We start from the raw sequence: 72,089 nt of genomic DNA on the forward strand, positions 1-72,089 counted from the left end.
TCTTTCCTGCTTTGTCAAAGATAAGTTGACCATAGAGTTGAGGGTCCATTTCTGGGCTCTCGATTCTGTTCCATTGATCTATGGGTCTGTTTTTGTGCCAGTACCATACTGTCTTGATGATGACAGCTTTGTAATAGAGCTGGAAGTCCAGAATTGTGATGCCGCCAGCTTTGCTTTTCTTTTTCAATATTCCTCTGGCTATTCGGGGTCTCTTCTGGTTCCATACAAATTTTAGGATTATTTGTTCCATTTCTTTGAAAAAAGTGGATGGTATTTTGATGGGGATTGCATTGAATGTGTAGATTGCTCTAGGTAGCATTGACATCTTCACAATGTTGGTTCTTCCAATCCATGAGCATGGAACGTTTTTCCATTTCTTTGTGTCTTCTTCGATTTCTTTCCTGAGTATTTTATAGTTTTCTGAGTACAGATCCTTTGCCTCTTTGGTTAAATTTATTCCTAGGTATCTTATGGTTTTGGGTGCAATTGTGAATGGGATCGACTCCTTGATTTGTCTCTCTTCTGTCTTGTTGTTGGTGTATAGGAATGCCACTGATGTCTGTGCATTGATTTTATAGCCTGCTACTTGACTGAATTCCTGTATGAGTTCTAGCAGTTTTGGGGTGGAGTCTTTTGGGTTTTCCACATACAGTATCATATCATCTGCAAAGAGTGAGAGTTTGACTTCCTCTTTGCCGATTTGGATGCCTTTGATTTCTTTTTGTTGTCTGATTGCTGTGGCTAGGACTTCTAATACTATGTTGAATAGCAGTGGTGAGAGTGGACATCCCTGCCGCGTTCCTGACCTTAGGGGAAAAGCTCTCAGCTTTTCCCCATTGAGAATGATATTCGCTGTAGGTTTTTCGTAGATGGCTTTTATGATATTGAGGTATGTACCCTCTATCCCTATACTCTGAAGAGTTTTGATCAAGAAAGGATGCTGTACTTTGTCAAATGCTTTTTCTGCATCTATTGAGAGGATCATATGATTCTTGTTCTTTCTTTTGTTAATGTATTGTATCATGTTGATTGATTTGCGGATGTTGAACCAGCCTTGCAGTCCAGGGATAAATCCCACTTGGTCGTGGTGAATAATCCTTTTAATGTACTGTTGGATCCTACTGGCTAGTATTTTGGTGAGAATTTTTGCATCCCTGTTCATCAAGGATATTGGTCTGTAATTCTCCTTTTTGATGGGATCTTTGTCTGGTTTTGGGATCAAGGTAATGGTGGCCTCATAAAATGAATTTGGAAGTTTTCCTTCCATTTCTATTTTTTGGAACAGTTTCAGGAGAATAGGTATTAATTCTTCTTTAAATGTCTGATAGAATTCCCCTGGGAAGCCATCTGGCCCTGGGCTTTTGTTTCTTGGGAGATTTTTGATGACTGCTTCAATTTCCTTAGTGGTTATAGGTCTGTTCAGGTTTTCTATTTCTTCCTGGTTCAGTTTTGGTAGTTGATACATCTCTAGGAATGCACCCATTTCTTCCAGGTTATCTAATTTGCTGGCATAGAGTTGCTCATAATATGTTTTTTAAAAATATTTTTTAAAAAAACCCTGAAAAATTAAAATAAAAAAAAAACAACGGCTATGTTTCTTCCCCCTAAAATCCTTTGCTAAAATTAAGAGACAACTATTAATGGGTTTCTTTTTTAAAGAAACTGGTGAGGGAAGTAGGTCCACGCAGAGAGGCAGAAAAGGAAACTGGGGGTTATCAAGAGGCATTCATCACTCTGGCATCAGTGTTAGTAGATGAAAGCAGTGGATCCCTTTCTAGGTTGGAGGAAAAAGAACATATTGTGCAATTATGTCCTGTGCTGAATATACTGTTGGCATTCAACCAGTTAATAATAACAAGAATGAGAACAACTCTGTCTGCGATAAGAATAAGGCTTCCAATATTAGTCACAGTCTGCTTAGCTTTAGGTTGGCTTAGATAAATGTAGTAAAGGCAAAGAAAACATCCCACTCCACACTTTTTGCCTAATTTAATATCTTTGCTAAGTGCTTAGGTAGGACGGTGACAGACATAAAGAAAAATGCAGGGATTGATTGCACTGATAGATAAATATAGTCCATTTTAGCACAAAGGAAAACCTTTATAATTAGATGTGAATACCTGGTTTCTTGCCATCCATCACATATGCAAGTTTAGGAAAGTATTTTTGTAATGAATTAGAAATGAGTAATATTTCATAATACTCATGATGCATTATATACATCCTGCCATAAATGGCTTGGTCTGTACTGACAGTCATCAGATTCAGAAATGGTTCAACTCGTTTCAAAGACCTTTCCACACACTGCCGAAATTTTTTGAACAACTTTGCGTTTTTCAAACAACTTTGCGTTTTTCAAACATGTGAGTCATTCAAATTTCACAAATGTTTTGTGTAATTTTCCTAAAGGAACTATTGAAGTCCTACCTAAGTTCTTGGCCAACAGAAATCCAATGGTAAGTATTTCATCAGCCCATAAATTGAGAAGATACAAGCTCCATAAAAATGTTCTAGGGCCCTAAATTTAACCAAATGATACCACTAAGAAAATGAGCAAAGTGAGCATTTTAAATACAATTTAATTTAGTGAAGAAACAATAATGCATTCTAGTTTATATACAGGCCCTAATACTGAACCGGGGGTGGGGGGGGGAGGTGGAAATCAAAGTAATTACATGACACAGGCTCTATTTTTACAAGGAAGATAAAACAAACACAAAGGGGAAGAGAAAGAAAGAGAAGGGAGAAGGGAGAGAGAATGGAGATAGAGACTAAGAATGCACCAAAATGTTTGATTAATTCTACCCAGATCTGATCAGCATGAGAAACATTGATCAGATACACCAAGCATACTGGAGCGAAGGGGGACTGGAATAAATAAGGAACAAGCCTAGAGTCTAGAGCAAGCCTGAGATTTTATTGTTATTCTGGAATGAATACCAGAACTGTAAACTAAAACTAACCTAAGTTTATACAAAGATAGCAGACAGGAGTCCCTGTCTTCTCCAGGTCAGGGTGGCCTCTCAAGTTTCCCTGACAAAATAAGGGAAAGCAGAGAGTCATTTTACCAGAAAGGTTTGTGGGAGGTTTTTTGTTGTTTTCTGTTCTTGTTGTTTTGTTTTGTGCTTATTTCTTAAATATTATCATCCAAAGTTCCGAAGTAAATGAAGCTAAAATAATAACAGGAAGAAACTAATACAGCAGATTATCTCTAAGAAAATGTACTTAATATAAACAAGACCGTTTATTTGCTATTCTTTCCCTTAAGCTTCTAGCTATTATCAGCACAATGAGGCAGGATTCTTGAAGTCCTGCTTTTAAAATACTAATTTCTTGGGGTGCCTGGGTGGCTCAGTCGTTAAGCGTCTGCCTTCGGCTCAGGTCCTGCTCCCAGGGTTCTGAGATCGAGCCCCACATGGGGCTCCCTGCTCCGTGGGAAGCCTGCTTCTCCCTCTCCCACTCCCCCTGCTTGTGTTCCCTCTCTCTCTGTGTCTCTCTCTGTCAAATAAATAAATAAGATCTTTAAAAAATATATTAATTTCTTATAAGGAATACAAAAGGGAATTTGCTTATTTTTATTTAATTTCACAAGAATTTGGGGAAGCATTTATAAGGTTAGATTTAAGAGATTTTTATATCTCGATAAAATAGATTTATTTATTTATATCTCAAATTTATCTTTATTTATTTATATCTCAATATCTCTTGATATTAAGAAAATAACTACTAAAATGACAATAAAGACAATTAAGCCAGTGCATAAAATTATTAATGGATCTGAATTGCTTCATATCCTTAACTCCCTGCTTCAGGTAAACCTTTGACAATAAAAATGTACAAAATACATTTGGACAATTAGAAAATAATGAAAAGCATTCAAGAATGACATTTGACAAAGGCAGATAAGGGGATATTGTACTTGAAAAAATGAGCATTTATAGATCAGCTGCCCCTGATGTGATATATCATAGATTATTAAGAAAATTATATACCAGTACATTGAATCACTAGCAATTAGTTTGGGGGTAAAAGGAAATGGACTATACTTAATGAATGACGATGGAAGATGCGGATTCAGTGGAAGATGTTTCAAAATTATGAGAAAAACATAAAATCAAGAAAATAAGTCTACATTTATACAACACATACAAACCTAGCAAAGAAGCAAATACAGAAAGACTACTACTGAAAGAAAAATATATGGTAAACAACGAAGACAAAAAAATCATAACACAGATTGAGCTATTAAGAAGATATAAGAACAGTGTGTCATGAATTCGTAACATGCATTCGTAACCAATGACTAGGTATACTGTAGCCATGGACTCTTGAAATAGAGCTCGATTTATAACCCCCAATTCTTATTTACTAGCTGCAGGACGTTGGGCAAGCTGCTTAACTTTTTTCATCTTCACTTTCCTCGCCTGTTAAAGACATGAAGATCTGCATGAAGGGCTGATAATAGTAATGTATTAAAGACCTAGCTTGCAAGAAGAACCTGATGTATGGAATTATTTCAAACCTGAAGCAAATTAGACTAACTTCTAATTTCTTCATACATTCTTAGAATTATCTACCCTTGGTTACGATGATTTCTTTGCTAAATTCCTCAAAATTAGTATATCCAACAAGGCAGACATATTAAAAGGGGTTATAAATGATACTCAGCAACTGTCGATTATAATTATAACCATTTTATTTAAAACTGCAAAACTTAAATAAGGCTAGAGAAAAACTTCACATAAAATGTAATTTTTAAAATAATCTCTTCAAAATAGATTTAAAAAAAATTTGTCTTATTTATGTCCATGCCTTAAAGTTTTTTTTTTTTTTTTTTAAGATTTTATTTATTTGACTGAGAGATAGAGAGCACAAATAGGCAGAGTGGCAGGCAGAGGGAGAGGGAGAAGCAGGCTCTCTGCTGAGCAGGGAGCCAGACGTGGGGCTCAATCCCAGGACCCCGGGATCATGACCTGAGCCAAAGGCAGCAGCTTAACCGACTGAGCCACCCAGGCGCCCCTAAAGGTTGTTTCTTACAAAGAAAATATGATTTTTAATTTTTTTGATACTTAAAAATCCAAATCAGTAGAGAACATAATTCTTTCTATGCACTAAAATCGGCCTTTATCAAATGATTATTTTCTTTCTTTGCAATGTGTACCCTCTGATTTTAAAATATTTTAGGTTTTAAGTTTTAGGACTATAAAAATTTACAAAAGGATGGAAAGAGCAAGAATGCATTTTGTCTATTTTGTTTATAATAACATATTGCATTAATCCAGGCTTCGTTCAGATAAATTGAAACTGGTTCAATTTCTTCTTGTCAAGGAGAAGAATATAAATGTTGTACAATTGTATAATTGATTTTGTGATTCAAAAGGGGCTCTTTAGTAGAGATAATTTATCAAGGATGACAAAAATGGTAAATGAGTATTTCCTTGGAATTTGGAGAATTTTTTCCTTGAAATGTTGAATTTACAAATATTCAATGTTATAACGATCAAAGATTTTTTCTCACAAAATATGTTCCTTAAAAGCTTTCTTCATATTTACAGTTCTTAATCCAAATCAATTCTTCAACTTTATTTCAATGTTTGGTTGTCTTTTATTAAAAAAAAAATAAACTATGAAGGAAAGCTATTGCTATGGGTATATTAAATAGAAAGAACATTATTAATAATTAGTTGAGCTTCACTATTAATCTTCTAAACCCCAAACACACTATCAATTTAGGTTGTAGTTTAAGCATTATTTACAAAAATATTTGAAGTCAGGAAATTGAAATAATACTGCCAAATTGTATATATGGGTCACCTGCCTTATAGCAATACATTAATCAAAAGCTTTCCTATATATAAGTTTTTTCTGGTTTATCATTCTCATTTTGTTTATAGCTACATATATTTTCACTGTGTCTGTAATAATAATATTGAGAAAATAATAACCTTCAAGGCATCAGATGAAGTCTCTGGTGATGTCACATTCACTCTGACATTTATACTGACTTCATTTATGACAGACTGAAGGTGATGAACAGGTCCAAGCAAGAGGTCACCTTGTGTCAAGACTGGTATACAATCTGTCAAATGCAGTGACTGTGAGTCTGCTAATGAGGAATTAACTAGACAGAATGTTGCTATTTGACTGTTTTCATGCACTCCAAACCTGTTAAACAATGCTAATCAGGTGTTTATTAAGTGAAACCATTATGCCAAACTTGCTGCAAACCTCACCATATGTCAGGGAGGTTGTAACATATTATTCATCCATTTTAAAGCTAGATTAATAAGAGTCATTTACTAAACTTTTCTCTTCTTAGCCTTTGGCTACACCTTGGAATCAAGGTTATACTTTTTTTTTTCAATTTTTCTTTCAATGGACACACTTAACTCCACAAAACTATTTTAAGTTAGTGCCTCTTGGTGAAAAGCTCTTTTCATTAATTTTTATATTGAAAATCAACCATTTTAATAAGATGAGTAAAAGAACATTTGAATTTAAGCAAAACTGGTCAAATCAATAATGCTTTTGATAATGGAATGACTTAAAATACTTATTATATAAAATTACACATTTTAGGCTAGAAGTGGGCACATTTGTTTTTAAGGGTCTTCATTTTATAAATTAGGAACGAGAAGGCAGTTGCAAGTAACTCTAACTGGACACAATTATACTTAAAAATATCTAAGGACTTCTTCTAATCTAATTTTTATGAGCTAATAGTTCCTTTATATAAAAGGACATTAATTATGAGCTCCCTATAAATTGATACCTAATGGATAAAACATTTCATAACTTAACATGATAGTATCTTTCTCTTTTCTAAGAGCAGTGTTATAATTTACTTAATCCATATAAAACCCCCATCTCTTACAACAGTTATTTATGTACTGTCTGTGTTTTAATATATATTTCATTTTAAAAGAAAATAGCCTTTAAGTCATCAGATCTGAGTTTATATGCAGAAACATCAACCTACCAGCCAAACGATTTGAACAAGTCATGTATTCTATCAATTATAAGATTTGGATCAAAATATTTTCCCGGTATGAGTTTTGAGATGATCAAATTGAATTGATATATAATGCAAATTTTAACTGAAAAATATTTTAAAATTAAAGCTAAAATCAAAGTTCATATTACTATCTAGATATGACTAATATTTTAAATATATGTGAAAATATGTTATAATCTTATGGAGCAACAGTATCATTTTTACAGCGTCATTATCATACTTCTCCTTTCTGTCACCATCCTCATCATCTCATATACTCCATGTGTTTAGATATTTCTATCCAACTAGATCTCAAGCTGCTAAAAGCCAAAACTCCATCATCTTTAAAAAATTGTCCATCAAAAACTACCTATATTTTGTACAGAAGGCGAAAACATTTTATTGGTTGTCTACACATATAGGAGACTAAATGTCTGGTTTGCCAGCCTCAACTGTTGAAGTTTCCTGAAAAAAATTCACAATTTCTCAGAAATTTGCAAAGACCTTTTCAGTTTCAAAATTGGAATTAGATGTCCTTTGTGTGGATTCCCATAACACTGTACTCCATTTATCAGATCACTTTCAATATCTCACTAAATATAAGTTCTATGAGGATAGGGACTATGAGGTACAGAAAGATGTGAAGATCTATACATACCTCATAGTCTCATATATACACACACGTTTAGACATATATGCATAGTATGTATCTAAATATGCCTAAAATAAGAGCTTGCACATAGTTATGTGTTCAATATAAAAATTCTTTAATTTGCTGATATGGTTGATGAATGTCCAGTTTTTATAGATATTAGAAGAAAAATTCATTAGACAGTACACAGACTGAGAAAAAACATACTATGGACAATTATTTCCTTTTGGTTTAGATCTTATGGGTCTTTTTGTTTGATAAAGATGGCCAGAGGTACTCCCTCCTCATGCTTCCACTCTCTCCAATAACTTGGACATTGGAGCAAATCATAGATTATGTAATTTAAGATAGAGAACAAACTCAAAATAATATAAATTTCAGAATGAATGTTTTTAGAGAGATGTGGAGTTTTAAAGGCAATTGAAATCTGAGAGTTTATCTCATCTAGTCTCCAGTGTATTAGTTATTCATTATATAAAAACTGCTGCATAACAGCCGACAACACAGAAATACAAAGGAATACAAGAGATTATGAGAAATTTTATGCCAACAGACTGGACAATCTAGAAGAAATGATATATTTGTAGAAACATAACCTTCCAAAACTGAATCAGGAAGAAATGGAAAATCTGAACAGACCAATTACTGGCAATGAAATTGAATCAGTAATCAAAAATCTCCCAAAGAAGGGCGCCTGGGTGGCTCAGTTGGTTAAGCGACTGCCTTCGGCTCAGGTCATGATCCTGGAGTCCCGGGATCGAGTCCCGCATCGGGCTCCCTGCTCAGCGGGGAGTCTGCTTCTCCCTCTGACCCTCTCCCCTCTCAGGCTCTCTATCTCATTCTCTCTCTCAAATAAATAAATAAAATCTTTAAAAAAATATTTAAAAAAAAAAAATCTCCCAAAGAGGGCGCCTGGGTGGCTCAGATGGTTAAGCGTCTGCCTTCGGCTCAGGTCATGATCCCATGGGTCCCGGGATCGAGTCCCGCATCAGGCTCCCTGCTCCTTGGGAGCCTTCTTCTCCCTCTGCTTCTCTCTCTCTCTCTCTCTCTCCCTCTGTCTCTCATGAATGAATAAATAAAATCTTTAAAAAAAAAAATCTCCCAAAGAATGAAGGGGAGTAAGTCAGAGGGGGAGAGGAACCATGAGAGATGATGGAGTCTGAAAAACAAACTGAGGGTTCTAGAGGGGAGGAGGGTAGGGGGATGGGTTAGCCTGGTGATGGGTATTAAAGAGGGCACATTCTGCATGGAGCACTGGGTGTTATGAACAAACAATGAATCATGGAACACTACATCAAAAAACTAATGATGTAATATATGGTGATTAACATAACAATAAAAAAATTAAAAAAAAAAAATCTCCCAGACAGCTTCACAGGTGAATTCTACCAAACAATTAAAGAAGAGGTAATACCTAATCTTCTCAAACTATTCTAAAATACAAAAGGAAGGAAAGTTTCCAAATCCATTCCACAAGGCCAGCATTACCCTGATACCAAAACCAGGTATAGACACTGAGAGACAGAGGGATGGAGGAAAAGAAGAAAGGAAACTATAGGCCGATATCACTGATGAACACAGACACATAAATCCTCAAAATATTAGCAAGCCAAGTCCAACAACATATTTTAAAAAATCATTCACCACAATCAAGTGGGATTTATTCCTGGGATGCAAGGGTAGATCTATAATATTCGTAAACCAATCAACATGATACATCACATCAGCAAGAGGAAGGATAAAAACCATATGATCATCTAAATAGATGCAGAAAAAACTTTTAACAAAGTACAACACCCCGTTCATGATAAAAACCCTCAACAAAGTAGGTTTAGAGGAAACATGCCTCCTCATGATAAAGGCCATATGAAAGACCCACAGCAAGCATCATTCTCAATGGTGAAAAACAGAGCTTTTCCCCTAAGTCAGGAAAAAGACAAGGATGTCCACTCTCAGGACTTTTATTCAACAAAGTCCTAGTAAGTCCTAGCCACAACGATCAGACAAGAAATTATAGGCATCCAAATCACTAACGAAGTAAAACTTTCACTATTTGCAGATGACATGATACTATATATAGAAAACCCTAAAGACCCTACCAAAAAACTACTAGAATAAATGAATTCAGTAAAGTCGCAGGATACAAAATTAATAGAAATCTGTTGTGTTTCTTTACATTAATAGCGAAGTAGCAGAAGGAGAAGAAAACAATCCCATTTACAACTGCACCAAAAGTAACACCTAGGAATAAACCTAACCGAGAAGGTAAAACTATAAAACACTGATAAAAGAAATTGCAGATAACACAAATGGAAAGACATTCCATGCTCAAAGACTGGAAGAACCAATATTGTTAAAATGCCCTTACTACTCAAAGCAGTCTATAGATTTAATGTAATTCCTATCAAAGTACCAAATTTTTTCACAGAGGATAAAAAAGAAACTGACTACAAATGGATGTCTGTTTTCTGTTTGAATATTTTAGTAGCAATATACTCATTCTTTGGAAAGTCACATATTTCTAATTTTTAATATTTAGAAAATAACTTTATTTTAACTTAATATTCTACATTTATCCTTAAGTTTATTTTCTGCCATCTGAAGCAACCTAAGAACCTATTTTTTTAAAGACTCTTTATTCATTTGAGAGAGAGCACAAGCAGTGGGGAGAGGCAGAGGCAGAGGGAGGAGCAGACTCCCCACTGAGCAGGGAGCCCCATGCAGGACTTGATCCCATGACCTGAGCCGAAGGCAGATGCTTAACCATCTGAGCCACCCAGGTGCCCCAACCTAAGAATTTAAATTGCTCTTCATGGGAGCACTTCCCACATTTGATCACAGCCAGCACTGTCAACCTGTTTTCTCCAGACCTTAGCTTTTTCAATCATTCTGTGCATTACATGTTTTAGACCCTTTCAGCACCATTACGTTATATATCCTAAGCAAGAATCATATTTCTTTCCTATTGTTGATCTTGATATATTTAATATACAACTACTGTTGACTTCAGGATATTTCCATTAGTAGTACCTTGAGATATAATGAAGCTTATGGTATTCTTTCAAATTCACATAAATTCTATGCTCTCCCTTCCATCTTTAGAATATATCCTCTCAAAAATCAAATTTTATTATATGGGAGAGTACTCTAATATTTAATAAGACTTCATTGCTTCAAAAATCTTATTTTTCAGGATTAGCTTTCAAATAAGGTAATGTTTCCTCACATTGAGCACTACTTGAGGTAGTCGATTTGCATTAAGAGCCACATTATACCCAAACAAACAAATCAACCAACCAACCAAATCTAAAAATACAAACCCGACAACAGTGGTCCCCAGCAGGACTTCCCTCAGTAGGGGAATAGTGTAGAATCTGAAATGCTGAGAGGGAAACAATCTCTCCTATTTTAGCTTCATTACAAGACATTTGGCTCATGAAAACTGTTTTTTTTGGGGGGGTGTTCTGTTTTGCTTGGTTTATATGACTTTTGTTAAATAGATACAGTTGAATTCTTTAGGTCAAATGTACCTAGAAATGAAATCATTGCTCTTTCCCCATGATAAATAAATTAAAATGCAGAAATAAAATCTCAGTCACATGGCTAGATCGGCATTAATCAAACAACCAAAACTATTGTGAGAACTTCTAGAAAGGGAGGATTCAGATTCCCGCGCCATTTGTGAATGAACACGTACAATTTCAACGTATAAATAAATAAATAAATCCAGGAAAACTGAATTAGGGGAGTGAAGAGCACAGGTCTGACAATTAAGTAAACACCTGAGAGGAATAATAGCTGCCAGTTATTACTGGCCTTCAACTTGCCAGACTCTTTACATACACATTCCTTAAATCATTTAAAAAAAAATAAAAACTGACAAGTTATAAATTCATCTCTCTACTTTTCATGAGGAAACTTTGGTTTAGGGAATTCACATAACCATGAAGTAGTTCAGCCATACTTGAAACCAACAGGACTCTAAAATCTGAGTTCTTTGTCTATATTTCAATATTTTGCTCCTCTGGGGAAAAAAATGGTGAACAGCATTTTGGAATGTTTTGCAAAAAGCACAGCGACTGGATGTTTTAGAGGAATCTGACTAAAAATTTTATGTTTCAGTGAACAATTCCTTATAGAGGGCATCTGCAGGGTGGAAGCCCATCATTATTATTACATATTTCTATAGAAATAGCAGATATGTCCTCATTTCTAAGTATTTCCCATGGATCTGCATTCATGAATAAGCTCTGGTCATATATGATATGCATCTGTAATAAAAATTAAACATGTCTTAAGCAAAATATATTCTTTCACTGCCATGTTTTAGTGCTGAGCAACCAATCCATCAATTTCTAGCAATACCTACAAGGTCGAAGGAATAGCTTAATGACAAATTTCTAATTTACTTGGGTTAATACCCATGTTCTTATCTTAGATTCTGGCCAGGATACCGCCATAAGCATTTTGTAATACCTGTTGCCTTCCATTATATTTGGTTTATCTTGGATTTTGTTTCTCCATTTGATACCCATCTCACTGTATATACATCATGGCCTTGTCAGCAAGACCCATGCTCTTTCTGTTCTGTCCATCAGTGTGTGTGCTTGCGCATGTGTGTACATATACATACATGCATATGTACGTGTATGTATAAAACAAAAAGATTAAACTTTCAATACCTTCTAGGTTTTTCTACAGTTGATTTCTTCTTCTAAAGGTAATATCTTGAGCGTAAACTGTGGTAACAAGACATCTGAATTGAAACGTTTTAATTATGCAAAATTCTAGTCACTGGAGATAAACCCTAAATGTCATTGTATGTGAAGAAACTAAGCAATCTCAGGCAGATGCACGCATTTTTTTTGTAGCATTGTTATGATTTTTGTCCTAGAAACACAGAAATTGGGATACATTCTATTTTGGGTAATTCCCACCCAAAAAAATGTAAGTAAAAACTAATTACATCAATGTATTTTAATTTCACAAATTTGAGAAGATAATATTACTATATGTGAACATAGGACCCTTAGCATTGTTGGACACATGGGCAACTGAAGGTTACTGATAAAACTTCATAACTTTATAGCTAATCAGCCTTGCAGTGTGTTAAAGCTTTCTTTTTATTAATGTTGTGGCATTATGATATAGTGGGAAATATATGGGATTTGGAGTCAGATATACTTGAATACAATTTGTAGTCCCCATACTTGCGAACTATATGAAGTTCCTGTCCCCTTCCATTATAAAATGGGTACAGTAATACCTATACAATAGGATCTTTGAAAATTAAAATATATCTAAATCTCATAATAGTTATCAAATTTATATTTTCTTTCACCTTCAACACTTGCCACTTCAACAGAATTTTCTATTATAAGTAAAAGGATAACTATCTCTAACAAGATGTCTGTAAAAATGTGGAGATTTTCACAACATGAAAGATTACAGTTCAATATTAGAGACACTCTATTATACCCTATTCCCCTGAGCTCTTAACTCAAATGAAGCACTGAGGACTAATTAACATGATTGTTTTTCACATATTTTGGGGTTCTTCCTTTGTTTTTCTGAATATTTCACAAAGGTAAATATGTTGCTTACACTATAGACCTCTTTGTTATTTATCTTGCATCTGTTTCAAAGTGAATATAAACAAGGCATTCTCTTTGAAGTTAGAAAAACGCAGTGACTATACAGATCCTCTGAGTATAAAACAAGAGAAAGCGTTTTTTGATTGTTAGAAAAGTTGATAAAAATGTAGACAACCAAACTGAAAGGATGATAGAGTTTTATACCCCAAAGCAAAAGTATTGAAAAATATTTCCCATGGGGTGCCTGGGTGGCTCAGTTGGTTAAGCAACTGCCTTCGGCTCAGGTCATGCTCCTGGAGTCCCGGGATCGAGTCTTGCATCGGGCTCCCTGCTCAGCGGGGAGTCTGCTTCTCCCTCTGACCCTCCCCCCTCTCATGTTCTCTCCCTTTCGCATTCTCTCTCTCTCAATAAATCTTTTAAAAAAAATATTTCTCTTTACACACAACCCCAGGGATATGGTAAAGAGATTAACTATATATAGTCTTCATTCTGATTTACAGCTTCTATTTCCTTAATTGCTGTTTTAGTTTGATGTTGAGCTTTTTCAATTTTCAAATGTAGAAACACATGTTGAGTTCTTTTGTGGATATAAAAGCATACCCACTTACTGGTTATCTAGCTTAACACCTTTTAGAGGAATTAAAATTGATACTAACATATTATGATCTTAATATTTCTGAAATGAAATATTTTTGTAAGGTGAGTGAAAATATGTTTTAGATTTTGATACAGAAGATTAAACACTTTATAGACACTCAAGTTTCAAACTATCAATATTCCTACCTGCATTTAGCAATTTTTATCAGTGACACTTAAACTTATCAACACTTCAAATGAAAAATATCCACAGGAGTTGATTTGAATTACCAATATTAAGCAAATTATTTTTTAAATTAATTGCATATTCATCATGCAGAGCAGAGGTCTAGGCACAAAAACATGAACATTAAGCTAAATAGTATGATCAAGAGTAATTTTAAAGCATTTTAATGGTTTAGTCATTAAATTTTATATTTATACCCACAAAATTAAGAAATTTGTGAGGGCTAATTTGGAGAGAAAAAAAACCCACCAATTTAAAATCTTTCATTTTCGGGCGCCTGGGTGGCTCAGTTGGTTAAGCGACTGCCTTCAGCTCAGGTCACGATCCTGGAGTCCCGGGATCAAGTCCCACATTGGGCTCCCTGCTCAGCGGGGGTCTGCTTCTCCCTCTGACTCTTCCCTCTCATGCTGTCATTCTCTCTCTTTCAAATAAATAAAATCTTTAAAAAAATAAAATAAAATCTTTCATTTTCTGATCACAGACCTGTACCTCTGAAACAAAGACAACATTATATGTTAAAAAAAAAAAAGAAGAAGAAGAAGAAGATAGCAGGAAGGGAAAAATGGAGGGGGGGAAATGGGAGGGGGAGACGAACCATGAGAGACTATGGACTCTGAGAAACAAACTGAGGGTTCTAGAGGGGAGGGGGGTGGGGGGATGGGTTAGCCTGGTGATGGGTATTAAGGAGGGCAAATATTGCATGGAGCACTGGGTGTTAAACGCAAACAATGAATCATGGAACACTACATCAAAAACTAATGATGTATGGTGATTAACATAATAAAAAAATAAAATAAAATCTTTCATTTTCTGCTGAAAACATGTCTGTTTGAATAGTTTCCATTTGTAATTTTTAAAAAAGCTTCTAGTAATGTAGTTATCAATGCAAAAAATAAATGTTAAAAAAACTGGATGAGAGCCAAATCCATCAAATCTTCCCTCCAAAAGAAAACTTCCCAGAGTCCATCCCAGATGACAGTGCCTTGAACATCTTTAACTTTTCCATCAGAACCATTTAGCATTACTATGCTTCTGCACAGCTGGAACATCACTACCATCGTCAGAAGCAGGCAAACACATTTATGATGATGTTCCTGGGAATATGGAACTAATGCAGAGGGGATTTCTCTGTAGTTCTTCATTAACATTTTATTCATTACAACAAGGGAGTTTTAAGAGTTTCCTTTTAAGCAAATTAGGTCACTGGATAAAAAACACACAGCATGGAAACACAGTGTATTACTACATAGAACAAAAGATCTGGTTAATAAATTATGATAATGGGATTAGTCATTTGCTAATGTGGAAAGGGACATTTAAATATTTTGAAACTTATAAAGAATAATTTTTTCATGTATTTATATTTCCTATTGGGGGGGCGCATTTTTCCTAAGTGTATCTAGAGCTCTTTAGATACTCTGAATCATGTAGGAAAAATAAGTAGGCAGAAATTGTGTGTTTTAATCTTTAGCTAAAAATGAAAGGTTGAAGAAAGCAATGTAAGATTAAGAAACAGAATCTAGGAGACAGTCTTCATGAGACGAATCTATCTTCTTCACATTATCATTGAAAAACCCACTAAAGATGATTTTTTTCTCCAAAAACAAACATGCTAGTTCTCTGTATATCTCCCTTCACCCAGATGTAGTGTCACTTTCTCATCACTTTCGAATGTACTTTGAAATGTTGAACATCGTAGGTAAGAGCACTGACATTTTTTCCAAATTGCTTTTTATTGTGTTCTAAAATGTCTTGCTCTCTCCAAAATGGATTTAACATTTAACAAGTAGGTTAAGAGGCTTAGGAGAAAACAGAAGAGAATAGGGGTGCTAATTCACATAAGGCACTGTTTTAGCTTGGGTTCCCTAGAAGTAGACCCTGAGAGAAGCGTTGAGGAACTTGTGATATATTCAGGCCTTGCTCTTAAAAGAGAAAAAGAGTGAAGGAAGCCTGATAGGGCAGGTGAAGGAGCTGAGCAAGGGCAGGATGTCCACATGGGAACTGCAGCTCATAGTCATTCATACTTGCATTTTACACCCCTTTGTCTAGCAGTTATTGTATGCAGGCTGGGAGTGGTAGTATCCAAACTCCTGTGAGGAGCGGCTCCTGTTTAGCCTGAGGGCAAACTTGCAGAGACATGGCCAGGTCAAGGTTGCCATTAACGGCCAAGACTCATAGCAGCTGGGGCCTGGTACACTGGCCATCTGGTACCTTGAGGATCTGAAGAGGACAACAATAATGCTATACAACTACCAGTGAAATATTAACTCAAAATATCTGGTCATATTATATTTCTGTAATGCTTTATAATACACAAAATAATTTTATGTCGATTATATTAGCGATAGGAACCCTATATGTATATATATTTTACTGTATTTTATATGAGTATGCCATAATTCAGAGAAATGAATTCACCTGACTCAATTCATAGGATATTAAATTTGAAATAGGAATCTATGCTGGTATTATTGATGTCTATTTTGTTGGGCACAGTGGTATCTTCGATCTTTAAAGATGGAAAAATTGAGGCAGTATGAATTCAAATAATGTCACACAGGTAATGAAACGAAGGTTTATAACCAATTATTACAGAAATATTATGCTTTTTAATAATTAACATTTATAAATCATGGTTTTATGCTTATATACAATATTAAAAATAACATATTTCAAAAGAAAATTTAAACATAAATGTTCTAATAGTAAAATACTGAGCTATATAATAAAATGCCATTTACACAAAGAAAAAGATGTCAATAATACAAAGGGAACAGGGAATAGTTGTATTATCCAGTCTGCAGAGGGAAGACAAACAGTGGGAAGAATTTCTGTTGGTGAAGTGATGCTGGAAAAATAAGAATTCTCTAAGTGAAATTTTGGGAGGTGAAAAAATAGGCATTCCTAGTGTCTTATATGGTGCCCAACACATAGAAAGTCTTCGATATACATTTTTAAATGAATGAATCACTAATTTTAGACAAGAAGGCAACAGCCAAAACTGAGATGACAAATATCACGAAGTACGTGCGTAAAGGACTAAAAGTGAGGGAGGGGGCTGAGATGAGAATGGAGAAGTAGGCAAGGATCAGATCTTTTTTTTGTGTGTGTGAGGATACAGAGGAGTTTCTATTTTGAGGCAATGGAGAGAGAGTGAAGTTGAATCCAGGAGGGAGGCTCATTTTAGGATTTTGCTTTATATAGGTCAATCTGGTGACTTTCTGGAGATTAACAGAAAGGCAAAATGGGACTGGAGTCAAGGATGCCAGTGAGGAAGTCACTACCACAATCCTGGTTCACACTGGCCTGAATAAGGAAGGTAGAAGTTGAGTTAGAATTGAGTGGAGAGGGGCGCCTGGGTGGCTCAGGCAGTTAAGTGACTGACTCTTGGTTTCAGCTCAGGGTGTGATCTTAGAGTCATAAGACTGAGCCCTGCGGGCTTAGCTTGGAGTCACCTTGGGATTCTCTCTCCCTCTTGTGTTCTTTCTCTCCCCCCATCAAATAATCTTTAAAAAAAGTAAAGAAATGAGTGGATAGAGTTGATAAATATTTGGAATCCAAATGACAAATTGTAATCCAAATGCAAATTGTCACTGATGGAACCACAATGTTGATTGATTAGTAATCTGAGTCTTTGGTAAGGTTACATTTATACATTTGTTGATCTTAATCTGGAGGCTATATCAATGTGTCTCATGAATGAATATGATGGGAGAGGCACAGGAGTCAAACATGGTGACCCAGGTATAGGAGTTGCACACCTAGATGCATAGTGGTCTACCATTGGAATTAAATTATGTATAGAATGAAAGAATAAAAGAATAACTCCAGACACAAAGGTCACAGACATTAAACACCTGTGAGAAATATGTGTGAAAGCAAAAATATTCTGGAAAGAATTGAATATGCAAGTAAACTTAGGCTAAGTGCAAAGATTAAAATAACTACTAAAATATGAAGAAATAAATTTTTAAAAAGAATTTTATTTACTCATTTGAGACACAGAGATACAGAGAGAAAGAGAGCAGGCGGAGAGGCAGAGGGAGAGGGAGAAGGAGGTTCCCCACTGAGATAGGAGCCCACTGTGGGGCCCGATCCCAGGATGCTGGAATCATGACTTGAGCTGAAGGCAGACACTTAACCAGCTGAGCCACCCAGGCACCCCAGAAACAAACACCTCTTTTTCTTTACTTTTCTTCTTTAAATTTTTCATTGTTATGTTAATCACCATATATCATTAATTTGTGATGTAGTGTTCCATAATTCATTGTTTGTGCATAACACCCAGTGCTACACACAGAACATGTCCTCTTTAATACCCATCACCAGGCTAACCCATCCCCCAACCCTCCTCCCCTCTAGAACCCTCAGTTTGTTTTTCAGAGTACATCATCTCTCATGGTTCGTCTCCCCCTCTGACTTACACCCCTTCATTCTTCCCCTCCTATCTTTTTTTTCCCCTAACATATGTTGCATTATTTGTTTCAAAGGTACAGATCTGTGATTCAACAGTCTTGCACAAATCACAGCGCTCACCATAGCACATACCTTCCCCAATGTCTATCACCCAGCCACCCCATCCCTCCCACCCCCGACCACTCCAGCAACCCTCAGTTTGTTCCTGAGATTAAGAATTCCTCATATCACTGAGGTCATATGATACATGTCTTTCTTTGATTGACTTATTTCACTCAGCATAATACCATCCAGTTCCATCCACAACGTTGCAAATGGCAAGATCTTATTCCTTTTGATGGCTGCATAATATTCCAGTGTGTGTGTGTGTGTGTGTGTGTGTGTGTGTGTGTGTGTGTGTGTGTGTGTGTACACACACCACTTCTGCTTTATCCATTCATCTGTTGGTAGACATCTTGGCTCTTTCCACAGCTTGGCTATTGTGGACATTGCTGCTATAAACATCGGGGTGCATGCACCCCTTCGGATCCCTACATTTGTATCTTTGGGGTAAATACCCAGTAGTGCAATTGCTGGATTATATGGTAGCTCCATTTTCAACTTTTTGAGGAACCTCCATACTGTTTTCCAGAGTGGCTGCACCAGCTTGCATTCCCACCAACAGTGTAGGAGGGTTCCCCTTTCTCCACATCCCCGCCAATATCTGTCATTTCCTGACTTGTTAATTTTAACCATTCCTACTGGTGTGAGGTGGTATCTTACTGAGGTTTTGATTTGGATTTCCCTGATCCCGAGTGATATTGAGCACTTTTTCATGTGTCTGTTGGCCATTTGGATGTCTTCTTTGGAAAAATGTCTGCTCATGTCTTCTGCCCATTTCTTGATTGGATTATTTCTTTGGGTGTTGAGTTTGATAAGTTCTTTATAGGTTTTGGATACAAGCCCTTTATCTGATATGTCATTTGCAAATATCTTCTCCCATTCTGTTGGTTGTCTTTTGGTTTTGTTGATTGTTTCTTTTGCTGTGCAAAAGCTTTTTATCTTGATGAAGTCCCAATAGTTCATTTTTGTCCTTGCTTCCCTTGCCTTTGGCGATGTGTCTAGGAAGAAGGTGCTGCGGCTGAGGTCGAAGAGGTTGCTGCCTGTGTTCTCTTTTAGGATTTTGATGGACTCCTGTCTCACATTTAGGTCTTTCAACCATCTTGAGTCTATTTTTGTGTGGGGTGTAAGGAAATGGTCCAGTTTCATTCTTCTTCATGTGGCTGTCCCCTTTTCTCAACACCATTTGTTGAAGAGACTGTCTTTTTTCCATTGGAAATTCTTTCCTGCTTTGTCAAAGATTAGTTGACCATAGAGTTGAGGGTCCATTTCTGGGCTCTCTATTCTGTTCTACTGATCTATGTGTCTTGTTTTTGTGCCAGTACGATACTGTCTTGATAATGACAGCTTTGTAATAGAGCTGGAAGTCCGGAATTGTGATGATTTTCAACATTCCTCTGGCTATCTGGGGTCTTTTCCGGTTCCATAAAATTTTAGGATTATTTGTTCCATTTCTTTGAAAAAAGTGGATGGTATTTTGATGGGGATTGCATTGAATGTGTAGATTGCTCTAGGTAGCATTGACATCTTCACAATATTTGTTCTTCTAATCCAAGAGCATGGAATGTTTTTCCATTTCTTTGTGTCTTCCTCAATTTCTTTCATGAGTATTTTATAGTTTTCTGAGTACAGATCCTTTGCCTCTTTGGTTAGATTTATTCCTAGGTATCTTATGGTTTTGGGTGCAATTGTAAATGGGATCGACTCCTTAATTTCTCTTTCTTCTGTCTTGTTGTTGGTGTATAGGAATGCCACTGATGTCTGTGCATTGATTTTATATCCTGCTACTTTACTGAATTCCTGTATGAGTTCTAGCAGTTTTGGGGTGGAGTCTTTGAGTTTTCCACATAAAGTATCATATCATCTGCAAACAGTGTGAGTTTGACTTCTTTGCCGATTTGGATGCCTTTCATTACTTTTTGTGGTCTGATTGCTGTGGCTAGGACTTCTAATACTATGTTGAATAGCAGTGGTGATAGTGGACATTGCTGCCGCATTCCTGACCTTCGGGGAAAGCTCTGTTTTTCCCCATTGAGAATGATATTCACTGTAGGATTTTCATAGATGGCTTTTATGATATTGAGGTATGTATCCTCTATTCCTATACTCTGAAGAGTTTTGAACAAGGATGCTGTACTTTGTCAAATGCTTTTTCTGCATCTATTGAGAGGAACATGTGATTCTTGTTTTTCTTTTATTAACGTATTGTATCACGTTGATTGATTTGCGTATGTTGAACCCACCTTGCAGCCCAGGGATAAATCCCACTTGGTCGTGGTGAATAATCTTTTTAATCTACTGTTGGATCCTACTGGCTAGTATTTTGGTGAGAATTTTTGCATCCCTGTTCATCAAGAATATTGGTCTATAATTCTACTTTTTGATGGGGTCTTTGTCTGGATTGGGAATCAAGGTAATGGTGGCCTCATAAAATGAGTTTGGAAGTTTTCCTTCCATTTCTATTTTTTGGAACAGTTTCAGGAGAATAGGTATTAATTCTTCTTTAAATGTTTGGTAGAATTCCCCTGAGAAGCCATCTGGCCCTGGGCTCTTGCTTGTTGGGATATTTTGGATAACTGCTTCAATTTCCTTAGTGGTTATAGGTCTGTTCAGGTTTTCTATTTCTTCCTGGTTCAGTTTTGGTAGTTGATACATCTCTAGGAATGCACCCATTTCTTCCAGGTTATCTAATTTGCTGGCACAGAGTTGCTCATAATATGTTCTTATAATTGTTTGTATTTCCTTGGTGTTGGTTGTGATCTCTCCTCTTTCATTCAGGATTTTGTTGATTTGGGTCCTTTCTCTTTTCTTTTTGATAAGTCTGGCCAGAGGCTTATCAATCTTGTTAATTCATTCAAAGAACCAGCTCCTAGTTTCGTTGATCTGTTCTACTGTTCTTTTGGTTTCTGTTTCATTGATTTTTGCTCTGATCTGTACTATTTCTCTTCTCCTGCAGGGTTTAGGCTTTATTTGCTGTTTTTTCTCTAGCTCCTTTAGGTGTAGGCTTAGGTTGTGTATTTGAGACCTTTCTTATTTCTTGGGAAAGGCTTATATTGCTATATACTTTCCTCTTAGGACTGCCTTTGCTGCATCCCAAAGATTTTGAACAGTTGTGTTTTCATTTTCATTGGTTTCCATGAATTTTTTTTAATTCTTCTTTAATTTCCTGGTTGACCCATTCATTCTTTAGTAGGATGCTCTTTAGCATCCATGTATTTGAGTTCTTTCTGACTTTCCTCTTGTGATTGAGTTCTAGTTTCAAAGCATTGTGCTCTGAAAATATGTAGGGAATGATCCCAATCTTTTGGTACTGGTTCAGACCTGATTTGTGACCTAGGATGTGATCTTCTGGAGAATGTTCCGTGGGCACTAGAGAAGAATGTGTATTCTGTTGTTTGGGGAATGAATGTCCTGAATATGTCTGTGAAGTCCATTTGGTCCAGTGTGTCATTTAAAGTCTTTATTTCCTTGTTGATCTTTTGCTTAGATGATCTGTCCTTTTCAGTGAGGGGGGTGTTAAAGTCCCCCACTATTATTGTATTTTTGTCAATGTGTTTCTTTGCTTTTGTTATTAATTGGCTGCTGCCATGTTAGGGGCATAGATATTTACAATTGTTAGACCTTCTTGTCAGACACTTTAAGTAGGATATAGTGTCCTTCCTCATCTCTTCGTACAGTCGTTGTTTTAAAATCCAATTTGTCTGATGTAAGGATTGCCACCCCAGCTTTCTTTTGGTGTCCATTAGCATGTTAAATGGTTTTCCACCCCCTCACTCTCAATATGGGGCTGTCTTTGGGTCTAAAATGCATCTCTTGCAGACAGCATATCGATGGGTCTTATTTTCTAATCCAATCTGATAGCCTATGTCTTTTGATTGGGGCATTTAGCCCATTTACATTCAGGGTAACTATTGAAAGATATGAATTTAGTGCCATTGTATTGCCTGTAAGGTGACTGTTACTGTATATTGTCTGTGTTCCTTTCTGGTCTATGCTGCTTTTAGGCTCTCTCTTTGCTTAGAGGACCCCTTGCAATATTTCTTGTAGGGCTGGTTTCGTGTTTGCCAATTCCTTTAGTTTTTGTTTGTCCTGGAAGCTTTTTATCTCTCCTTCTATTTTCAATGACAGCCTAGCTGGATATAGTATTCTTGGCTGCATATTTTTCTCGTTTAGTGCTCTGAATATATCATGCCAGTCCTTTCTGGCCTGCCAGGTCTCTGTGGATAGGTCTGTTGCCAATCTAATGTTTCTACCATTATAGGTTACATATCTTTTCTCCTGAGCTGCTTTCAGGATTTTCTCTTTATCTCTGAGACTCATAAGTTGTACTATTAGATGTTGGGGTGTTGACTTAGTTTTATTGATTTTGAGAGGGGGTCTCTGTGCCTCCTGGATTTGATGCCTGTTTCCTTCCCCACATTAGGGAAGTTCTCTGTTATAATTTGCCCCAATATACCTTCTGCCCCTCTCTCTCCTTCTTCTTCTGGCATCTCAATTATTCTAATGTTGTTTCATCTTATGGTATCGCTTATCTCTCGAATTTCGCCCTCGTGATCCAGTAGTTGTTTCTCTCTCTTTTTCTCAGCTTCTTTATTTTCCATCATTTGGTCTTCTATATCGCTGACTCTCTCTTCTGCCTCATTTATCCTAGCAGTTAGTGCCCCCATTTTTTATTGCACCTGATAGCTTTTTTGATTTCGACTTGGTTAGATTTTAGTTCTTTTATTTCTCCAGAAAGGGTTTCTCTAATAACTTCCATGCTTTTTTCAAGCCCAGCTAGTATCTTTAAAATCATGATTCTGAACTCTAGGTCTGACATCGTACTAATGTCCATATTGAGCAGGTCCCTGGCAGGGGGTACTACCTCTTGTTTTTGCTGAGGTGATTTTTTTCCAACTTGTCATTTTGTCCAGAGGAGAATAGATGAATGAGAGAACAAAATGCTAACAGGGTAAAAACATCCCCAGAAAATATACTCTAAACAAATCAGAAAAGACCTGAAACTAGGGGAAAAGAAAGGAAAAGAAAAAAGAGAAAAAAAGAAAAAGATAAAAACAAACAAAAACAGAACAAAACAAAAAAAACAGAATATGATCAAATATGATCAGGCTAGTGCATAGATCAGTGCCACACACTAGATTTGGGGTGTATTTTGGTCTGTTAGAAGAAAGTGCCTCCCAAAATTTTAAAGAAAGACTTATACATGTACAAAATAAGGGTTGATACGACAAAGGGATGAAATATTACTGTAAAGATGAAAATTATAAAAAATTTTATAAAAGGAATTGATAAGAAGTTGTTTGAAAAAAGAAAGAAGAGGTTTTAAAGAAGGAAGGAAGGAAGAAGGAAAGAAAGGAAGGAAGGAAGGAAGGGAATCTGATCAGAGAGGAGACTAGAACAAAGCCATACACTAGAGATTTAGGGTATATTTTGACCTGTTAGAAGAAACCTTATCTCAAAATTTTAAAGAGAGAACTTATACCAAAAATAAGGGTAACTACTATGAAGGGATAGAATATGACTCAAAAAATGAAAAATAAAAATGTTTTTTTTAAAGGGACACCTAAGTGGCTCAGTCGTTAAGCGTCTGCCTTCGGCTCAGGTCATGATCCCAGGGTCCTGGGATTGAGGCCTGCATTGGGGTCTCTGATCCATGGGGAGCCTGCTACTCCCTCTCCCATTCCCCTTGTTTGTGTTCCCTCTCTTGCTGTGTCTCTCTTTGTCAAATAAAAAAAAAAAATTTTTTTTAAAGGGATTGATAAGATGTTGGTTGAAAAAGGGAAAAAGAAAAATTCAAAAAAAAAAAAAAGACAGTTAAAAAAATTAACTTTGAAAGACTAAAGAATCATGGTAAAAAAGCCATGAATTCTATGTGCAGTATTCTCCTAGCGCTGGAGTTCTGCTGTTCTCATTGATTGGTAAACTTGGTCTTGGCTGGCTGTTTGTGCTGATCTTCTGGGGGAGGGGCCTGTTGCCGTGGTTCCCAAATGTCTTTGCCGGAGGCGGATTTGCCCTGCCCTTGTCGGCCTGGGCTAAGTAATCTGCTTGGGTTTGCTCTCGGGAGCTTTTGTTCCCTGCAAGCTTTCCGTACAGCTTTGGAGGACGACAGTGAAAATGGCGGCCTCCCAGTCTCTGCCCCAGAGAAGCCGAGAACTCAGGGCCCCGCTCCTCAGTGCGCCCCCAGAAAAAAACAGTCAATCACTCCCATCTCCCCGGTCTCCGGCCGCACTCCATGTTCACCCAGACTGTGACCCAGCGTTTCTATCTCTGGCACCTGACTCGGTGTGGTGTCTCCAAACCCAGCAGATCCCTGCAGTGTGCTCCTGTGCCACTCCTCCCAGGGAAGGAAGGGGAGTCTCCCCGGATCTGCCACTTGTTGGGTCCCTGCTGGAAGAGCAGTGGCCCAACTGGGCCGCAGATCAGAGTTTATGGCAACCCCGAGCTGAGAGCCCACGCCTCGGCTCCGTCTCTGCAGCCGGCTTCCCTGCTCCGATACCTGGGAGCTCTGCTGCACTCAGGCACCCCCGGTCTTTCTGTGACCCCGAGGGTCCTGAGACCACACTGTCCCAGCGAGGGTTCCACCCCCGGCTTAGCCACTGGAGCGATGTCCCTCCGCGGAGCCGACTTCTAAAAGTTCCGATTTTGTGCTCTGCAGCTCTATCACTTGCCAGAAGTGGCCGACGAAGGCCCCCGCCCCCACCATCTATCCTCCCGAATATCACCTTGGATTCACTCTCCACACGTCCTACCTTCCAGAAAGTGGTTTCTTTTCTGTTCAGAGAGTTGTTGCTATTCTTTTCTTCGATGTACTCTTGAGTTCATAGGTGTTCAGAATGGTTTGATCCCTATCCAGCTGAATTCCTGAGACCAGATGAAATCCAGGTCTCCTACTCCTCCGCCATCTTGCTCCCTCCCTCAACAAACATTTCTTAATGTCTGATTCTCTAGTCAGGGGTGGAAAGCATACAGCTCAGTGCTATACATACATACAATATCTCTCAGATATTTAGCATTAGTCACAGTTCTGTCCCATTTTAGCAGAACAAGTCTTCAGGATCTCTTAATCCAAGGTTTTGGGAAACTACTAATAATCACTTAGAATGGAAACATTACTTGAAACCAGTTTGGCATTCTCAGTCTTTGCTACATCTATTTTTATGACAACAAAGGAAAATAATCCTGTAATACTATTTTCTTGAGGTAATATAATAAAGCATACAATTTTAATTTCCTTAGGCAGGGAGATTGGATCCATATCTATATCATCTATATCTCTGTGTATACTACACACAGATACACGGAAATGGAAAATCTATGTATATAAATATATATCTAATATATTATACATAATATACATATATCAAAATATCCTCTAAAAATATACATGCTTAGAATACTCTAGTGCAGAATCACTTCATAATGAAATCACAGACACTGTACAACAAATAAGATGGATGGAAATTAGAGTGGCAACAATCCAGGAGTTATCATTCCATTGGGATTATGCATTTTTTTCAATAATTTTCTCCTTCTCTTCCACCTCCCCTACTGTTTTCCCTACTCCAGCCCTTTCAAACACACGGAGAAACAGCCACTCATAGGGGAAAAACCCTATGAAATCATGCAAGCATGTAAAACAGATAACAGGGCCATAGGCCCCATCAATTATGCTCTTCCTGTCTCTTAAATAAATCAACCTCACTTTCAGATGAACTAACTTTTGTGAAAAAAATCCCTTGTACTCTGTCCATTCTTGACAACCAGAGCAAATAAAATTTAGAACATTACTAAGATAACAAAAGCTAACACTGCTTTCTGTAATCTCAATTTTCTACTTTCATATAAATGTGCTTTTCATCTTAATTGTCTGGATTGACACAGCCAAAGACAAAGAACCAACCTCACAGGCCAGGGTCCTATCAGCATTATTATTAAATGGACTTCATTGTCCAGCACAAATTAAAAGATTCATTGAAGGGAAAGGACAGAACAAAAGTTCCCAACACAGTAAGATAAAGTCATATCCAAAAAAAAAGTTATACCGTCTTATCATAAACAGAATGAGCCACCCAAGAAATAGGACAGAATCACAGAATACAGAAACACTTTATATGGAGGAGCTGATTGGAGACTAAGCACATTCCCTCTTAATACAGTGCCTCCTTCCCTGATTTATACACTAATTTTTAGCCTGGTTATTTCTACAACTTTTAAATTTTTTTGTTTAAAAATTAAGTGGTCTACACTAAGTTTAAATAACTAAACTCCGATAAATTGTAGTCACTTAAATTATATAGAATATACACTTTAAGAGAACCCTTTCCACTGATAATGCACACAAAAATTTCAGAGCTATAATACGATGAGATATTATGAAAGCATTTTATACCAATAACTATAAATACTCAAATTCTTGTTTTAACCTGAATTTCTTTTCACTTTAAACATTTATCCAAAACCCTTTTGATTCAAAATTTGAGTGCCTAAACATTGGTTATTAGAAAAAACTTTTTTTAAAGATTTTATTTGAGAAAGAGCAAGAGCACAAGCTGGAGTGCAGAAAAAGGGAAAGGGAGAAGCAGACTCCCCACTGAGTAGAGAGCCTGATGCAGGGCTCGATCCCAGGACCCCGACATCATGACCTGAGCTGAAGTCAGATGCTTAACCAAGTGAGGAACCCAGGCACCTCAAGGTTATTAGAAATTTTAATATTCACTGTGTGGACATTCAGTGATAGAATTTCCTTATTTTTGTTGAAAGTTTAATAAATTGCAACCAATTCACACAAACTTATACAATGCAACACCAAAACAAATCCAATTAATTTCACTGAATCATTAAATCTGAAAGTTATAAAACTTACAAAATCATCATGACATTTGATGGAGTTACTTGGAATAATACATATTGAACCAAAACAGAAGGTAAAAGCCCCAATTCACAGTATACTTGCTAAGAATGGCAGACGTCGTACTAGCCAATATATGTAAAATAATACATTTACAGTTAGAAACATAATAATGAGGCAATTACTATTTTGTCATATAAAGATGAGGAAACTGGCACAGAGTAGTGAGGCCCATTTGCCCAAGTTCACACAGTTGTAAAGTGTTGGGATCTAGGCTGAAACGCAATGTCTGGTTCGAAAGCCTCAACTCTGAAACAATACCAAGAAAAGTATTGAGATATAATTATATTTATAGGCTGGAACATCAAGGCTGTCATAATAGGAAAGGGGTAATGAGTGCTCAGAGAATGACAGAAATACAGAAGAATCTCCCTTCATAGATGTTAGGGCTTTGAAGAAGGCAATGGTGACCATATAAAACAGAGAGGTGAACAGTCATCACTGAATCAACATATCCGTTAGTATCCTGTTTTGTACATGATAGGATTTAGGTTGTTTTTCTTTCAAAATTACTTTACATAAGCCAAGAACTAAGAGTTAACACTTGACCTACTACTAACTGGTAACACCAGCCCTAAAGAAATATTCAGGGCACTAAGCCCATGAAAGCTATCTATGTTACTGTCACACACACACACACACACACACGTTACACTTTTCTAGTAATCAAAATGTAAAACAAAATTCACCCTATCTTCAGCAAGGCCTGAGTACATCTGTATTTACTCATTCAATGGTCCTTCCAACTGTGTTTTATATAATCATCAATAATAAAGGATTTAAACAGCAGGGAAAATAAAAATCCTATTAAAGATCAATAGCATAGTAATGATGTAGGGAAGAGAACAGGGAGCATGTTGGCTCTCGAAGCTACTTACAAGGAACTTACTCTTCTTAGTAAACTTAGTAAAGCATAATGTAGATAATATATAGACACTGGTAACCCTACTGTTAACATTTCTAATATGTAAACTTAATTCCTTCAGGACAATCTGCTAAAGCCATGCACCACTTTCAGTATTGAATCACAGTTTCTGCAGCTCAGTGAAGTAATATGAATCTTAATTAATTATATAAGGGTGCAATGATGCTGCTCAAGATTGAGGTTTTAAAAATTCACATTTAGATAAAAATGAAAGAAACAGAAAATGAAGATATTTTGCTTTCTTCTCCTCCCTTGAAATCCACTAAAACACTAAAAGGAATTACATAACAGATAAATAGCCAATGGTACAAACATATTCCATAAAAGACATCAATAAAACCAATAAAGTACCTAAGAATAAAATTAGAACTGTCTAAGGCTTCTATGGCAAAAACTATTCATCTTTAATGCCAGACAAGTGAACAAAACTGAATAAATGGTAAAACAAGCCCTGACTGTGGATGGGAAAATTCAGAATTATCTTTCATTTTCTTTCTTTGCTGTCCAGAAAGTTTCAAAGTAGGAGGTTAATAAATGCACAAAAATAACCAAAAGTGTATTCTCTCATTATACCAAGTTATATGTACTTCATCCTTATCATTTCAATTTGATACAATATTGCAATAACCAATATTATAAAGAGGTATTCAATGCACCTGCTTTGTATTTCTTGGTCATAAGAAAAAGAAATGAAATCAGTTTGAGAATAAAGCCAGAAAAATGAAACTTTTATTAACTTTGTAATTTACATAAGAAATTCTATTTTTACTGAGTTTATGATGCACCTCAAGAGGAAAAATACAGAAACCTTGGGAATGAGAAATAAACTTGATTTCTTAAATTCTACATGCGATTAGCAGGTACCAACCATACTACCACACGTTCCAGACAAGCAACTTAAAAGGATAGTTATTCATAAATGAATCTATATTTCTCTTACTAATTAATAAATACCATGCTGTGAGTAACTGGTGATAATGTACTATTAAGAAAAATCAATAAATTTACACTGAGGGTCAAAGTAATTGGTGTTGTGGAATAGAAAATGATGTATGTGCATTGATCCTTTAGCAATCTTTTAACTAAAAAGAAGAGAAAGCTAATTACTTTAGCAGGTATCTGAAAATGATAAGATTAAAACAAGCTAATTATATGTTCTTGAATAATGACTTACTTTGATGAAAGTAAATTGAGGAAAAGCATACTGTGATTTAGGCAAAGAAATATTAGATTTTACTAATTACAACATAATCCTTATCCATTTAGCTGCCCTTAATCTATTTTCAAGAAGCTTAAATAGAAACAGCAAACATTATTAAAGAACTATATAGCACATTCTCCCCATACTATGCAAGATAAACTGAAGTGCCAAAGACATCTATATATGTGAGACTGAAATGAAAACGTGACCAGGTAAAATGGCCAAAAAAAGTTCAATAAATTTTTCCTAATAGCAATAGTTTAAAAGTAGTTTTATTGCATTAGTATTCATTTACCTCAGACAATGTTGGAGAAATAAAACTGCACAAGCTGATCAAGTCTTGAAGATCCATTTAAGTAAATACCACTTCGGATTAAGTTTTACAGACACATCACCAAATCACTAATGTTTAGTACTCACAACACATTTTAATTTGCATTTACTCTCATATGAGTATTTTGGAATGAATACTGAAAACTATAGAATTCAACCCCATATTTGTTTCTCAAAGCTTTGTTCTTTCATTACTTGACTATCCATATTTTTTCTTCTATCAAAATTTAATACATGAAAAGAACAATTTAAATCTACCTCTAGTCCTCTCCTCTATAAGATTCAGTAATAACCTGAATACCTAAATTTCAGGGTCAATAAATGAATGAGAGTCAATAGGAGTACTGCATCTGGTATATAGAGGGTACTTATAAAATTGTACTGGTTGATGTCATTAGTGGAATTATTACTTTTTAAAGTTACATATCTCCTCTGGTTCTTCAGAACAGTCAGCATCCTTCACACAGAGAACGTGCAGTGACAATGGAAGACTGCCTGCCTCATTCACAGGCTCTCTGCTTCTCCCTGCATGGGTCACAAGAACAGGAATGGGCTAAAGGTGACACACAAATCCTCTCCTCCTCTAGAGCTGGATAGAAAATGCATTATCAAATCAAGTGAAAGGAGGGGAAAAACAGTCTATGTGAAATTTCCATAGCACAACAAAGGAATGTTGCTGAAAGAAATCAAATATATTTCTTGAAAAATTATTCATTGATTCCAATAGATCAGAACTCATAACCTCCCTTAAAGAAGAATAAAATTAGAGGAAATGGATGGAAAAAAAAAAAAAACAACCCAAAACCAAAATCAAAACCTCAACAACAAAAGCCTCAGAGAGAAATAAGTCACAAGGTCAGATAATGAGGCAACTAGGTGGCTCAGTCGGTTAAGCATCTGACTTTTTTTGTTAAAGACTTTGTCAGAAAAAAAAAAAAAAAAAGACTTTGTCAGAGAGACAAAGAAAGAAAGCATGAGCACACAAGCAGGGGGAGTGGCAGGTAGAGGAAGAGGCAGGCTCCCCCCCTTAGCAAGGAGCCTGATGTGGGACTCTATCCCAGGACTCTGGGATCATGACCTGAGCCAAAGGCAGATGCTTAACCAACTGAGCCACCCAGGCGTCCCTAAGCATCTGACTCTTGATTTCAACTCAGGTCATGATCTTGGGGTCATGCGATTGAGCCTGCGTCAGGCACTGTGCTCAGCATGGAGTTTGCTTGGGATTCTCTCCCCCTCTTCTCCCTCCTACCATGCTCCTTCTCTCTAAAATAAATAAAATCTTAAGGGCGCTTGGGTGGCTCAGTTGGTTAAGCGACTGCCTTCTGCTCAGGTCATGACCCTGCAGTCCCGGGATCAAGTTCCGCATCGGGCTCCCTGCTCAGCAGGGAGTCTGCTTCTCCCTCTGACCCTCCCCCCTCTCATGCTCTCTCTCCATTCTCACTCTCTCAAATAAATAAATAAATAAAATTAAAAAAAATACTGGGAGGGATGGGAGAGGATTAATCCTATATAAAAGATGTATTTGTAATGCCAAACTTGATAGAGTAGAAAACCATTGATACACAGCTCACACTTGAGAAATACCAATAGAATTCAAGTAATTCCTTGGTTAAAAAAAAAAGATAGAAATATGAGAAAATAATAGATTTGGATGACAAAAGTAAAGAGTCCATCCAGGTAAAGTAGTATTTCTTATGAAAAATAAGAAAAAAGAATAAGTCTAAACAGAACATTTCTGAGCTGAAAAAGGTCCTAAGTGTTCAAAGGGCCCCCCCCAGTAACATTAACAAAATTTATTCAAGTGATTCCCATTTAGAGACTACTAAGAAAGTCTGGCATTCTAACAATACAGGAGAAATAGCTACAAAGGACCAGATAAAACAGAACAAATGCAAGCCTACTTTACTGATCTGCGAAAACTCGAGTCTAAAAAAACACCACAGAACAAAAAGTTTAATGGTAAAAGGACTCTATGTCTAAATGTCCTCAGATATTCTAAGATTTGTGGAACATGGTGACATGAACCTTACTGCTACCTCAGTTATTTTTTTCCCCTCTTTGCAACCAACCTTTGCCAGCTTTAAGTTTCTAGCAATTTTCTCTCGTTTTATGCGGTATTCTATTTAGATCATGAGTACTACTAGAGAATATATGTAACCAAATTAAACTATTCTTGGCCGAAATAGATCCTATTTATATAATGACTTACTGTATAATAATCTAAGCTATGGAATTTGTAACAGCTCATGCAATGGTTTAACTCTGTAATTTGACAGGAGGAGTTGAACTTTGCTTTCTCCACACTATATTTTAGGGGAATTAAATGATCTCCGTTCCTTATCTACTATATGTTGTGAATTTAAGGACAGTCCCCGGGAGAAGGTAATCTCTGTATGTAAATTGTGAGTTTTTATCGGGAACCAAGAGTTCAACTTGCAGAAAGATAAAGTGAATCTCTGCAAAACAGGAGTTTATCACTAATGAGTGGAACCGGGGACATTGGAATTATTTCTCTCAAAAGATGAAATGAAGGTAGCTCCCACTTTTGTATGGGAGTGCTCCTTTATTCATAACATTTAATTAATGCTTATTGAGTACTCAAATTAGTGTTTGGAGATGCCAAGAAAGACATCTCTTGCTCTCTGGGATTTTATAGTCCCGTGGTGGTGACAATTCACAGCTATTTAAAATGTTGTATGGAGAGTGGCAGCAGAGTTATTCACAGGTTATTATGGGAGCCAGTAGGGGTGGCATCCAAACCATGAGTGCAAGCCCAAGGATCACAGATCATGGAAGCTGGCTTTCCTTGTGAATTCTATACTGGGAATTTTTATATGTTAAGGTATATAAACTGGGTCACATAATCAACTTAGAGCACACAGAAAAATTTATTACCTCAGATTTTACCTAGTCCACTAATTTATTCATTAATTGCCTCCTAAAAATACCACTTTCTTGAAGTATGAATGACATAAAAACTGTATATATTTAGTGTATACAACTTGGGAAGTTCAGAAATAAGGATACATCCATAAAATCACCCATCTATGCCATAAACACATCTAACAGCTCCAGATATTCTTTTGTCCTTTTATTATTTGCTTTGGGTGGAAGTTGAATTTGGAGTAACTTACAGAATATATTTCTATATAATACAATGTTCTTATATACCTTTGGTACTACTTTTAAAAAAAACACTCACCTGGAAGGGATGTGTAGTATTTTAAGTACCTGTTGGAATAAGACAGAATAAATAGTACTTTAGTAGTCAGGACAGTTATATTCTAAATGCTTAACCTTATTATTTTACAGCCAGACCTGAAATTTTGCAGCTATAGAAGAACAATGCCCGAATAGGAACAGTTATGGGACTTGAGAACCAAAATTTTAAAAGAACAGCAATCCTAGACAAAGATAACTATATACAGACACAGATGGAAAACAATGAACATTCCTTAAAGACAACTTAAAATATTTCAAAATTTCATTTTCTTTCACAATAGTTTTGAAACACTCTTTTGCCAAAATATTATGCGAAACAGGTTTATTCCTGATTATAGTATTTTTAAAAGGTCTTTTATTTGGCTTAGAAAAAAAATCATTTATCATCTTTTGTAACATCAGTATTCAAATACTTGACAAAGGATCTCAGAACATAATAAACTTATAAAATTAAAGTCCCACCTAAATCTTCCCTAAATTAGCACTGAGGTCTCGAAAATCAGGAGAGCTTGTTAAAAATGTGGATTCCCCCCTTTCCCACTGGCCCCTTCTGATCCTCACTCAGCTAGACACTGAGTAGGTCTCAGCTAGACACTGTCATGGTTTTCCAGCATGGGCCTGAGAAATTCTGAGGTGGGAAGCTCACAGCACCTACCTTGAGAAATGATGCTCTGAAAAAAAGCAGCAACTCTTTGAGAGGGCTTTTATTTTTCACTCTATACATCAGGCTGTGGGTCCAGAGAGGTAAGATTTATAACCAATTAAGTGTTGGAATCCAGAATTCTAAATAGGAGTATTACAGACCACACGGGCAAAATATTATTCAGCACAGTTTAGATTTGATATTTGGAGCTTATATTTTATATAGATTCTTCTGGGATCCAATACTTGTTTATATCCTTCAAGATGATTTACAAACTTTGTTTAGTATAGAATAACACTCAGTATTGTAGTTTGTGTCACTTGCTTTTAGCTTTATTTTCTCACTTTATGATTGATGGTATCTTAATTGTTGTCAGCATGGGCCAGCACATCGACACAAAATGAAAATATATATTTGATCATAACTGGCTATTGACATCACTAGATTATGAGTGTTTTAAAACTTATTGCCGCAATACGACACAGGTGACTTTCTTCATCTGCTTTCATTCCTCTGCTTCTGTAATAACAATCAGTTTTTCTGCAGGTGGAAATGCCTTTTAGTTTGCATAATTCTGTACTGCAATATTGCACCATATTGAAATATATGAAACTTTTGTTTAAGATGAATAGGTGATAAAATGTTTTACAAGGTTTATTTTTTCCATTGGCACCATAATGCTTTGTTCCAAAAACAAATAATGAAAAACATCATCATTAACACTCAAAAAAGCACCATAAGATTAACATGTTTGCTTTTACTGTGATATACTGTATATGATTTGACATTATAACAGTAAAAAGCAAATGAAAACCAAAATAGTGAAGAGTTTCCTCCATTCTCATTGAGAACCCAAACAAAACATAAACCTGCATAGCATCTTTGCTAAAATTGCTTACTTTGTTCTAATTTTCCAGAGTAAGTTTGAAAAAGACTAAGAGATATAAGGATGAGTATGTAGACTTTCATTATGCTCCTTATGAATGTTCTTCTACGTTTTTTCCCCATAAAAACCAAGATTTGAAATATTCATTCACATTTTCAGATCTACACTGTAGAGTTCTACTTTTTGACATCATAAATATTAATTTGCAGATATTTGAGCTTTGCCATGTTCCCATGGCAAAACAAAACAAAAAGCTAAATAGGAAGCTAACAATATATATTCATGGTATAATAGAGATAATTCAGGTAACTAAACTTTTAGAAAGGAATCCGTGACTACACAATGGCTGCTGGAGTTTGGCACAATCACTCTTCTTACAGGACAGCTCCGAGGCTGTGGTCTTCCATGTTACCAGAGTTCCCACAGGATTCAACTCCAGTTCCCCCCAATATTAACTTGCTCGACAGTACACATTTTCTCACATATTCTGCCCCACCTTCCCACTGCCTAACAGTTTTCCCCAAACTTCATCTCAGGCTCTGCTTCTAGAAAACCCAAAGTGAGGCAAAGGATAAGAAATAAACTGGAAAAAGGAGATGACTTATAGTGAGACATAAAGCCATAGAATTGGCACAGAGACAAAATCATGATCAGTTTCATATTTCACACTATGGAATTTGGATTTTATTGGAAAGGTAATGATTAATTTTAATCAAGAATGATGCAGTTTATTTGGATTTTTAAAATTAATATATTGATTTTATTTTGGGATATCAAAATGAGAAAATGCTTTCAAATTTCCATATCTCATCATGCTACATTTTCTACTAATCATGAACATGATGCAATTGCTTCCTCTTTTCAGCCTGTACTCTTGGCTACCATTGACAAAGCTGGTCTCAATGGTTAGTTGGCCAATGTACCTGTCTATGGTCCAACAACATTAACACACAGAACAAAGACCTAGAGCACTTATTCATATTTTGAAGTATATTTGTTTTCATTTTTAAATAACCTACCATTTTGCCACACGTAAAGATTTGGAAATATCCCCCCATATTCTTCCTTCATTTAATCATTGTTTAGGAACATGCTAAGTCTAAAAAATGATGAAATTGAGAGAAAGCATATTTCTAAAATAGGCTTTATTATGGTTCATTGTTTTTAGGTATAAAAAAAAAAAACTTTGAAAGGAACTACATTTTCCATTCAGTGCAATGCAGCAAATATATGGAAAGGTATGATGTTGGAAAAAAATGAATAAAACTTGATTATAGCTTTCTAAGACTTCATAATTGTGTGTCAAGGGGGTAATATAAATTCTAAAATGGAAGATTTCAATATAAGAAGAGTGAAATGAAATTAGTTATTTATCATACAGAAATGATGAGCTAAAATTGTCTATGCTACTGGCAAAGGTGTAAGTTGTATAAGAGACAAAGTGAGAAGCACCTGTTGTTCTTGTTTGTTCGAAAGACCAATACTGAGTCCTTGCTCAAGGGCACCTTGAGCCTATGCTTCATTCAAGAACTCTGTGAAATGACTCAAGTATATAAAATTAAGATCCAAGAGTCTCTAATATGGTGTCTGAACCCTTCCGTTTGCTAAAAGTAGGTGTTTTTTGTTTGGATTGTTATAAAAATCAAATGAGGCCTCGGTACTTTGCCTGTCCCATTTGTTTCTGGGAACCCACTTATTCATTAGCCATATTCAAGCACCTCAGTGTCAATTCACTTCCAGAGATGTAATTGTTAACTCTGTCCTGCTGCCATTATGCCACTTGGTCTACGAAAACCAGGTTCTTCGACTAAGTTTAAAGAAACCATGTCAATTCCAGCTTATCAGGTGATTTTCCTCTGGCATGGAAGAAGAGCAAAGAAACTATTCTGAAAGTTCTCTCTCCAATCTATGTCACATAGGGCATTTACTTCTATCCAATAGCCTGATAATGAAAAGAACAAAACAAAAAAAACAACACATACACCCCAAGCTTTTGAATAAAAAGCCAGAATTAGAGCCTAGATTCTGGAGCCTGTATAGCCTAGTAGATGAGGAAATCTTATAAACATAATTCCAAGTAGCAGATATAGTTCTCAGAGGTTTTTAAAAAAGACAGGTTGAGGCACAGCTATACATATTCTTGGGCGGTGGCTAAGGATTCTACAGTGATTAGTGAAAAGCAAAATGGGGAAGAGATTCATAGAAGCACACTTTGGAATAGCCCAGAATCTGAGACCAACTATTTCTGTGCAAATTCTCAAATATGTATCAGCTATGATGTATTTTTTAAATAAAATGGTCAGAACCCATACTAAGGATGTTACTTACTTTTTTTTGTCAGCCTAACTGGTACAGGAAAAGAAAGGGGGGGGGGGCTCAAAAACAAAGCACCCATGGACAAAGAGGTTATTAATTCAAATATTTATGTTTCTGTCATGTGCCAGACCCTGCTCCAGGCTGATGCAGCAAAATAAGGACTAAAAGGGACAGAACGACAAAGCAGTTTGTTCTCATGGAAACAGTCCCAGGGGTTAAGGATCTTCATGGTGTAAGAAACACAAACATTCCCTTACCAAGGATGAGTTCACTCGACTCACTCGACTCACTGCTGAGTTCTCAAATACTGAACAGCCCAGAGAGCCTGATATAGTTCTACCCTGCCAGTCTTCAGCATACTTGGTGAAATTGGACCCCTCCGTCAGGGGGAAAACATACTTAGCAAATTTTCCTCACTATAAGAGAAACTCATCTTTTTGTTTGTTTGTTTTTTCTTAACTTTATTATGTTATGTTAATCACCATACATTACATCATTAGTTTTTGATGTAGTGATCCATGATTCATTGTTTGCCTCTAACACTCAGTGCTCCATTCAATACGTGCTCTCTTTAATACCCATCACCGAGCTAACACATCCTCCCACCCCACTCCCCTCTAGAACCCTCAGTTTGTTTCTCAGAGTCCACAGTCCTCATGGTTGGTCTCCCCCTGATACCCCCCCTTATTTTTCCCTTCCTACTATCTTCTTTTTTTAAACATATAATGTATTATTTGTTTCAGAGGTACAGGTCTGTGATTCAACAGTCTTACATAATTCACAGTGCTCACCATAGAACATACCCTCCCCACTGTCTATCACCCAGCCACCCCATCCCTCCCACCCCCTCACCACTCCAGCAACCCTCAGTTTGTTTCCTGAGATTAAGAATTCCTCATATCACTGAGGTCATATGATACATGTCTTTCTCTGATTGACTTATTTCACTCAGCATAATACCCTCCAGTTCCATCCATGTCGTTGCAAATGGCAAGATCTCATTCCTTTTGATGGCTGCATAATATTCCATTGTGTATATATACCACATCTTCTTTATCCATTCATCTGTTGGTGGACATCTTGGCTCTTTCCACAGTTTGGCTATTGTGGACATTGCTGCTATAAACATTGGGGTGCATGTACCCCTTCGGATCCCTACATTTGTATCTTTGGGGTAAATACCCAGTAATGCAATTGCTGGGTCGTATGGTAGCTCTATTTTCAACTTTTTGAGGAACCTCCATACTGTTTTCCAGAGTGGCTGCACCAGCTTGCATTCCCACCAACGGCGTAGGAGGGTTCCCCTTTCTCCGCATCCCCACCAACATCTGTCGTTTCCTGACTTGTTAATTTTAGCCATTCCTACTGGTGTGAGGTGGTATCTCATTGAGGTTTTGATTTGGATTTCCCTGATGCCGAGCAACGTTGAGCACTTTGTCATGTGTCTGTTGGCCATTTGGATGTCTTCTTTGGAAAAATGTCTGCTCATGTCTTCTGCCCATTTCTTGATTGGATTATTTGTTCTTTGGGTGTTGAGTTTGATAAATTCTTTATAGGTTTTGGATACTAGTCCTTTATCTGATATGTCATTTGCAAATATCTTCTCCCATTCTGTTGGTTGTCTTTTGGTTTTGTGGACTGTTTCTTTTGCTGTGCAAAAGCTTTTTATCTTGATGAAGTCCCAATAGTTCATTTTTGCCCTCGCTTCCCTTGCCTTTGGCGATGTTTCTAGGAAGAAGTTGCTGCGGCTGAGGTCGAAGAGGTTGCTGCCTGTGTTCTCCTTTAGGATTTGGATGGACTCCTGTCTCACGTTTAGGTCTTTCAACCATCTTGAGTCTATTTTTGTGTGTGGTGTAAGGAAATGGTCCAGTTTCATTCTTCTGCATGTGGCTGTCCAATTTTCTCAACACCAATTGTTGAAGAAACTGTCTTTTTTCCATTGGACATTCTTTCCTGCTTTGTCATAGATTAGTTGACCATAGAGTTGAGGGTCCATTTCTGGGCTCTCTATTCTGTTCCATTGATCTATGTGTCTGTTTTTGTGCCAGTACCATACTGTCTTGATGATGACAGCTTTGTAATAGAGCTTGAAGTCTGGAATTGTGATGCCACCAGCTTTGCTTTTCTTCTTCAACATTCCTCTGGGTATTCAGGGTCTTTTCCATTTGTTATTTCCATACAAATTTTAGGTTTGTTCCATTTCCTTGAAAAAAGTTGACGGTATTTTGATGCAATCCCTATCAAGAGACACTTGTTCTTGATTTAAATTTGTCTTGTCCTTTCCAGAAATACTCATCAAATGATGCCCTGCAAACCACAGCATCCAAATTTACTTCCCAGTGTGAAGTAATGAGATAATCCATTGGGAATTCACTGGTTTTAATATGCACCCAGTTATCTAATATAGGACAAAATGGCCTTGTAGATTAGTAGATAGGCCTACTACCTATCTAGCTCCTGTAAAGCAGAAAGGATGTATCTTGTAAAGCTGTGGTGTTTTCTTAGGACATATGGTATATGCTTTGTGATAGTATACTATAGGGGATGTAGGTCTGTCCCAGACACAGGTAACAAGGGGTGAAAGTGTGGGTGATGTTGCTCACGATTGTATCTAGTGACAAGCTTTGAGACTCATTCTAGTGCCCAAGGGAGGAATAATTTGGTGGATCCGATATGAGTCCACTGAATCGGGAAATTCTGGAAACTGGTCTAAGGTCAATTTTTTTCCTCATTCCCCTGGTAAAACACAACATTGGGTTATTCTGATGGCTTAGAAAGATTTTAATTAAAGAATATGTTAATGTGAATTTCAAAAGGATTACAGATGACAAGGTGTTTTTTGGGATATTTTATAATAGTGAAAGAAAAGGTAGTCTGCCACAATTCAGATACTTTTAATTGATCAAACATAATATGCACCTCTAATAAATGTCACCTCTAATTCATATATTGGCTCCATCTTACTATAGTTTATCTGCCACAATGTTCCCTTTGCAGATTTATTCCTGCATTCATCCATTCATTCATTCACACATTCCACAAGCATCTCTTTGTATCTGATTACCAAGATAAGAAAGTGCTGGTTTCTACAAGGATACAAAAATAAACTGTCCTCAAACTTATAAAGTTTAATGTTAAAATGGATAAACTAGAAAACAGTTATGATAAAATTTGGTAAGCAAATATATTAGAGGACACTAGTGGATACTCTGATGAATAGCAGACTGGAATGGAAAACACCATCATGAAGATGTGATCTTAAGCCATATTTAAAAAAATTGTTGAAAATAAAGCCCAAGAGTCATTGCAGACAATCTGTTTAGGGGAAACAAATGTCCCGAAACTCACAGGTAAGAGAACCTGGCATACTCTAGAGCCTGCTAAAGCATGTACTGGCTAGAGTAGAGGGTGTAGACAGGTACTGTTGCACTCATTACTACATACACCCCTGTACCTATGACCTCGTGCTCAAAAAATGAATACGTGGACTGAAGAAGGGAAATGAGAAAAGCTATCTTCCAGGACTTCCTATCTTTAATGTTATTCACATGAATTAATGCTATGTCTTCAGGAAACTCTGTATGATAGATATTACCTTATAAAACCTAGAAGACAACCCTAATATCACTCAAAATCAACACTGCACATTTATCAAATTAAGTCTTATGCAAGAAAATATAGTTCTGAAGAAATGAGACACCACAGATAGGATGGGAGGAGAAAGGAAGACATTAGGAATGGTTTATTGAATGAAAGCTAGTGAGAATATCTAGAAACTGGGAATAAAGGATGGAATAAGACGAATATAAGATTTTCAAAATTGTATTTGAGCCTTATTGTAACTTATCTCTAGAACATGGCAGGCAGTTTTTTTTCCCAGAGCTGTTGTGACAAAAGTCATCTACAGTGGCATGTACAAAGAGAATTTGCATTAAATCAGGAAAATACTTTGCACTACTACATGATTTTCTAATAAGCAATTTTGCCATTTGTTTCAAGGAAGTGTTTAATTTTCCTTCAAAAACCCTTACATTTGTAATGTCTCATTCCTTAATTCAAGAAATACACTGATTAGTAAATTTGAGACTTAACATGAGAACATTATGTTTCAGGGCCTATATTCATCACTTCCCCTCAATGGATCAATGCATGCTTATCACTTTTATTAACTCACTTCAGATTCTCTTTAATGGAAAGAAAGCTTTTAGTTGTAATTGTTTTTCTCTCTAAAAACCACACAGCGATCTTTAAATAAATCACAATCTTTATCCATCCCCATATTATCTGTTACAAACCGGTCAACATAATTAGTCACAGCATTCACATTCTTGTTTCTTCCTGATGCTACAACATCCCCATATAAGCAACTGCTCCCTCCTTCCCACAACATGGCTTGAGTCTCAAACTAACATTGCTTTTGCAATGTGTATTAAGATTAGCTGGAGAAATGATAGCGTCTCTAACAAACAAACCCCCAAAATGTAGGCCTCAAACACAAGTTTATTTTTTTTTCCTCATCTAACCATTCAAAAAGGGCATTAAGGGCAAGAAAGCAGGTTTCCACCATGTGTGATTCGTGGGTCTATGGATCTAGCACCCTCCGAAATTCATTCACAGGCCTAGGGAGGTAATCAAGAAAATTCCCCCTGGCAGAGAAAGTGCCTTATAATGCCTGCCAAGAAAAGTTCTGTTATTGTTAACAGACAGTAACTTCTTTGAATCGCACACTTTCCCCTTTCCTGAACGAGTTTTAACTGCATTTTATTGTCCCCATTTAACAGCTGTACATTGAGTGTTTGAGAAAAGCGCATACTGGGGGCTAGAGGTATAAGGATGGAAGTAGATAACAAGTCTTTTAGACTAGCTTGAAAGGAACCATAATTAGACCTAATGGAGAAAACAGTGATGCCTGACACTGAACCAAATGCACAGACTCAATGAAATTTTAGATAGTACACTCTGTGGAAAGGAGAAGTATTTTCTGTTTTTGGTAAGTATAGTATGTACACATAGTTGTAGGTAACTACGGCAGAGATTTCTAAATATCTACCAGGATCAGAATTTCTTCTTCTTGGGTATGCAGCTAGATTTCCCAGTCACCCTGTATTAAGTGTGGCCCAAAATGTTGCCAGTAAAATATGAATGGAAGAAATGTGTACCTGTTTTGGCCAAAGCTTTAGTTGCTAGAAGGGTCATAAGAATGAAAAATCCAAGTTTTCTGAGAAAACTATGTAAAGAAAAAAATCCCCACCCAACAGCTACACCAATTTCAACCATTAGGTAACCTAGAAGATAAACTTCCTTTGTATAAGCCACTTTGGTTTTGTGACTTATAAGTGTTAGCTCACGACAAGTAATATGTACCAATAACAGAAATGGAAATGAGACTAAGAAGTTGCAAAGGGTACTACCAGTAGAATGGGTTAGCAGTTAGGCTAAGAATTCAGGTGCAAGTTGGATGGAAGGAAAAATAAAATCTTTTGACATTCCTTCAGTGACTTCCATTAACTAAGTTGTAGAACAATATCTTTAAAATGGCCACTAAAGCTTTCCTGATTCAATGCTTGATTAACTCTATAGTCTCTCCCCCTGTCTCACATTTTTTCCTTAAAGATTTTATTCATTTATTTGAGAAAGAGAGAATGAGAGACAGAGAGCATGAGAGGGAAGAGGGTCAGAGGGAGAAGCAGACTCCCTGCTGAGCAGGAAGCCCGATGCAGGACTCCATCCTGGGACTCCAGGATCATGACCTGAGCCGAAGGCAGTCGCTTAACCAACTGAGCCACCCAGGCACCCTCCCTGTCTCACATTCTTATTAGCTATAATCTGACCTTACTCGATTTTGTTTTTCAATTCTTGAGCGTGGCATGATCCCCCATCCTCCCTCCCCACACATCAAAACCTGAACAGATATTTTCTCTGCCTGAAATGCAATACTCTTAATTTTCCCCAATCACTACTCAAACTTTAGTTTTTAGCTTAATGTTACTTCTTCCAGCAGTGTAGCAGTAAGCTCCAGGTTATTAGACTAGCGAGATAGCACAGAACCTGCCCCTGTGGTCTTTTACTTAACAAGTACTTACTAACTCTCCTCCATATCAAGCATAATGATAGGGGTTAGGGATACTCAAGGATAGGTGCAACAGATATGGTATCCGCTCTTCTGGAACTTAAATCAAGGAGGATGCTAAGGTAAAGGTAAAAAAAATCTTACTAAAGGATGTTACTTTTAGACAGACATAGTGACCTGAAGGAAATTCCAGTAAAAACTTGTAACCTAAATTGCTATTTAAAGAAGTTTTCACTGAAGAAATATTAACTGAGGGGAGATTAGGAGGAGGAAGACCATAAGTAATGGGCTATAGTGCACATAGTAATGTATCTCCATGTGGCACATCTATTTTGCTTGTCCAGCACCTGCGTTCTTGAGTTCGGACTCATAAAATATACGAGGTAGACTAAGTTTCACCCACCACCAATTTATTTTGCTTTAGGGAGGTGATAGGGTAGACAGGGACCTCAAGTTTACAACAAAAGATTCGTAGAAGCCTCAGAGCAGTTACACTGGGGATGCCTACTGTGCCCATGAGGTTGGGGCAAACTACCTCATAACAGGGAATCAAAAAGCTGTGAGTTCCTTTGGATTTTATATTTTATAGTTCTGTACCCCTCAGAGACATGCGAATAGAATCCATTCTCCAGTGCAGTTGTATCTCATTAATACCAGTTACTCCTTACTCAGCAAGTTACCTCAATAAGGGACAGGTGCTTCCCTCTGTACATCGGGTTCTCAGGTTCTCATTTATTTTGGATTCCGTGTCTGTCTATAAACTCCTTGATTTCACACTGCAATGAAGATTAGGTCAAAGAAAATCCTCAGGCTTCTGTGAAGTTAAAGGAATGGCCTCACAACTGGCTGTTAACATCTGATTTGTACTCTGACAATGGGAGCAGACAACATGGGAAAACCTTGGTGTTGGTGGAAGGGACATGGAGCAGACATGCTATATAATTCTAGATGTTAGAATGAATTTCAGAGAAGCCAGAGGGCAAAGCGCAACACGTAGTACAAAAGGAGACTGAAAAGATAAACATGGTTACAATCACAAAAATCTTCGCCTGTGTTAAGGAATTTATTCTAAGAAAAATTCAAAGTCATTGAGGGGCTTTAATGGTAAGATTTTATTTTGAAAATTTAAGTCCAGCTGCAATAAGAGTAAATTAAATGCCCAGGGTTTAAAGATAATCTAAGCAAATATTAGGTAAGACTACAGTAAAGAATGTGGTGATAGATATGTATAAATTTAGGAGATATTTACATGGTAAAATTGACAGGACTTGCTGAGAGATTGGACAGAACAATAGGAGAGGTATGTGGCAGGTGTTAATTCCAGCTTGATGTTTTGTGTTATCACTCACTGTTTTTGAGAACACAAGAAAACCAGTGTTGGGATGAAAATCGTGATTTTTGTCTTGGAGTTTAGTTTGAAGTAGATTTGAAAAATCCAAGTAGAAATATCTATTAACAAGAAGATACATGTTTCTGGAGCTCAAGGGTGATGTTAGATGGGACTATGGCTTTGGAAGCCACGACCTTTATGAAACTAATTGTAGCCATAAGCATGGATGAAGTTGCCTAGTGAGAATCTAGAAGAAAATATGGGACAGAGTCAAGTCTTACAGTTCTCCAGTATATACTGGTCAAGTGACAGAATGAATTTACAAAGAAACGTGTAAGGTAGTGACAACAATAAGGGAAACCTAGAGTGTATAGTGACAAAATAACCAAAAGAACACGTTCTACAAAAAAAGTGTTGAGTTACGAAAGTAGTGGCCTTAGTGACCACGGATTCAATGGAGTGGATATGGACTCCAGTTTTGTTTAGAGGCTGGGGAAGTGAAAGCGATAGAGCAGCCAATTCTTCAGAGTAGTTTGATTATGAGGGGAAGGAAACAGGAAGCTGGAAAAATATAAGAGGACAAGATAGAATTTTTTTTTTTTAACCATAAAGGTAACTGATAATGTGAAATTCCTGAACGGGTAGGAGGAGAGGCAAGAACTTTTAAAAGTTCATGAAAATCTGAGACTAAGTTTCTATTTCATTAGAAGTTTGGATGGCCCTAGGCCCTATTTCCTTTCTGCCTTTGGTTTTTTAGAGAGCTGGCTCAGTTGCATGAAGCCAGTTTGCAGAGAGAGGTGGCCTTGGCCTGACTTAATCATTCCCAGCAGACAAGGGCCTGAGTATGCATAATCCTTAGTGGTTGTTTCTGGGTATGGAGACCCCTTGAGGATAGATTTCTTTTACTCAAGTATCCCCCAACCTCTCAGGCTAACCTATAAATATGCAAAGCAACCAGGTGGGTTTAGGGGAAGCTGGTTATTTCTTGAAGAGCCCCACTCCCTCATATGGCCCATCTCCAGTCTGCTAAGGCAGGTCTCAGCTGCTGGAACCTTGACCATGACACATGTCAAACACCCATGACTGGTCTGTGCCCTGCAATAATGGAAATTCAGAGGATTGTATGTGTGCTGTTACTTCTCTGCTTTTAAGGTTTTCTCCCTAACAAATCCTAGGTTATGTCTGTGGCACTAAAGTTGTGTATCTGTGACCCTCTTGGAGGAGTATGTCAGAATTCTGCTGCAGCAGATAAACCGGTCAAATCACCTGCCTTACAGATAAGCTGCAGTTGCTCTACGTTCTATTTTTTTTAATTTGTGCTATAATATTTATTGTAGAATTTTTAGCCTGTGTGTGTGTGTGTGTGTGTATTATTCATGCCATAGTTAGAGCAGTATTTCTCAACTCTGCTTCAACTTTGTGAACAATGCAAATCCTCTACCAGAAACCCAGAAATGAATGAGGGATAATGCACAAAGAGGCAGAGAAAGAAAACTAAAGCAAAACAAAACAAAACAAAAACAAACATACTTGAAATGTTTGCTGAGGAGGAAACACTCTACATTCTATTATATCCCAATAGACGGACACCCATAAAACATCCCAAGATTCCCATTACAACCACACACACACAGCTATGTTTCAAAGTCTTTCTGAAAATGAAAAAAATGAAAGATTCTTCATTTTTAACTAAGAAACAAAAAAGTCAAGCAAGCCCTCTGCTCTATCATCCCACTTGTTGCACATAAATCACCCATGGAAAGAAATCCCAAGAAATCCCAGAACTGTTTAACCATGTCCACAACACAATTTACAGATCGTTGCAAACACTGTACATAACGTAAGGCTCCAGCTACTATAAATTTTCCTTCTGGGTCAAATTATCTCAGTGGCTTCTATCTAGCTGTAGAAGTCTACCCTTCTGGTTGCTAATAGCAAACATACATAAGAAATCATGCCAGATTCATTCAAACTCAGAAAACACTTTTTTTTCTATCCCACCCCCCGCCTTTTACCAGAAGCTCTAGAAAGAGGGTGTGTAACATGTGCTTGGAGTAATGTAGAATATTGTGTGTCAAAGCAATAGTTTTAGCCACTGAGTGGATATCATGAATCCTTTAATATGTTTCAAATATTCAAATATCAGCAATAAAATATGTTGCTTTTGATCAAATGCCAAATACATATTTGGGGATTTGGTATGAAAGCTGTTAATTGGTATATGATCAGACATAAATTGCTTTTAAAATAATCTGACATTTCTGTCATAAATCATGTCACATTCAGCTCTATCATGGTAGTTTATAAGAAGAGAATATAAACATGATACAATTTGTCAATAAAATCCAATACGGTAGAGTACCATATGATAGGCCATAAGATTGAAGAAAGAAATCAACAACCTCAGATTTGAGATTGATGGCCAATTGCTATAAGAACCTAAGCTGACTCTTCAGTGACAACAGCTAAAATATTCTTAAAGCAGAATTAAACACAAACGTATCTTACTAAGTATTTTAATTCCTTCAGTGGAATAATCAGAATGCTCTCCCCCACTCCCCAAACTAAGGAAATTGAATCACATGTATCTTATTACTAGAAATATTATAAAATAAACCAAGAATAAAGTGTCTACAGAACCTAAACGTTTACTGCGAGGCACCTGATTGGGGAAAAAAAATACGTGTTTTCTCAAGGACATCTTGATTTCATCTAATTTCATAAGCATGCTCATGGGGATGTAGGGAGGTCAAATTATCACACTGACTTATGGAAAGAATTATTTCAATCCTTTCATAGTAGGATGCAAAATGCTGTAGGTTTTATCTATTCATTTGGCTTTAATGGATATATTATTCTTTCTCTTTCTGGCTGAAATGAAGAGCTAACCCCAAATGGCATAAAGAATACTAGATCATGAATGCACCAGATGTCTGATGCAATATGTAAAACCTGTCACATGAAGAGAAAAGTTATTTTTAAAAGAATATTTGAGTATATAACTCCTATTCATCGTTCTTTTTTCTAGACTATACACAGACTTTTATATAAATTATAAAAGGTGGTTCCATAGATGAAAGCTGTTTGTAATTTGTAAAGACCATTTTCTTGTCAACTTGGTAGTCTTTCTCATAGCAGTTTCATTATTAGGCAAACCAATTAAGTGTGCTCAGAGTAAGCTACATATGCTAAGTACACAATTTGTATAAAATTCTAATCTGTTCATTACCTTTATACCAGTGATTTTTTCCCCCTGACTTGTAGTTTTTTTTTTTTTAATAAGAATTTTGTGTTAAAAATGGCATGCTGAAATGCCTGACATGAGAATTCTCAAACTGTCTTAACTAGATTTTGGCATTTAATAAGCTGTAAACTGCTGAAGCTATTTGCAGATGAAGTCTCATTTTTGTCCATCAGCAGGGGGCTGGAAGCATAATTAATTGAGTGAAAGTTAAAAGACGGACAGCACGGTTACATTTATGCAAATATTGCAGAATATCTAATGGAAGAGAAAAATAGCTTGCAACCAATTGGTTTGGTTCTGGACCAAAATCCACAGGGTCCATTTAAACACTGCAGATTGTGCATCTGACAATTAAGACCTAGTGTTTCTTAATGCTAGTTGTGATGGTAAGAATAGTAGGCAAAAAGTCAAAGTCCAGAGAGACAATTCTATTTCTGCTCTCATTTTTACCTCTCATGAATGTTAAAATATCCTTGCAAAAAATCAAAAATCAAATGATGCATGTGTGTGCAACCATATGCCAGGCTCTGCTGTTTCTTTTATTCATATCCCAGGCATATGTACCCTTGCACACCAAAGGTTCCATTTAATTAAAGTTAGTTAAAAGCTTAGACCACAGAGATCAGGACAGCTGCTTGAGATATTAACCTGGGTGCCGTCCGGGGACAGCGTAAAGCCTTTGCTGGTATTCTGTCTCCTATTACATATTTTGGTGGGGATTTTCCCAGTAACCCTTTGCCTCAGAAGACCACTGACTTTTCCTTAAATGGTTAGGAAACATTACCTTCCCCAATTGATCACAGGAAATTTCAAATTGAAATTTTGCATATTCCTCATCTGTATGTTTTTCCTCATGACTGTAAGGATCTGCATGAGTACCTTAGTGATGGATTTTTGACTAGTCTCTTTGTGTGTGCTTTTGATTTGTTGGCTATTCAGCAAAATACTGTTTCCCATAGAGAAATTTCTTAAGTACTTTTTTTTCCTCTCATACTTTTCTTAGAATTAAAACCTCAACTAGGCCTAATCTTTTTTAATGCTACAGAAGATAATTAGCAAAACAAAAATGGGTTCTCTGTGTGTCACAGAATTCTGTATGTGCCTGTCTTTGAAGTATTGTAAAAGACAAATTTTAGAAACTTTAGTGATATTTCTAATTGAAGGTAAGGATATTTCCAGTCCTGCTATTTGAAGTTTTATGAAATAAAACTTAATCCTAAAAATAGAATACAATTTTTTTGATGCCTGCAGGGAGACAGTTATTAAAAACAAACAAAATAAAAAAAGATGACCATGGCATATTCTTGGTGAATGATTGTAAAATGTTTTTAAGGAAGCTAAACTCAAGGGTGTATAAGCATTAAAAGGAGTATAGAAAACTAGCTTACAGTAAATGAACCCACATGGAGGCCTTCGGTATTCAATTGAACTTCCCATATCATTTATATTTCATGAAATTTTATTCCTTATTATAAAATGCATTGCTATATAATTCTGTTTCCTTCCTTCAAGTCAAGATGTTAAGCCCATGTTTAAAATACTTTTTGTATACTGTCATCTTCATATTGTCACTTTTTTCATAAACAATTTTTAATCTTCATGTTAATCTCAAATGTAGAATGTGGTTACAAATTTCCAGTACCAAACACTTTATATTTCTAAAAATTGGCATCTCTTTATAAGAATCAGCTATTGTATACATTGATCTTCACAGTCCAAACACAGAAAAAAATTTTTGGATTTATATTCTAAAGAGGGATACTGAAATTTTTAGCAGTACTTCCTTTCAGATGTTAATAAAGTTTGTAAAATTTTAGTAACATACTTAGCAATATCAAGGGCATTACACACATAAAATAGATCCTAATATGAATTCTATAGGCTACACACACACACACACCCCTATACACGGAACAGATCCAATCCTGAGAAGTTTTGTTTGATTTCATTAAGTGGAGAATCAAGGAAGTGTTTCTAAAGTGAATCCTTTTAAAGGAAATATTTGTCCAAACAATTTTTCATTATCCTAGTTATGCTTTTATATACTTTAAAGAGGTGAGATTCTCTTAAAAGTGAAGTACAAATTTGTGTGTGGTGGTGGTGGTGGTGGTGGTGTGTGTGTGTGTGTGTGTGTGTGTGTTGGTGGTGACAGTGGTTTTTTTAGGCCTCCTATAATTTAATTTTTATTCTGGTAAATTAAAATAGTTTTAGATATATTGAGAAATTCCTAATTTTAATTCTAAAATTTAAGTTTACTAATACTTTCGAAGATTTCTCTCCACACAATACAGTTTAGTGCTCTATAATGTCATTCTATATAGAAGGGGTAGAAGTTGCCTTTGTTGTTCTTTGGCTGAGAAAGGAAAAACACTGTTGCCAAGGAATAAATTTTCTGGTTCACCTAAAAGTAGTAGGAAGGAACTTCCACATTTTTTGTTATTGCCATTTTTATCTTTACTTCTATATACTCTAATTACATAGGGATTCTTTTTCCTGGTTATAAAAGAAAAGTTAAAATAGCAAATGGAAATTAAGTTAAATGCAGAAAAGTTAAATGTTCTGAAAACATTTATCTTAAGAATAAAAAAGCAAATATTTGAAGAGAAAAAAATCATTTTGTCTGCTAGTCAGTTCAAATGACTTGACAAACTACTTTATGCTAAACTGAAATAAGAACCATGACTTGTTTCTTATTTTCAAAGATTTCAAAGAGAAAAATTTACAAAGGTGTATAGTTTTAGAGCCTGAATAGTAATTAGTCAGTATATATGTTACCCTTGATTAATAAATAGAAAAGTTTCTAGCCTAAGGAAAAGAAAAGAAAAAAGAATCAACCAACATCTGTCTTTTAGTATATATCCCTCTGGGATAAGTACCCAGTTAAAACTACTAAAAAAGAATGGCAATAAAATTTCTGCTGGTTGTGAGTTAGTCAAGCTTGTAACCCCTCTTTTCTTGGAAACCTCATGAAAGAAGGAACATGATAAACACAAAACCACTTCTAACAAAGTTGTTTGCCAAATTTACTCTATCAAGGTAGAGTATGAAACGTTATAGACAGCATGTTGTGATGGAATTAAATATTACACTTCTGGGAACAATTAGATTTCTGTATTTACTTTATTGAAGCTAGAGTGTTTCCAGGAGTAAATCTGAAAAGAACCAAGTGCTAAGTGAGGTTTTTCCTTGCTTTTCTACTTCTATTATTTGGTCATCTCTAATTAATTATATCAAACTGACATGAATAGGGGATATGATTATATAACACCTAAGCATAAGAATATGTATGTACGGATTCTATAAGTCTCTGTATTAATATCATCTTAGATTAAAAAATTGTCTATCCTTCAGAAGGTATGTCTTTTTTATTGGAATGTGAGTCAATGGCTATAAAAAACAGCATTCTTCCCTTCTGTTAGAAATATGTGTAGGGCGCCTGGGTGGCTCAGTCGTTAAGCATCTGCCTTCTGCTCAGGTCATGATCCCAGGGTCCTGGGGTCGAGTCCCACATCGGGCTCCCTGCTCCTTAGGAGCCTGCTTCTCCCTCTGCTTCTCTCTCTCTCTCTCTCTCTCTCTCCCCCTCTGTCGCTCATGAATGGATAAATAGAATCTTTAAAAAAAAAAATATGTGTAATGAAGGAGAGAAAAGCAAACACATTTGCATATTCATCAGTTTTTTTTTTTTTACATAGGAGAAATCTAAGGTCTCAAAACTAAGTGCTCACATATTTAATATCAGTGTATAAAGTATTTTATATTCATTTTCTGATTTAAAACTAGTTTTACAAATGAGAAAACTGGGACATAAAGAGGTTAGTTGGAGAGGTTTAAGGTAGAATACCAAGGAGAAGGAATTGACAGGATTTGAACTCAGATACATTAGACCTCAAAGTTCAAGCTCTTAAATATAGTAAAAGCTACCAATGACCTTTCTCTGGCGGGAAACTAGTCATTTTGCTCACGTAGCCTATTTCCTATGTTTCAGATATTTCTAAGCATTTTCTTATTTCTTCTTCCTGATTGAATAAAGTTATGTACTGAAAAAGTCAGCAATTAAGAGTTTTGTTTGAATTCCAGCCATGACAGTTGAGTGATATCGAGTGATTAATATTGCTTTTCACAGCGATTATGACATTTTAGGGAAACTAAAGTGGCTAGTTATGGATTAGATTCTCTTGATACATAAGGATGTTTTACTCTTCAAGGTGCTTGATCAGCGTGAAGCAGGCTGACAGAAATATAAGATGTATGCCTTCATCGAGCTTGTGGTCTAGCGAAAGAAGGCCAAAAGTGCTATTCAAATCCATGCATCCTGAGAGACAGGAACCAAAATCCAAAGTTGTAGACTCTCCAAACACAAGAAAACATGCTAAGAAGTAGATCCTAGAAACAACAGATCCCAGTTCTGATGGAAACATCCTTAGTTACACTTGATACCAGTATGCAATTCATGCTCTCAAGGAACTGGCAGAAGACAGGAAGAATTCATGATACAGAAATACTGGAATTTCAGACTAACAAGTAAACCAGAAATCATGGAGTCTGGTTACAGGGGAACACAAAAACCAAAGGTAGGACAAGGACTAAAAGTAAAAATGTGCAGACACAGCAGAAACAGAAAAAAGAGCTCACATTAGCCATTTTAGTGAAATACTGGTGATTTCCCAGTTGATGGTTTAAGGCTAAGTATCATCTCCAAGCAACTTCGTTTTCCTTTAACTATAAAACAGTTGCAGCTATGAACATCTAGAGCTAACAAGTGATACAAAGCAAATGGGTACAAATAGTCAAAAAGAAAAAGGAAAATATTTTGACAAGGGGTACATCTCGATTCATGCCATAGTTAACAGTTTTTGATGGGAAGGAAAAAAATGTATCTGGATTATTTGTAAAATTTAAGTGGAGAAGATCAAGAGCAAGAGTAACCTCATATGATCATCATAATCCTGTATCAAATCTTACTGGATTTTGAAATCTAACCACTGATTGTTATTTTAACTATACTGTAGGATATTAGCAAATTTACTACTGGAAAAATGAAGTAAATTAAAATCATTCAGGAAATATATGAACTACACTCAATCTCAATGTTGTCATGCCTTAAAAAGTTAAATCCAGAGAAAATGTCTTCACATAATACGATTATTGTCCGAGGTTTGAAATTCTAGTATACATACATTGATTACTCTTAGAACTTACTTGAAAACAAAAATGCAAGTTGGGATTTCACTCGGGCATTGGAATGCAGTCAACAATTTTTTTTTTTTTTTTAACTTAGAGGAAACAGATGATTTCTAGTCTGTGATAAGTTCCTCAGTTTTCATTCTTCTTCATTTCTAACCTCATTGAGAAAATCAGTCTCTGGAAGCCCCATTTTCATGAAGAAACTATTCAATAGTGATGTGTTAACTTGAGACTGATATCAGGATAGCAAGCAAGCTGAAGGAATTATCACATGTTCATATATTGGCATTTCTGAAAAGAAACTTGGATGAGGAAAAAGACCCACGAATGGGCTGGGAAGATCTGGAATTCAAGCCCATCTTTTCCTATTTGCAAGGCTCTATCCTGGGATCCCGAGTGGAGCAAAAGGAAGCAACATCTTCAGCTTAGTTCTGAGGAAGTCCAAGCAATTTTGAGAGACTATCCAGCAAATAAAAGGGAAAATATCCAGTAAAAATAGATGACAAATACTTATTTCTAATTGGATCTAGACAACAGAATTGAGACATATAAAGTGGTAGTGCATGTATATCAACATGTATGTATGCATACACATGTCATGTTAAAAACTAAACGTGTTTTGCAAAATGTCTTTCAGTTAACAACTGCTCACTAAATCAGACTGCTTTCACCAACTGCATTGTGAAGAACACATAGCTGAGAGCTCCTAAACCAAGTCTTCGTATATGACATACTGTAATTTCAGATCTACCTCCATTAGGCATGAAGTTAAATGTGGTAGAATGATTCAAACTCCAGTGTTTAATACTTACTCTAACTGAATAAGATTAGCTTTCTAGACTTACCCTTTCTATATAGACTAAATAGGTCCTAAATTGCTAAATAATTCAGTAGAATTTAACAGCTTTAATGAAGTAAAAGCAAATGATTCATTCTAGTTTCTATGATTAGAGTGCTTTGCTTTCGAACAAAATAGAAAATTACACTCAGTACATTTATACACAACCAATCTACTGCTGCTTGTGGAAAAGCAGTAAAAGGTTCAACATGAAAACAGCAACACATCTGGTGCTAAGCTCTAATGCCTAAGTGAGCATGCAAGAAATTATCATACAAGGGAAATATACTATATATTCATGGTAAGTGCAGTAGTATATCAAAGGCGACTGGTGTAAAAGGCTGAGCAGGTAAATGATTAAGATGACTTTGCATTGGGGCGCGTGGGTGGCTCAGTCGTTAAGCGTCTGCCTTCGGCTCAGGTCATGATCCCGGGGTCCTGGGATTGAGCCCCGCATCGGGCTCCCTGCTTGGCAGGAAGTCTGCTTCTCCCTCTCCCACTCCCCCTGCTTGTGTTCCCTCTCTCACTATGTTTCTCTGTCAGAAATATCTTTAAAAAAAAAAAAAAAAAAGACTTTGCATTTACTATAAGGTTGTTTATTTAGAAATCCCTCACCTACTTATTATAACTTCTGTTGAATAATCCAGAGACCAGCTAATAATTCCATGATACTATAATACTAGTTTCAATTTTCTAACTGGCTTATCTAGCTTAAATGCCCTCCATGGGTTTATGGAAGAATGAAAGAATGATCCTGTTCCAATTCCAAAAGGCACAGAAATGGGAAGATTCTTCCCCTCACAGCACTTGCTGATGTTCCCCAAAAAGTGATAAAATAAAGAATAAGGGATAGAATATTATAACGAAGTAAACCATATGTTATTACTTCATCTGATAGAACTACTGATCAATAAACATTTTAATGGCTGATACTGACCGAATGCTATTAGGTAGCTGACCTGACCCTGTATTCTATGCTTTATTTAGATATTACATAACCTTAATAATCCAAGGAGGACATATTTCTATCATTCTTATTTTGTACACAAAGAACCTGAAACTGAATTAAGCCTATTTTCAAAGTTATTCAGGTTATGAAAAGTAGAACAAACTCTTACCTACTGCACTAAATCCTTGTTAAGTTATACTGATACCCTGAAGTTTTGTATTTGCTTCTTTTCTACAGAAGGCATGAAATGGTGGGCTTAGAAATTGTTCTGAAGTACATACACTGATGAAATGGATGCAAGTAGTCTAGAGCAGTGGTATCCAATAACACTTGCTGCAAATAATGGAAAATTTGGGTACTGCCTGATAATGGCAGCCATGAGCCACATGTAGTTATTGACAACTTAAATTTTCATGTGAATTTCATAGCAAAGATGTAGGAAGAAGTAAAAGAAATACTCCTAAAAATTCTATTGCTTATATAGTATAGTTGGCACACACATTCAATATCGGTAGTTTATGATGCCACATTTGAACTTGAATAGTAACTTTAAAAGATTTTTAGGAATTGGACAAGTTACACGAGTATCATCCCTACTCTTTGGCCATGCTACATTTAGGCTGCCTAAAAAAATTAAAAAGAAAAATTTTCTTCCCTATCCTATATACTTCACTTACTACGTTATTATTGGCTTAAAAAAAAAAGGAATCCATGTGTAGTATCAAGTAATTCCAACCTTCTCGTATTCTATGTGGGAATAATTCATGCATCAGTCAGACAATATCCTATTATAATGGAAAACAAGGTTATCATCTGCCATTTTTTTTTCCATAACAAATACCTTATTTTGCTCTATTTAGCTTACTTGTAGCCTTACTTCCTGGTAGTTCAATTTGGCAGTTCTGTTTTATTTAGTTTCAAATTAGACAGGACACATATCTGTAAAGAAATGGTTAATAAAGTTTAGATGTACAGTTTTATCATTGTTTAGGTAAGAATATTAAAGTTTTGAGTAACAATAATAAGGAAGGCATAATATCCAATGACAACATTTAATCTATCCCTAACTGAACATGATTCACGGTTACTAGAAGAAAATACAGATTTTTCCAAACAGTTTCCTTTAAGAGTTATTGATAACTCAAACCCTGGCTGCTGGACCAAAAATATCACTCACTCATAACAGTTGTGATAGTGAATAACAAGACTTAAAAATCAATATAAGAACATCTATTCTTCCCCATCTTATGAACAAAAAGGTGGTGTCCCAAAATCATAGCTGCAGAGGTCAAATAAGAGGACAGAAATTTAGAAACATAGAAAAATTACCAAAAAGCAAACATTTGAGAAGTATTAAATACATACTAGTCCAAATTAGAGTATTCTGACAACTTTATTCCTTCATTTTCATTAAAAAAAAATTGGGGAAACTCAATACAAACTAGAAATACCAAGAAGCCTGACTCTCAGTATAATTAAGGGCATATAAAAATCTATGTGAACATTCTATGAACAATTTAAAACACACAAGAGAAAATAGGAGTTATACTTTGTTGATACTTATGTCTTCCAAATTCCAACTGAGCAAACTGCCACCAAGACACAGGTGCATTAAAGATGAACAGGTGAAAGAAATAAAATGTTATTGGGAAGAAAATATTACCTTTGTCCATTATGCATTTACCTTAGGACACATTAGCACATCTGTTATATATTTACTAGAGACACAGGTTTATATGAACAACTTTTAAGTTATAATTCCAAGTCTACTTTTTTCCTTCCTCAGACCTATGTATTGCACTGAAGGTATAATGTCTGAGTAAGGAATAAATACATTCCAAAGAAATACATTGGAAATTTTACTAGGGATCTGGTTCAATTAAGACATCATTCTAAGAATATTAAGTTGAACATTTGGAATAGACAGCAGTATTATGTGGTTTTGAAATAATGTCATGTTATTCTTGGGTCTGAATCTACCTACTAGTCACTCTTACTGATAGCTCTTCTAAGATTTTTACAAACCCTAAAGAGGAGTGCTATGTGAACATACTGGACTCAGAGCTAACTGGATACCCAGACCCAGTAAGCCTTTAAAGAAATTACCAATGAGATCTAAATTTAAAGAAATATGACATTTTGTTTACTGTTTAAAAAATATTTGTTCTCACCCTCAAGTATTCAACTTTATTTTGTAGGAAAAATATATATGATGGCAAAAATTAATGAAAATTTACATTATTTATGTAGTACAATTGAAAAGAGGCTAGACTTTGAATCTATATGTAAAAACTTATTGGATCTGTCACCTTTGGACTCCTCGACCTTAAGAAAGTCATTTAATTTCTCTACTAGAGCTTTGAACTAGTGGATTCTTAAGAACCACTCCAGCTTTAACTACAGGTATGTGCATATATATACATGTACACATATACACATACATATAAATTTTATGATTCCCATTTCATGTATTTTAATTAAAGTTACATTTTTTAAAGATTTTATTTTACAGAGAGAGAGAGACAGCAAGAGAGAGAACACAAGCAGGGGGAGTGGGAGAGGGAGAAGCAGGCTTCCCGCCGAGCAGGGAGCCCGATGCGGGGCTGGATCCCAGGACCCTGGGATCATGACTTGAGCCGAAGGCAGATGCTTAATGACTGAGCCACCCAGGTGCCCTTAAAGTTACACTTTTTTTTATACTAAGAAGACATTTAAGTCTATATTTACCAAGTTTTTTTGCAAAAACAATAAGTTTTAAACCTAATCTCCCTTGAAATCAGGATTTCTGCATGATTTCGAGTCGGATTTCTGCACAACATAGATTTTTAAGAAATTATCATTTGACCTTCATTTCCATTTCTAAGTCATTTAAACTATTTTTATGCATTCTTTCAGAACATTTTTTATGTTCATTTATTGTATCATATGGATTTAACCAATGCTGCTTCCACACTAATTTATGTAGCCGATTCCCTGATTATCTTCTAGTGGATAGGTAGGAATTATTTTCCCATATGTTTGATTTTACTTTTTCTTTAACCACAGGGTTCCAGATAATCCTGAACACAGCCACATTTTAAGCTCCTATGTCATCTCAACACATTTCATAGTGTTTATACCAGACCAAGTAATTTTCTGCCACAAAACACTAAAATAGTAATTATAATAATCACAACAGCTTCCTGACCTTGACACTAGCTACATTTATTTGGTCCATGCTTGAGTATCTGACCTAACATGGGACAACCAGCCCGGTCTTGGATATATTGGTTCTGGACTAAGAAAGGACTAGGTGAGTATCACAGAAAAAAGATCTCTGAAGCTGAGAGATGCAAAAACTTCCATACTGTGGCAGCCATTTTTTTGTTTAAAAAAAAAAAAAAAAAAAACAATGTGTATACTAAACCAATATGCAGGAACAGAAGAGATGGAGGGAATGAACACAGACTTTGGGTGATACCCAAGGGCCTGGTTTTCAGATTTTATTGACCCTCAGCTGTATTCCTGGTCTTAATTGCAAATTATCCTTTTGTTTTTATTGCAGCTGGAATGAAGGCTGGGTGAGGAAAGAGGGCAGAGGAAAAGGGGAGCTATTAGAGGACTGAGAAGAACTGGTGTATGATAAAACATTTACGTGTATCTACAATGTTGTGTATATGTGAAAAATAAGTAAAACTATATTGTACACTTTGTTCCAGTTGGAAATGTGCTGCTGAAGGAGGTGAATTTTAAAGCCAAACTTTACAAAATTGTATATATTTTAAACAAAATTTATAAATGTTAATAGCAAGAGGCAGAAGTAGAATTCAAAATAATTCTTGAAAGTACGATTATTGTCTGTATCACAATTTAGGATGATGTCCCTCTAAGAAGTTAATGGAAAATTCTCCAGTCAGCAGGAAATTCCCTATTGGTAGATTTCTGAACTATAACCACTTCCAATAATTTGTTACCAAAGACAAAATTTGGGGGTTTTACTTTTGGAAGGAAAGATCTATAGAAGGTTGAAATTACATATGAATTTCGGAACTTGATTTTAGGAAAAAGATGTAATAGTGATATTTAGTAGCTACATACAAAATTATCTGAAAACTGTAAATCTGTATTTTGAAATTATTAAAGTACTAAAGAGAACATTACTATTGTTTTGGCAGGTTAGGCTATTTCCCACATACAGATTGATAGAAGAGGAAAGAGACTTTGACATCACACCAAAATAGCCTGTGGAAGAGTATTTTTGCAGCATGTTCTCCACAAAAAGACATTTCAAGAAAACAAAATAGAGGCTATGCATTTGCATATGTTTTACTGCATTTCACTTAATATAAGAATGGTGTGATTTCTGCAACCTTAGAATAAGTCACTCTAACCACTGCCATATACCCCTGGTTCTGTTTCACTATTATTATAGATTCGAACAGAGCACATTTTGTTTCACAGATTCAGTATTCCAATGAGATTTCTGATTTTAGTAAAAATCATCACTAGGTTTCAGAAAGAAGTCCATGAATTTAATGAATACAGTAAATTAGATCTCACATTAAGTCTACTTTTCCTGGGCAGCTGCCCAGGGAACAGCCCCAGGTCTGTATTATTGGACTTTGCATTTGTGGACATAGCTGAATGAAGACCCTTGAGTGAACATATGGCCCAGGATAAAATAATTAGAGGTTTTTCCTTGCAACATGGTATTTTGAATACAGTGAAACTGAGTTAATAATATAGAACAGAATTAGTACACACATGTATATATTAAGAAAAAAGTTCTACAAAATAATTACCCAAGGCATTACAATAGAACACAATAGAAAATAGGAAAACCTATTGTTTTAAGTACTGATGATGGCCTACTAAGCAGAATTCAGGAGCCACTAATGGGACATGACCAACAACACTGTTTTGGAGAAAGATGCATATATTTCTATTGCTGAAACTCTCCTCATTCCTAGTCCCTTCACCTCTCAAATCTGTTGCTCAGTGGTTCCTGCAACTGTAAAATATCCCCATATATTTCAAACAATTTCACTTTTAATTTATGACAATCAGTTGGCTTTTCCTGCCCACAAATTAGATCTTGACCAATCTTGATCCTTCTCAGGACTCATTTGTTTTCGATTTTTTCTTTTGATTCTGCCAAACATATTTATAAGCCTGGAATTTCAGATAAAAAAAAAAAAAGGACGGGGTTAACAGTAATTCCGCATTCTTTGGGCTAACATTTGCTATACCACTTAACAGTTATGAGAGTCCTAGGAATTCTTGCATCACTGTCTTTATACTCCGTTGTAGAGTTTCAAACTGAAGAAGGTATTGTTAGAAATCTGTTTATTTCACTTGACTAACAGGTTTTATAAGATGTTAAGCTGCTTCTATGCTTTGAGATATGGAAGTTTAGGGAAGTTTAAGGGTTAAACATAGTTCCTGGGAAACCAAAATCTCATGTATACTTGTTGACACCAACATTTTACTTATTAATTCATGTATTCATTTTACAAATATTACTTTACAAAGTATTAAATTCTTATTAGAACTTTAAAAAACTGACATCTGATAAGTTATATAGGTACATATAAAGACTACTTCTCTCATTTTTTTAAGTACATATGGGCTGATGTCAAGGATATACATAGAAAAGAACATACTATGCAATCCAAATCCTAAAGTTTGAGAAAAGTTGTTACAGATGACGGAACCTTTAATTCCACACAATTATCATTTCTTTAAAACTAGAAAAAAAAACAATCATTGCTAAAACAACTTTAAGTTTTCTAATTGATTATTCTTTTAAAAGTTCAGTGTGTTCTCTTAAAATTTGGTCTTCAATTTAAGATGGATGTAAGGGTTACTGCCAAGTTCTGAGATCATTTACCTCAACCAATTTTTCTTTATAAACTTGAAGAAACCTTATCAAAAATCAATAGAGATCAGAATACATCTCCATGAAGTTAGAGAGAATGAAACCCCAAATTTTTAGTCTTGTCCAGATACAAACTTGTGCTCAACTGAAAGGTTGCTCAGAGAAATCAAAAGTTTCCTGCTCAAGAGAAATATAATTTCTATTTCAGAAAGATGATTAAAATAACATTTTTTGGGGCAGAACAAATGAAATGATCATCCAGTTGTATTTCATCCTGCTGGCAATGCATGTATCTGCACAGCCTAATGAAAATGTTGTCAAATTAAACTCACTTGGGCTATCTTAAACAGGAGAGGACCGCTCACAAAAGGACAAATTCTAAGTCATGAAAGGGAAGACAGACCATAACATGTATCGCTATGTATGTCAAACCGAAAAACTGAGAAGCTCAAAAACAATTTGAACTTTCTATTTGTAACATATTTAACTTTTACAACCATTGTGTGTTAACTATGGACCCTTTACGTAACACTGTCTCTATTAATTTGGGAAACCGAAACGGTGGTAGCAAACCAAACACAACTGATTCAGTGACCGAGCTGATGATGAGTCTTGGTTTCATAACAGAACAAGCCTGTGTCCCAATCCATAGTGATTCCAGTGCCCTTGTGGCTCCCTTTTTGAAGCTCTACTATTCCTACCATCATTTGCATCCATTCAGATGCAGGGAGGAAAAAAAGCAGGAGGTGGCAGAGCCACCTCTTAAATATCTTAACCTCAAAAAGGTACACACCATTCACTTCCAAATTCTTTTCTAGAAATGCCCACACCCAACTGCAAAGGCCAAAGGAACACGTCTAGAAGTGAGCCCAATTTAAAGAGGCTGTATCTCTGGATGAGCAATTTGCAGTCTCCACCATATTAGAAACAGGAAAAATATTTTTCTCAAAATTTTTGAAGTTAGCTTTGAAGATACTACAATAATCCTAAATTTGTCATTGCAAGATCATTTTAAAATGTGGCCAAATTCTAGTAAGGCTTACTGACAGAAGAATTAAACACATGGCTTGTGACCCACTTTATATCGTGCTGCCTACTTCACCCTTCCAGGGATTGAAGTCTTTTCTGCTCTTATTTCAAAGGACAATTAGTAATGTGCAATCTAATATGTATCTCTTATCAGCTAAGACACACCATTTTTTGCCATTAAGACTAAAATGTATTGACTTCATACCATTTAAATGGCAAAACGTTACAATACAGGAGAGAAAAATCAACCATGTATTTCTAATATAAACAGTTGTGTCCTAGAGAGAGATCCAAAGATGAGCAGAATTTTGAATCTTTAACATCTGAATTATCTCCCTACTTTTGATGCGCTTCATACACCAAAATATTAAGTTTGTGAACAGAACTGTCCTCATTTAGGTCATTTGCGGAATATTCCCTTTGTGAGCACTTTAAAATTTACTTGCTAGAAGAGGGCTACAATGGCTATTTCCAAAACTGTTTAATTAGAGAAACCACAATAGATATTATAGGCATTTAAGACTTGAGGCTTCGTGCTGTATTCTATTTGGTAAGAGTAGAGTTCTCCTGATTGATTGACAGCTGCCGTGGATGGCTCTTTATTTTCAACTCATCCCAACCCCGGTCAAACAATACAACCCTCCTGCCCTTTTTTTTTTTTTTTTTTTTCTTCCCAATATTTTCCTAATATCTCAGCTCATTTAATTCTATTGATCCACTGAAGAGTATAATGGCACTGAAACTAGAATTAATAGCACCTCCCTTTCCTAGTGCTAAGAGCTTTCCTATCGAGTCTGTGGACCATCACACAAAATCATAAAAGTAGACCAAAAAAGTAGAGTGACCTTTATCGGCTCCTATTGTACTGAAAAATTCAGCAAACCTCAGAACATCATTTTCAATTTTATGGCACTGTTTTCTTAAATAATAAGAGAAGGGGGGAAAAAAGGAACAACTGACCCCTGCTCAGCATTTACTTAAGCAGAATTGGCATTAATAGAGTATTCTGTCAAAAATTCAAGCTCAAGAAAATGTATGGCTTTGTCCACAGCAGCAGCTATCTTAGCAGATTGCACTGTCACTGCTTCACACAAAGCGCATTGCAACACCATTAGTGGACATAAATAATGCACAAGCTCTTATGCAGTACTCAGCTAAGTGCATGGAAACCTTGGGCTCCTGTTGTCAGAAATTCAATGGATTAGTACCTAGATTTATTTTAAGTCTGTAAAGCACTTTGTTCTTGACAGCGTTCAAAGTAGAAAGAGTGCTATCCTGAATGTGCATCTTAATACTGTCATTCTTGTCTTGTAAGAGTAGATGATATATGGGCTGCAATATTTCGTTTTAATATTTAAAGTTTTCACTGTGCAGATACAAAGAAATATATTAATAGTTATCTGCTGTTACTTTATTGATCTGGAAAAGAACAAAGATAACCTGTAAAGTTTCACAGGGAGTCTAGTAAACTGGAGGCATTACAATCACATTGAGTAAAACAGATACGCAAATTATAAACGTCCTACGTCTTTAGCAAGTAAGTGCATCTGGGTATTTCTTCTTTCTATAAACGTATCTTTGAAATCCTATTTAAGGAAAATTTTAGCACATTTTAATCTAATTAGTCATACTTACAGTTCTATAGTTCCTTCAACTGCCTAACAGTATTGTTTTTTTTTTTTTTAAAGGCTAAGTGATTTTGCTGAGCTAGAACTACACTAAAATTTTACTCTAAATTGTTTCCCCCGTAACTTCATAGATTGAGGGCCATTTCTGCCTGTAGATACGTTCAGGATTTAGGTCCAATAATCTCCTATGCATTCAAAGGATAAGAGACACTAGTATGGATGAAGAATACTGTTCTAATGATAAGAGAAGAACAGAGATCTCCCACATGAAGGTCAATCTTTCTCAATTCTATGAAGACATAAAAGTTTATTTTAAAATACTAACAGTTACCTTTTCACACAGCCTACATGGTCCATGAATTTTAATACAATTTGTTGAAATGTCACTCAACGAATTAAGTGTTCATTATCAAGCCTTAAGATTTTAAAGTTAAATACGTAGCTAATGACAATTTATAATTATATACATTAAACACATTAAGCTACATGTATGATGTCAAGTCAGGCAATTCACGTTTGACCTTAATCTAACTCTTTCATTAAAATTTGATTTTTTAAACACCAGTTTCCCAGAATTATGAACACTTATTCTATTTATAAAGTTTACTGTTGAAAAAAAGGAGAGGTGTTTATGTATTATTTCAAAAGACAATCCAAACATATTGTTGAGAGCATTGGGATGTGCCGCTCATAAAGACAATATGATAAAAAAGTCCATTAAGACGGGGTTTCAAGGTGCATTGAATATAGCCTTAAACGGAATGATCATATTCAGAATGAAAGGGACATAAAGGATTTCATATTGAAGAGCTAAAAAATGTTCAACCTAGTGAATTCTTTTACTCCAATGCAGCTTCACAGATAGCTAAGCTCAAAGACCACCACATAATTTGCATATCATCATCAATAGGTGGCGCTTTTCCCCTTTGATTGTCTTGCTGAAACAATTCTGGTAGAGTAACTTATCAAGTGTTATGAATTTTCAGTATTACCTCTGAAATACTGAATACTCCAACTAGTTGAAAGTTAATTTTTAATTTTTACAGGTTTCACATTATTTGGGGCTTTTAAAAATCATCTTTTGAGACATCTAATTTTGCCACCAAATATCTAGAGAGAGAATTCATTTTTTACTCTTAAGACATTCATAAACTGTCCCACAGTTTCCTTAATGTTTAAATTATTTCCTTCTTGTCCAAGTAGAAAACTCCTGGAAAATAGCATTATGGTACACCTGATATATAAGGCCTCTTAAAATATCACTATCATGATATATAACTGTCGAATGATTTAATGTATTTGTCAAAAAGGAAACACATTCTGAAGTGCATCTTGATACGTAGCAAAGAGTCAATGTAAGCAGAAACTTTCAGCAAAGAAATGTTAAGAAATACTATAGTGTAAAGAAATCAAATTCTTACATAAATGAAGTCTTAAACTAAACCTGAGAATTACAGGCCATCTAAAATCTGTGTCAGTGGTAGCTGATAGATTTTATACTTTGAAATAGAGGGATTTGTAAGAATATTTTTCAGAAGATATTTATATAAATGACACAAAATACATGTCAATTAAATGTTTTCCTTTTAATATAGCATAAAGGTGACCAAGTGACAAGTAGTTTAAAACGGCTTATGAGGAACATGATCACTTCCTGATTAAAATAACATTCATGATTCAAAAAATACTTATCTTGATTAAAAACCAGTATTTGAGAAAACCAGAAATATGAAATAAAAGGCACTGACATTCTTAATGCATAATCATAATGCCTAGACTTTTTCCCACATTTTATGCCTATTTTTATGTATCTGTTCTTATTTCATCCGTCTTCACTACCTTCTCTTCAGTTCAGTGGTGTACATGTTTTGATATATTTAGATCAGAAACTCCTAACCTTAGGAAATACTTTGACAAATGTAGAGCCAGTCAGAAAAGAAAAAAAGTTATTCTCAGTAATCTCAACTTTTTACGTCATTGAGCTAGATATAGATTTAAAGTGGATCGTATAACAAAATTTGAACTTTTGTTTCCCCCCGGAATATACAGTGTGACCCTACTCTAACTATAGCAAAAAGAAACATGTTTTACAACTAAGTTATTCCAGATTAAAGTTTTCTCCTCAAAAGAAATGCTAGCCTGTAAGTGATGGGCAGTTTTTCCTTTTGGTAAGTGCAGTGACAGTCCCTTCCTGAGCAGGACTGCCCCCAAACCTGGGAGCAGCCGTGAATGAGGAGCCAGCCACTTCCCCACCACTCAAAAGAATGGTGCTTGGTAGAGAAAAATCAATTATCATATTGTTTCACTTATTTGTGGAACATAAGTAATAGCATGGAGGATATTAGGATAAGGAAGGAAAAATGAAGTGGGGGGCAATCGGAGGGGGAGACGAACCAGCACAGACTATGGACTCCGAGAAACAAACTGAGGGTTTTAGAGGGGAGAGGGGTGGGGGGATGGGTTAGCCCGGTGATGGGTATTAAAGAGGGCACGTACTGCATGGAGTACTGGGTGTTATACACAAACAATGCATCATGGAACACTACATCAAAAACTAATGATGTAATGTATGGTGATTAACAACAAAAAAAAGAATGGTGTTTGGCCACTATAGAATTCCCTTACAACTCTATTTCATTGCCTCTTTCTTCCTCAAGGTAGAATTTGGTAATTCTAAATTCTGAAGAACTTTATGTTTTCTCTTTTCTAGAAATTAAAGACTTCTCTAGAAGAAATTACATTCTGGAATCGTTATTTATGATAATGATCCGGGAAGTTGCATTGATAGGAGGTACTACTTTTTAGGTAGCTTAGGGAAGCTTCCTATACTTTGAAGCTCTTTTGGGAGAACACATTAGGTCATAGAGCAAAACTCTGGGAGGTTTGTTACACATACGCTGTACATTAAACAGCATGGCTCTTTGTGTAATACTGGGCAGTGCTTATACGGAGTCTGACATTAGGGAATAGGTGATAGATCAAGTAAAGATTCTACAGTCTCCAAATTTAAAAGGATCACTGTAACTCTGATAAATGTCAAATATAAATAGTACTTCAAATATAAATAGTACTATGCTTAAACAGTCTTCAAGAGACAAAAACTGATATGATAGGCACAGCCCTGCATTATCAAGACAGCAGTGATAAAGTACAACACTTAAGTGGTTTTAATAACAGTTTAAGGGTTCTGGCGCAGTATAGCTTATGTATAAGGCTTCTAAATGTTCAGCTCCCAGAACTTGCATTTGAAGAGATAAAATACTTTACAAACTATTTGGTTAATCTTTACAATATCTCTGAAGAATTATGAACACCAACAGATTACAGAGTGACCACACTGAAATACTGAATCAATTGCCAAGCCTCTCAAAGGGAGCCTTGAAGATTCTCCTTACAATGAAGTTTTTTGTTTGCTCTTAAATACCAATCCTCTAAGACCGAGTTAATGTGTTAAACCCTGCAAAGAATCAACATGCTGTGATTTGTTGGGCAGAACGAAAAGTAGAAAAGGCTTGGAATTTCAGCATTTTGAATTTAATAGGTTAAATCAATATCTCAATAACATATTATATAAATCTACAAAAGCTTATTTTCAAAAAAACGCCATTGTGTACAACTGTGACTTTTAGAGGCCTAAGCTATAGTCCACATTAATGCCAAATAAGAATCTCAATCTTGCAGCAAATTAGTCTAATCATGTTATTAAATATCCCATTCAAGTGATTTCAGAAGCACATGGTTTGCATTGTATTATTAACAGCTCCTCAAAGGGCAGACAGCAGCATCATCAATAAATAGTTATTGATCACTTACTGTGTATTATCTGAGTTTTTTGAAAGATCATAATGTCTCCAATTTGTTAAGCTAATCTTTTCAAAATGTTTCCATGTTGACAAACCAAACTCACACCATATACATACATAAGGTGCCTATTTGTCCAGGGGATTAAAAAATATATAAAAGCCATTTTAACAAATTTAAAGAATTATTCAATTGTTTAGAATAAGGAACACAAAAAGAAAGCATAGAACCGGTTAAGAATAACAAATATCTGTCAAGTTCAAGAATAGGAATTCTCCCATTTCTCTCTACCGATATCCATACATTAAAGAGCATATTTTTTTCTATTCCAAACAATGTTTTGATTAAGCCAATTCTCACCACTTCCAATACCACTAGTCTGCTCCCAGCAGGATCTTTGTGTACAGTTGTACAACAAAAAAACTGTACAACCCTAGAGAGATCCATTTACTTTGCAATCTACAAGAATGGCAGACCTACAGCTCTGCAGTATACAGAGCTGTATACAACTGTACACAGCAGTCCTGCCCAAGCCCGTGTCCTCTCATTAGGACTATCATAGTAGCTTCCTATTTCATCTGCTCCCATTAAGCACCATGTCCCATCATTGTCCACACTGCAGCTGAAGTGATCCTTTAAAAGTATACATTATATTTTCCTATGCAAAACCCTTCAAATGGTCTTCCACTGCATTTCAAATTCAAAGTCCCTTACTTTTTATTTGCTGTCTCTCTGCCTTATGTTTACTCTCCCTGCTTAACTTTTTCATCCAGAAGAACTCAATTCAAATGCTCCCTCCTCATCACAGCAGTATTATCAGACCATTCATTTTAAGTTAGGAACTTTTTCATTTCTCTCCAGTTATTTTACATTTCCACAACTATTTTAGTTGTGTTACTTGCTATAACAATTAGTCTTCGACAAAAAAAAATCTGTACACACAATTATTTATTTGTACACACCAGTCATAATACAATGGGTTACCAATGTTATTCTCTGGATAAGTACAAACTGAGCCCATAGTGGAAATCATTCCATTAATGTTAATGAAACTCCTGATTGTGTAGTCCATCAAGGTTTACAGAGTGCTTTTGTTTACTATTTTTCTATAAATTTCTACATTCTATGCATGAGACACAGAAAATGTTATACCCATTTCACAGATCCTGAAACCGAGATTCAGTAATGCTAACTTCCTGCCCAAAGTCACACAGATAGTAAGACTGAGTTGTGACTTGAACTTGGGACTCCCAAACCCATATCTAGAGATCTTCCTTCCATTGTAATATTAAAGTTTGGATGGCCACACTAAGATACAGAAGCAGCCTGGCATCGTACATTTGGCCTACAAGTAATGCATTACTCCTGTAGTATGAAGTATGCAATGCTACCATGGTCTTACATAGATTACATTGTAAAACTTTGAATTTAGTACTGAATTTGGACATGTTTTTCAGAAGTAAGTGACCTGAAGAACTCAATTCCTGAAGTAGTCTTCACACCAAAAGTCACTTGTATTATACTTAATATAAAAAGTGCACATAGCATATTCTGCCAATTACTTAATCTTATTTAAAATAGTTGTGTATTTGACACTGTCAAAAACTTAGCTGACAGACTTTTTTTTTCTATTATACCAAAGAATCCAATCAATGTATCCAATTTACTATTCATAATTTGCATAGCATGCTTATGGCTTTATTCTATATTTATCTTCTATTTTCTCATTACAAACACTAAGTTTATCAGAAATATAAATGAATATTGTTACTTTGACCAAATGTTTGTGTATATAATGCATTCATACAAGATTAAAAAGCTTTAACCTTGAAAATCAAAATGGGAAAATTATAAAAGTAAAACCAAGTCCAAATTGTCCAAGTCTACCACATAGTGCACTTTAAGTTCAAAAAATATCTTTATAATAGGAACACAACATCTTTGGGTTCTTAATGCCAACTACCCAAATTTTGGGCCCCTGTGCAAAATGAATATGCCTGACTCCTTGTTTTTAAAAAAAAAAAAAAAAAAAAAAAAAAACACCATTAACAGATATCCATAACGCTTACGTCCTTTCTTATTGTCTCTCACCCTCCTCTCCCATTTCCTCCCTCTTTCTACTTTTTATTCGCTATCTAATACGGTTCTAAGAACAATTTAAATTAACATGGATTTTACCTTTTGTGTTTATAGTGTCCAATGGCAGTTTTAAATGTAAATAAAGTGTTTCTCTGTATGCAGAATTACTGACATGACTCAATTCTTATTTCCTGGGCCCACTGCTGAAGAATGCCTCGAGCTGGGCCAAAAGAGACAAGCCAGGGCACCTGGGTGGCTCAGTTGGTTAAGCGACTGCCTTCGTCTCAGGTCATGATCCTGGAGTCCCAGGATGGAGTCCCACATCGGGCTCCCTGCTCAGCAGGGAGTCTGCTTCTCCCTCTGACCCTCTTCCCTCTCGTGCTCTTTCTCTCTTAAATAAATAAAATCTTAAAAAAGAAAAGAGAGAGACAAATCAGACTCAGGAGGGGCGCGCGCACGTGCGCGTGTGTGTGTGTGTGTGTGTGTGTTTAATAACAGAGGTTTAGTGATTGGCTCAAGGTCTCACAAGTGGTTACTAACCTCGGGATTATTTTCATCTCAAGTATGAACAATAAATATGTACTTGCATTATTACATTCAGTTTGGCCTAAAAATATTCACCTAGTTTTTCTACCTGTGGAATATTACATGTGCCCACACATATGTATACAAGTATGTGTATATACATGTCTTCAAGTAAATTTATGTACAAATTTGGATACAGAGTAAGCCTACAGATATGTGTATGTTTATATGTACACACACGTTTAAACCAATACATACACACTACACAAAACTGTCCTATAATGAATTTGATTAGTTTCACAGTCAACTGTAAATTTTACTCCTGAAAATTAGGAATATTCTTTTAGAAAAGTCTTTGCCTTCACAGAAGCTACTTTAAAGTTTTATCAATATTCATACTTTCCTATTGCAACTAAATAGGATGAAATTTAAAATTTTAAAGATTTAAAAATTTAAGCTGTCATCTTTCTATTTAATATTACATAGCCTTCATATGGTTATATTTCACAGTATAGTAAAATTTGGACTTGCATACATTAATACATTTAAAAATGTCTAAACTTAATGTTATAGAACATATATTTGTTCTATAAGTTAGAATTCTCAAACATACCCATATGGAAATCAACATGTATTTTTTTAGTTATGATTCATATTTGGTCATATTGGAAGAGATAAATTCAATGATACCCCTTTTAATAACTTTTATGCAGGTACAAGAATCAAGCCTTCAAAGAAAAAGGTTCAATGACTTAAGATTTAAGAACTAAAATTTACATTTAGAAGGTATACTTGGAAACCTATGAAACTTAGAAATTTCATACATTAGGATGGAATTAAAAATAGCATCTCTGGTATACCAACTGACTTTAATAGCTGGCGGCAAAAGAACATAGGTTTTTGTAAAGAAAAGTACAACCACCCAAAATGTAGCCTATGCTTTTCTCCAACTTTACCATAATCCACCAAAAGTGACCTGACATACATTTGTTTTGTGGTGGTGCTCAGTTAAGGGTAAGGTTTCTTCTTGTAAATAAGTTGTTATTGGGTGGGTGGGTGGGTGGGTGTGGTAATTTTTTTGGTGCAGGGGAGAGAGCTAATGGAATTCAGTCTTGTACTGCACAACAAATCCAAGGATCTGTGTTATTCCTACATTACAATACACACTGTCATGTCTAACTGCTTAATTATATTCTGACAGAATAGAATGTAGAGAGGGACAGGACCTGTTCAGTACGTTCCCACTAATGTCAGCAATCTTGTTTAGAAGTTAACATCCTTCAATTCTGCAAGAATGAAATGTATTCTACTGATAAAGAGTAAAAAATGTTTAATGCAATTTGTGTGTAGATATGTGGTGCTGATTTAAGACATTTTGCCAATAGAAAAAAAAAAGTAGTTTTAGTTCGATCATTCAAGAAGGAAAGAAAAAAAACAGGAGTTTCAAGCTAAACAAAATAATTGTCATGTCTGTGTATAAGTTTCAATTTTTAAAATGTAGACAAAACGATCATGCTTAAAAACTGGACTCAAGTTTGAGGAAATCGTAACTGAAAATAAAAGATAGGATGCTAAAGCAAAAAGAAGCTAATTTTAGAGGAGCAAGTTAAGTTACTTGGAAATTATTACTTTTAAGAATACTTTGAGGGTCTGTTCATGTTTTCTGGTATTAAACTGAGGCACACCTAGAAAATATATTTCCTCCCCCCTCAAACTTGTGAAAGTTCTATTAGACATGACATTCACCTCACCAGTTGGCATATTCACCTGTTTGGATTGAAAGCACCCTTTGTCAGTTGAATGCAACTTCATTCTCTCTAGATTTCCCAATTATCTTAACTATTGGTGCAAATATAGTTTCAAAGAAGAAATGTTTACCATCTTTTGGAAATATTTCGTTTAAAGTCCCTTGATTAGATTTTATGTGAGAAAATAGTATAAGGGATAAATGCTTAGCCTCCATCTTGAGACCATCCCAACACGTGCCTGCTGTGTATGTGTACATATATGGTCATAGCTCTTCATGTTTCAGAGGCTATCCTCATTTAAAAAACGAGGTTACATGTGAAATTAGTCATCAGTGAACACTTGCTGATGCTAAATTCTCTCTAGATCACATGATGGAGGTCCCATTATTAACCCCATTGTATGTATACAGACATAGCCTTAAACACATTAAGCCAATTGTCCAAGGCTGCAGAGCTGACATATGAAAAAGTTAAAAGTCAAGATGGTTCCAATTTCAAAATACTGGATTTCAAAATTCATCTTCAAACTCTTTAGTGCTTTATTGTTTCTATTTTCTAGTATTCTGCTTCCTCTGGAGAGCTTAATTACAGTCATTTTAGGTACATACCAGGCACATTCCCTCTGGGTAACTTCTCCTTACACTCTACTTTTACCTGGATTTCTCTCCCCTGCCGTTCTCAAGGATAAATATTTTTTATTGTCCTTTAAGTTTCTTTTCATAAACGTATTAACTTTGTCTTGCTCTCTCTACTGCCATATTGTTACATATATAGTTCTCAATGTGTTTTGTTTAA

The sequence above is a fragment of the Eumetopias jubatus genome, unplaced genomic scaffold (genome assembly GCF_037043125.1).
Source record: "Eumetopias jubatus isolate StellerSeaLion01/CBP00866 unplaced genomic scaffold, mEumJub1_p1.0 scaffold_3, whole genome shotgun sequence".
NCBI classification, from domain to species: Eukaryota; Metazoa; Chordata; class Mammalia; order Carnivora; family Otariidae; genus Eumetopias; species Eumetopias jubatus.